The sequence below is a fragment of the Manacus vitellinus genome, unplaced genomic scaffold (assembly GCF_001715985.3).
Source record: "Manacus vitellinus isolate BGI_N305 unplaced genomic scaffold, ASM171598v3 scaffold_4_pilon, whole genome shotgun sequence".
NCBI lineage: Eukaryota > Metazoa > Chordata > Aves > Passeriformes > Pipridae > Manacus > Manacus vitellinus.
Window position 1 is genome coordinate 1239566 of NW_021940604.1, and position 72089 is coordinate 1311654.

The 72089-nt window shown below is 38.0% G+C and overlaps 1 protein-coding gene across 2 annotated transcripts; it reads right to left on the bottom strand.

The window, feature by feature from the left end:
* Positions 1 to 1973: 1973 nt before the first annotated feature.
* Positions 1974 to 56960, bottom strand: SHPRH (SNF2 histone linker PHD RING helicase). Of its 2 annotated transcripts, none has more exons than XM_029962758.1 (30): positions 56910 to 56960; positions 54290 to 54959; positions 53790 to 53919; positions 46861 to 47079; positions 46467 to 46545; positions 45550 to 45700; positions 43676 to 43781; positions 42908 to 43164; positions 40837 to 41532; positions 38055 to 38306; positions 37168 to 37246; positions 35098 to 35261; positions 34751 to 35007; positions 32065 to 32186; positions 29513 to 29601; positions 27607 to 27696; positions 25285 to 25392; positions 24114 to 24256; positions 21101 to 21274; positions 20714 to 20776; positions 18227 to 18452; positions 16175 to 16318; positions 14876 to 14977; positions 13982 to 14053; positions 12045 to 12233; positions 8572 to 8664; positions 7947 to 8033; positions 7332 to 7510; positions 5169 to 5231; positions 1974 to 3981 (listed from the first exon to the last, which is right to left on the bottom strand). In XM_029962758.1, exons 2-30 carry the CDS (start codon positions 54926 to 54928, stop codon positions 3885 to 3887), a joined length of 5070 nt encoding a protein of 1689 aa, XP_029818618.1. In that variant the 5' UTR covers positions 54929 to 54959; positions 56910 to 56960; the 3' UTR covers positions 1974 to 3884. The 2 variants fall into 2 exon arrangements, with proteins under 2 accessions (XP_029818618.1, XP_017933600.1); XM_018078111.2 differs by having other exon boundaries at positions 1975 to 3981; positions 5169 to 5249.
* Positions 56961 to 72089: the final 15129 nt, after the last annotated feature.

A 72089-nucleotide genomic window follows, 5' to 3' on the forward strand; every position in this document is an offset into this window, starting at 1 on the left:
ATTTATTTAAAGATCCACACTGAAATTCACAGAACTCAATTTACACCGCAAGCTTAACACCTTAGTTTCCAACACGATGATATTGTGTGGTTCAAGGAAGTTTACTATTTACAGACACCAAAACAACAGCTCTGTTTTACAAAGCACTGAACTAAACAGGGAGAAAACCTGTTCCAAAACCCTCATCAACTACAGTCAAAAAAACTTTCAACATTTTTTGTCATAGAACTGAAAGAGATGAAAGGTCAACACTGAGGTCTTCATAATCAGCTGAAGCCTCATTTTTAAAGGACTGACTTCACTGGATAAATACTGGCACCTCAGATCATGTTTACATGTTTTAGCAGGAGAACACATGAGAATCTGGTACGTGACTCTTGGGTATGTCCACACAAATGTTATTTAAACACTGTAGTCAGTATTTATAGATTTCTGTCTTCTGTGAAAAATACCATTTCTATGAGTAGGTTGGAAGCATTACAACAGGGCAAACTGTTCTCAGCTAAGATACTGTCTTTTTAAAGAGTGTTCTGATAGACAGCAAAACCATGACAGCACTGTGAAATCAAGCTTACTGTGTTTGATAAGAGAAAAGCACTGCAGATGTACAAGCTGCACCCTTAGCAGGAAAGAAAAAAAAAAAGAATTCATCTCATGAGAAGTCTCATAAGAAGTCTTGTAGAAAAACCTTTGTCAAAGAAACTAAATGTTGGAAAGAATGGCAAAAAGCATTTAGTCTCTTTATTTAGCATTATGTGAAACTTGAAGAATCTGTTTTACTGCTGATACTGGCTATATGCTCCAACAGTTCAACCTTCCAGTTTCAACAGGTGCTTTGACATGACTTTGTACACACTTTAATGTAATACTTCCAGAGCTCTAGGTCCTGGTGCTCCAGGGCAGTCAGGAGAGCACCTACAACCAGATCTCTGGCATTCCATGCTGTTATATGAGTATAGAAAAAGATAAGCCAGGACTTAAGACTCACACAGTGCTTGATGTGAAGCTATGCTTTTGGTTAGGAATTCAAAAACTACATGTTTGTAAATAAACAATGAAACCATCGTCTTTATATAAATAAGTCAAAAACTTGAAGAGCTTGGGAAGCAGATATTTTTCAGTTTGCCTCTCTTTCTTCACGTTCACTGACAACTATTCTTCCCACATGTAGTTAATTAAAGTGGGAGCTATGAATGTAAACACTATGTGCTTCCACAGCTTTTAACACAGATATATAATTTCTCAGAGTGAACAGCAGCTTCTTGTGCAATCACATTGTCATACAATATCAAAATTATCTGAAGACGATGAGGAAACTGGAATATTGCTGCTCTCAGAGTTCCTGGAATGTCTGTACAGCAAGATCTCCAGTACACTGTAAAATAATTTAGGCTGGAAGGGATCCCTGGAGGTCATCTCGTCCAACACACCACTCATAGCAGGACCAACTTCGAAGGTGGATCAGGTTACTCAGGGTTATTTGAGTTCCCAGTATATTCAAGGATGTAGATGTCCCAGTTTCTGTGTACACTGTTTAATCAATCTCATCCAAATAAAGTCTACTATCTATTCTACTTGCCTTGCTGCGAACTGTAATCTGCAAAAAAAATCAATAACCTACAAAACAAAATGTACATACAGAATTGTAGTGTGGTTTAGCTTGGAAGGGACCTTAAAGATCATGCAGTTCCAACCCCACTGCCATGGGCAGGGACATTTTCCAGTAGACCAAAGTCCCATCTAACCTGGTCTTGAACACTTCCAAGGATGGGGAGTCCTTGACCTCTTTCAGCAAACTGTTCCAGTGCCTGACCACCCTCAAAGTAAAGAATTTTTTCCTAATATTCAGTATAAACCTGTCCTCCTTCAGCCATTCCCCCTTGTTCTATCACTACATGCCCCTGTCAAAAGTCTGTCTCCAGCTCTTTTGCAGGCCCCCTTTGAGTACTGGAAGGCTGCTCTGGGGTTACCCAAGAACCTCTCTTCTCCAGGCTGAACAATCCCAACTCTTTCAGCCTGCTTTCATAGGAGAGGTGCTCAAGCCATGTAATCAACTTAGTGGCCCTCCTCTGGACTGGCTCCAACAGGCCCATGTCCTTTGTCTGCTGGGGGTCCCAGAACTGGATGCAGAACTCCAGGAGGGGTCTCATCGGAGCAGAGTAGAGGGGCAGAATCACCTCTCTCGACCTGCTGGACACGCTGCTTTTGATGCAGCCCAGGATGTGGTTGGCTTTCTGGGCTAAGCCAACTAGCACATATTACAAATATGGGAAACAGATACATTGTCTGTAAAGTTACTCAAATAGTCTTTAGAAAAAAGCATCCAATTGGTCCAGAAGGCCAACAGAATATAAATGCCAAAAAACCCACTTCTTGATACACTATTATTCTTGCAAATTCTATTCACCTCTGTTGTCAGAAGCAGAAAACTTGCCTGTCGTGGATAGGCTTAATACCTGACTGTGCAGTTCAAATGCTGTATGACTGAAAACAAAACTCAAGAAGCTCAATAACTATAGAAATCTATGACGAATCAGCTGACATGATTAAAAATTCTACAATGAGATTTCTTACAGGACTAATTTTAATTTCCACCTTAAGTAAGATTTTTAAAATATACAAAATACATTGCCTACTGAAACAGTAAATATTGTAATTTGAGGGACATAGCCTGTTGCTTATGCTCACTCTCTAAACACAAACTTGTGTTTAACATAAACTGTGTAATTGAGCTTGCTTCTATAACACCTTCAGAAACAAATGTTATATAAGTGTGAATTCATAACCTATGTCAAAAGGCTTAAAATTTATCTTGCCTACTTTTAGCAGTCTAAAAGTTAGCCTGGATTTGTTTTCCAAACTATCTACTGTTAACAGAGACAGTGTAGAGTGATCTCGCATATCAGGACGAAGCTTCACAAAGTTCCATGTCTCTCCACTGTTTATCCAACTTAGACCAGGCACCTAAGAATTAGACTGCCTACCTTAATTTCATCTATTTTGTATATTTAAATTGCTGTATCTTTAAGGGGGAGAACTAGACAAAAATATCATAGTGAGAAAATGCACACAAGCACACCATATGATTCCAAAGTGATCAGCAGCTTAACTAATTAATTTTTTGAAAATTCTGTAACAAATGCCTTTTTTTTAAACAGAGCACTAAATTAGTCACGGCTTCAAGTGAAAACATGTACAGCAAGTTCAAGTCTTTAACTGATCACCAGACCAACATATATACAAAAAGCATAATTTAATTATCATCTTTTTGCAATAAGTAAGCATTAACAATGAAATATTTAACTGTCACAAGTCTTTATGAATATCTAAAAGCCTAATACAAATATCCAAATTATTAGTAAAGATTAGTCATTTGAAGTTTTAACAATAAGACATTTAGTAACTCTGCATTAAATCTAACAAGCCCTTTCTAGAAGAATATTAATTTACAGTCATTCTTTCTAACAACTCTTTGTACAGTAAAAAAAATTAGATTTGTATTTTTCTGCTTCCCTTTCCCACCCAACCACCCACATAGTTTTGCTCTCAGACAGAGCTACTAGCCAATCAAACCTGATGGTAAAAATCCTCTCAACCAAGGGTCCAAGATCTCAGTTTTAGCATCCAGCTCAAATGCTCTTTGGGAATAAAATCCATGTTTTTGTATAATGTGCAAAGTGCAACTTTTCTCCAGTGCCATCAGAAGTGTGTGCTGCTATGAGCTTCACCAAAGAATAAACCAGTAACAATTAAGACTTTTCAATTTCCAATTACTCTGTAACAAATGTTAGATGATGTTTACAGGAACGATAGATCAAGTGGATTATATCCTGGTGCTTATTAGGTCAGGTACTTTCTGATTTCATTAGGACAAACCAATGTTTTTACTCAAGTTCTTCAGTTTCCTCTGTAAAAAGGTCAGCCAAATCTGCCACTGTCAACACTGAAGCTTCTGACTGCTTCATGGAAGAGCTCGTGTGACTGTGGGAAAAAAATTGCATGCAGGCATCAGAGAAAGAATCAATGTCAGTAACAAGCTGTGTGCACTGGAGACAGACCACACAGCTCAGAGTCAATAACTGCTCAGCTTTGAAACTCATCAGGAAAACCATGTACACTGATCAGCTACTGCTCTTGTACATTCTAAGTAAGATACAAAGTCCATCTATGGTCCTTAACAGTAGTCAACACCAAACACTGCAAACCCAGCAAAAGCAGAACATGGGATAATCTGCTGTGCCCTTTTAACGTTTAAGGGACTGTCTTCAGCTTCCATACATAACGTTTAATATTACTTTCAAAACATTAGTTCTCATGGGATCATTCAACCACTGTACATTTATCCAAATTTTATATGTAAAATAGTGCTACTTCACAGATATGGAAACTGAATAAATCATTCTTCCAAAGCTAAAACTGAAATCTTTCATAAGTACAACCAAAGATGTGCACGTCCATTTTTAGTTTCATAATCTCTAACCAGCAAAATTTCCCTAAACTAAGGCCTCCTCCTAGATTTATCATGCGTATAAAATATATAAAAGGTACAAACCTCTTACACTTTCTGCATAAAGAACACCCTTTTTAGTCCAGTCCCAGGCCATCATTGCTTATAGATTTTGGAAGGATAAACACAGTGAAAACTACTTCTGTGTCCACACAGCAGCCTGATCTATAAGCTAGCATCTGGGCAGTGCCTGCACAGACTGCAAAACCAACCAATGTGACAGAGCACCATTGGACTAACTTGGTAGAACTTAAATGTAATGAAAGGAAGAATCCATGTCCTGTATTAGAGCTTACCACACATGCCGTTGCTCCAGTGGCAGGCTTAGTATTACTCCATCAATTGCAATGTTTTTATACTCACGGAAATACGTAAAGTGAAAAGACGAATCATAACACATAATTTATTAATTGGGTTTTTATAAGATAAAAGGTTACCAAAACACTTTCCAGAGAATTAAAATACCTCAAGCTTCAAGTTACTGGAACCAGGTTAAAATTTTTCAAGTCTTAAAACTTTTTTGCCAATCACAGCAATTTGAAGGAGAACAGCTGAGTTTTATATACAAAGGTATGCATGCCTAACTATAATAAAAGTATGGTTGAGAATCACCTTTTCATTTTCAGTGTAACAATGATGTTTTAAAAAATTCAACACATACCTTCTATCTACAGTTTTCAACATAGTCTGCATTCTCTCTTCTATTGTTGCTTTTATCAGGAACCTGTGAACAATGGTAGATCTGAATGTGTTTAAAAAAAGAAAACAAGACCATAAGTGAGCAGAAGTTATACTGTTATTGATGAAGTTCATAACCATATTTTGTCTCACACTAATTCTTGTAAGAATGTTGAAAAAATGCCTCTATTTTATGAAAGAAATCTTAAAGGTGATTAACAACTTCCACTGACATTTCAGGGTGTTTAGTGCCTCCCTGAGCACACACTCACTTGGCTGACCACATACTAAATGAATATAAGCTGTATTACCTAAAATCCTAATGCAGATGCTGGGCAAAGTTCTGCTTTCTGTGTCCTTACTACAAATAAACCCTCCTCAAGAGCCTAAAGAAATTACTTTGGCCCCCTGCTGATATACAATGTTCATCCTGCATTGCCACAAGTTGTTCCAAGAGACAAGAGCTCAGTGTGATGGATTATTAAAGCTGATTTCCAGAGTTTTAACAATATTATTTTTGAAGACAGCAAAATATTATAATTTTTTTTAAAAAAGTCAGTAATTGTAGTCAGTAAACACGGAACTGTAAACACTGGTAAAACAAAACCAAAAATGTCAATAAAGATAACACAAAATGACAACTCTGTTTATGAAATAAAATTTCAGAAAGAAAGCAGTAACAAAAAAAACCTGCCAGGCACAAGAAAGTGAAATGGAATAGAGTCAGTTCCAAAGATAAAAATGAAAAATCATCCCAGGCTCCCCAGTATAAACATTTTTTGAGACAAGAGCCCTTGAAAGTGCTTAGACAGTTTTCATATCTTCAGCTGAAACTTTGGCAGGCAACATTTCACAGAAGAATGCAGGGGGAATACTTTGGGATTCATAGGCAAAGGTCTACCCCAAAAAAAGAGAAGTAAATAAGAACTCAACTGAAGTGGTAATAGTTGCATACAGGAGTGTTCCCTTATGCTCACTGTACTTAGAACACAGTCCTTTTTCAAATAAGCCTTGCTGAAGTCTTAATTCTTAAAAAGTACAGTATATTCTTGCTGCTTTTATTGCAAGGCTTTTGCCAGACCTTTTGTGCCAGCATCATGTAAAAGTACAATCCAGGCTGTTGCAATCAATTTTCCCTATGCCCTCACAGTTAATTCAAAATCTTTACCAACACACACAAATATCCACCTGTTCATAAACATTCTTTCACATACATGCTTCTTCATGTCCTCTCTTTGCCTTTATTTCCAGAACACAAAACCCACTATTATTCTAGAATATTATTATTCCAGAATTAACTCCAGCTATTTTCTCCTTGATGTTCCAGGTTTTAATTTTTTTTTCAAGTGACGTGAGACCTAATGAAAAACATATACATCTTATATGTTCAGGACAAACGTTCCAAAACCTTTGTTAAGTCTTCACTACTACACATGTAAAATCAACAACATTGAAACAAACAAGAGATATGCAAACTCATTAACATCTTCAAAGAGATCTAGATGGGGATGAGGGCAGAACTGTGATTCAAAAAACTAATCAGTTGTAAAGTGAGTGTGCTATAACGTTCTTTTTGGAAAAAAACCCAACCAAACAACCCCCCAAAACAAGCAAACAGAAAACCCCCAACAATTTACTTGGCTCCTAATCTGGAGCTGAGAATGACCAGTTAGAAGGACCCTCTCAAGGAAACTCAGGCGATGCCTGAACTTACCCTCATGACATAAAGGATGAGTTGCCTGGACATGCAAAGTTAAGATATTTCTGGACATGTTTGCAAGCAGAACTTCAAAGTTAAAAACTAATGCATCAATGGCACACATAAAACAGGGCACCAGCTGAACAAGGTTTTTCAGAATTTCAGACTCAAGAGCTTACACTCTTCCTAAATGGCCCAAATGCAATTTGTTTCTGCATCTTACCCCTGCAGCACAAAACAACTCCCTAAAATACACAGTGAATTTTCAGCAAACATTTTTTAATTTAATCTTTCTGTCCCTTTTATGATTATCTTTAAAACCGGGGTTCCTATGAATAACCCCATCTCCAAAATTGAGAAGTTCGGTGAACTAGATTTATTCTGATTACAGTATGCAGAGCTATTCTGGACCATATCTAAACCATTCAACATAATTTTAAATCTTACTTTGTTTGGCCAATACGATGTACTCTGCCAATAGCCTGTAGCTCATGTGCTGGATTCAGAATGGGTTCCACAAGCAGAACGTGAGTTGCTTCGATGATGTTTAGTCCATTGGAACCAGTGTGAAGAGGCAGCAGCAAAATATTGATGTTGGGATCATATTTAAATGCAGAAAGATTTTCCTAAAAGGCAAACATCACAGCAGTGGGACAAAAGTTCCTCAATGAAGAGTGTGGAGGATATGACTATATTTTCTAGAAATTATAGCAGCTAATACAGGCTCCAGAGAAATAATGTTCATCCCGGAACAGATACTCAACAGATATCAGGAAGGCATGAACTTCTCGCAACACTGATCAGTGTGTCTCATCCTTAACAGACAGCCCAATGCTTCTTTCTCAAAAGTGAATGTACAGTTTAGCTTCAAAAGCTTTAAACTGGGGCTTTTTGTGATTATAATTTTTAGAATTAATGAGTTAGAGATCCAAGCTTTTGCCAAATAAATTTGCTGCTCTTTTAGTTTCTCAAATGAAGCAATGAAGTAAAAGGATCAAATTAACTTCTATGAACTATGATTTTCCCATTGAAAATAATTAAATAAAAATATCCTTTATGTACCTGAAATTTACTAATTCCATTGATCTGAGAAAAAATCATGTTGTTGTCATACAAAGCTTTTGAAATTATATCCAATACATCTTGCCACTGTAAAAAAAAAAAACGAAACAAAAACACACAACAATAAAAGTAACTCAACATTACAAACAGCAATGACAACTAAAAAATACTAATTAACTTCCCTAAGAGAGAATAGATTAAAAACCTTTTCAAAATACTAGCATTTGCAATTAAAAAAAAAGAAATAAATATTTGTGTGCTAGGAACCAAATCTTTCATAAAACTAAGACATGTAATTAAAAAGATCAGCTTGAATAAAAGAAATTGGTAGCCATCATAAAAACAGTTTTACAATGTATCAAAAACATCTGCACATTACATATGAAAATATCTAGAATTTCTAACACTCCCATACAAATCTGAGTGTTTGCCCTTTAAAGAAACAAGCTTTTACATCTGCTGACTATGATCGTTGTTCATGTCCCAGTTACATGACTTGCCCCACAAATTCTCAAAACAATCAAGTGGCTGTAGAGAGTGATTCAATGTTTTGGTAGCTAAACTAATATTATGAATGCTTTAAACTCACACACACAAAGACAAGACAGAAAATGATGATTAATACCGTTGAGAAAACTAAGGATTTAGCCCCTGGATCTTTAAATTGAATTCTCTTCAGTGTTCGGACCACAGCTTCCACTTTGGTGGAGTGACTTCCCTTTGAAAAGTGAAAAAAGAGCATTAGTAAAGTAGGATAGTAAACAACTTCCATATTCATGGCTTTATTAAATGATGTTATATTAGGTGTCTTACATATCCTACTCAAATTTAAAAACTTTAAAGGAGGAAGGGCAGGTTAAGTAGCACTGAACTCTTTTTATCTCTCCCTTATAATGCACTGCTATAGGATCAGCAGTGTATTACAGCATGTGCAGCATGCTGAACAGTGAAGCTATGTGAGGCAGAACAGACAGCCCAAGCAATGCTTGCACCAAACATGCTCATTAGGCCTCCTGCGTCTTAACTTAGTGGTACAGTCTTTAGAGAATCTTCCAAATGCACATTTAAATTTCCCTACCTTCACACTTCTTGAAAACTGACTATGAAAAAAATGTTTTTTCTGTTGCTTTTGTTTCTCATTCTGGCAACACCAAACTTACGTTCAGTACTATGAAGCTTGTTAATTATATTTAAAATAATAAGAAAAGTGTAAATATAAATAATTTTTGAAGAATTGTGCGCTGCAATGAAAACATCTTCATATTCTGCATTCAGAAGTATTTCAGTGCTTAATTATTCCAATACTATATTCTACTTCTTGTCCACTTTGATTTATGTACTCTTCCCTTTCCCCTTAGCCTATAATTTCTTGCTAGTTCCTACATGCATAGTAATTTCAAGCTGTGCTAGATTCAGCTGGACAAATACTGTTTTATTTCTGTCTGCACCTGTCTTTTGAACATTGAATTAACTATGTTGGCTTGCAACAATGACAGATCAAATTTACTGAAGTCACGCTGCTTGCAGAATTGGCTGGGAAGGATGTCAGCAGTCTAGGCACAAGCTGGGAACCAAGGCTGGGTTGCTTGATCATTCACACATTAGGCAGATAAATGAACGCTCCAGAAATACATGTAAAAGACTTTCTGCAGACTGTTATACCAAAGGCTGCAATAAGCAGTACCATTTTATTTCCCAGGGTCTTCCATAGGGATTCCAGACATAGAAATAATAGAAATGTCTATGTCACAGACATAAAAATAAGCCAGCTTTCTTCCATGTAATTTCTGTTGCACCTGATAGACACCAACACTGTTTCCAAAGTCAGATGGACAATTAATGTCGGCAGGTGTTATGATCTGAAAGGATGGCACATTTGCAGCCCTATGGCAGCTGCCTGCCAATCATAAATACCTATAGTCAGGAGAGAGTTAGAGACTAACTTTGAGTACTTCCTGTATAATTCTAGGGTCATTTATGTGCTTTTCCGATACCATTCATCTCTGATTCAGATGACAGTTCTGGCTAATCTGCTCTGTCTTTTCCTCAGAGACTGGTTTTAGACCTTATCACAGGTCTTATTTTTCCCTGCTGTAACGGATAGTAGCTTTAGCCACTGTTGTTCATCTTTCTACCCTCCAGATTCCTATGACTCAGGTGTCACACAGGTGACTTTGTACCAGATCAGTAAGAGGAACTATGGCAAAGAAAAGAACAGCACAATGATCAAAGTGGTCACAGTCTTTTTGCTTTAGTTTTAAACAGGAGAACTAAGTGTGCAAAGTTCTTTGTTCCTTTGCTTACATTATATTAGACAAACTATATTAGACTTATTGCACTAACAGTTGACTAAAGCTTTGGTTCACAACACACAAAAATTTCAATTTTGTTCTCAATTTTCATGGAGAGATCAAACTGACAAAAGTACCCTTGCTGTTATAAGCCCTTAGTTTTCAGTCTCTCTTAAAAGAAGTTATCCCGCTCATTACCCCTATACCATCAGTCTGTCTTTTTGATGAATATCGAGATGAATATTTATAAAGAAATTAGTTATGAGTTATGGAACAACACACATTAGAACCAAAACTACCCTCTAACAAAGGGTCTCAGATGACAGGCTAGCAATATCCACTGTAATACTGACCAGACACAGGAAACTTTCACAGAACCAAAACACGCAGAGATGTCAGTAATCTCTCAGTATAAAATGCTCCCATTTACAGTAGCCCTTTTGCATTTAAGGCATTAACTTAAGATGGTTAGTATTGGTACAATAAACAGTAAGATGCAAAGAAAGAGACAGTGAATACTGGAAGAGACTGGAGGGATTAGGAAAGCTTAGATTAAAATACAAACACTGAATAAATCACACACTTTTCATATAAATACTGAAAGTTATTGCTCTTAACCTTGGTATTTTATAGAAACCATACTAAGTTATTCTTTGTTAACTGTTCCTAAAGGAATATGAGGTAGAAATTTTTATTTTTAACAAAGCTACTTGTTTTGATAGTATATGAAGCTACAGCATAAATTTATAATTTTGCATGAACTAAGAATGATCCTTATGTGAATTCACAAAGAATTCATATTTTTGCTTTATTTTTGCTTTTTTTCAAAGTTTTTGATGCAGAAATACTTCAAGAAAATATTACAACCCTGTATGCAGGACAGCAGATAACAGGTTCCTTCTGTGTTCTATTTATGAAATTTTGTTATTCCAGTTATTTTATTTTTTAATGTAATTTATGAAACATATTTGGAATTTTGTTAGAAACAGAGTGATATCTTTAAACTCAGAGGAAATAATATGTAAAAAGCCTTGCATGAAGTAAGGTTCTAAGCAGCAGCACTTCAAAAATACAGCCTATTTGCTCCCCCTGGTGCTACATACTGTCAACTACTTCAAATCTAATCATTTTAGTTAGGAAGCATCTACTCATAAAATGGAATTCCATTTGTCCCAAGTGGCTGAAATTACTACTGTGAATTTGGTAGCAACTGTCTTCAATACAGGTCAGCGACCCTAGAAAATCTGCAAGATTTGAAGAAACTTGCACAGATACCACGGAATTCTGTCAGCACAACTAGTTATTACTTTTAACTACTCTAATCAGATTAGACTGGTATATCCAGCTGTATTATAATCATATTTTAATTAAAGACAGCAGTATCATTTAAATCAAAATATTACCAATATGTTGTTTACCTTTGCATTTTAGTCCAGAATCTTCTATTTTTTCCACAGCTGCAATAACCACAGGGGTTTTTTTGTTTAACACGATTCTATAACATACTCATGCAAAGCAAAAATGTACCTATGCACTATGTCAGTATTGCTAAAGATTCATGGAGATGCTGCCTCTTCCTCCACCCCTGCCTTTAACACAACGAAAACCCCCTGTTAACAAGAAAAGTAGATAAAACAGTGCAATCAGGACTGAATTCCTACACATTTGTGTCTAGAAGTTTTGTCATGACACATCCTATTTATAAAACTATCCAGTACACTTGTCTGCCTAAGTGCAGGATGCAAAAAAAGGAAACAGATACGCACTGCTGAAAGTTTGGACCACACAGCTCCTAGAAACAACGCACCTTTACAGGAATATCATCCTCCTGATTTGCAGCTTCTGCAGTAAAGACATAGGATATTTCTTTATGGGATGTTGTCTGCCTGCAGATGGCACACTTAATTGAGCTCCGGCGGGTGCCAACACTGTACTGTTGGATGATGATGGCTATACACTCGTTACAAAAGCAATGTCCACATGTCAGCACTGCCCACTATGTAGGAAATGAAAAAAAAAACCCAACACAACATAGTATCAGTTTTGGATCAATTCAAAAGAAAACCAGTGTACTAATATATGATAAATTACATTTTCATAGAGAAATTGCTTTATTTTTATGACATTCATCAGATTAAAATTGAAGAATTTTAGAATTTTTAGCATCCCAGCTGCTAAAAAGCCTGAATTTCCAAGTTTTTCAGCACAGAAAGATTCATGATCCACAGAAATTTTCTGCATTTATTGTTCATTTTTTGCATTTTCTCAGTTTTGAACTTCAGTGAAGACATTACAGTCTTTCATTTCTATGAATGATGATTCTTAATGCCTAGGTTAAGCATGCAGATTAAATATTTATACAATTTTTAAAAAATTACAAAAATGTTAGCATTGGCCTCCTGTAAAAGTCTTTACCTAGGCATTCATATTACGCTGGTCTTTATTAAGTAAGTTGTAAATAAAGTGCTTTAATTTTTCCCTACTGTTAAGTCCTATACAACATCTTTTGAACAGAGTGGCTTAATCTCTTTTAGACAGAATGCATTTTAAACAACACATTGCATTGCAGAAGCTGTTCTCCTTTGTGAGCCTAGAACATCTACTTGTCAGCTATGACATTCTGTAACAGAGAAGCAATTTGTAGACCAGTGCTTTTGCACCCAGAAATAGTATCTCACACTGTACTAGTCTGCTCGAGAGGCCATTCTAAGAGGAAAAATAAAACAGATTTCACTGGACCAAGTAGCAAAGGAATTGACTAAACAACTGATTATCAAGCAGAACGTCTTTTAAGCTTTGTAAAGTTCTTTTAATCATGCAGAAACAGGACACAAAGTATTTTAAAAGTTCCTTGCAAGATGAAGGCTGCTACTATCTAAAGCAGCAGTCTCGCTATTAAGAAAAGATAAAGAAAGTTAAAAGACTATTTTCCCTTTCAGTGAGCTCCTCCAGCTCCAAGATAAAGCATAATGGCAGTGAACAGGACAAACAGCTGTTCTCTGTAAAAACCTGTACTACCCTTGGAAGAAAAGCACAGAGGGGATTTTGGAAAGATAGTAGGACACCAGTTCATGCTTACAGATGTCTATAAAGTGGACAGAAGCTAAACCACCTTAAAATAGTTACCTAAAAAAAAAAGAGACAATTTAGTTTGACTGTACAGGAGTCCTTTCATGTTTTTACCTAATGCATGGTAAGTGAAGTTTAAACTATAGTTTTGTATTTTATGACGTTGATTAAGTCCCACTTAAATTTCAACTCCCACAGTTCAGCAGGTAAGTGGTGGGGAAAGAAATACAGATTGCCAGTCTTTAATCTATTGGATTTTACTACTGTTTAAGTAGGTAATATCCATTTATTTAGAAATAAAAAATACTGTCAATAAGAGCAGTTACAGTAAAATAGAACAGTATACTACAAAAAGCTTATCTATTTCTTCCATCTATTGGCTTCTAAATGGCAAACAAATGTTTCTGACAAAAGTATAACTTCAGGGTTATAAAACAATCAGGAACTCATTTTTGGAACAGTTAAGCACTGATGTCAAAAGTTAAAGGCAGTAGTGGTGCTTGCATCTGAGCAAGACATTATGTCAGGGGGAGAGTCTGGTTGGTACATTACAGGAAAGGGCTTATTTCCCCTGTTTCAATATAATGTTAATTTTAAATCAGATGCTGAAAATTTGCTGACTCAGCTGTAGGTAAAGATGTTCTAAAGCTAAAACCTGCTGACAAAGTATCTTACCTGTCTTCCCAGTTGACGAGCACAGATTGGACACGGTTCTGGGTTAACTCCCCCAGTAGTTTTATCCTGAGACTATAAAGTAGAAGAAAAATATCAACTTTGTGTTTCAACAAATAAGAAGTTATTCTATGTTTAAAACAAGTTTCTAGAAAAAATGAATAATGAAGTTCTTAAAAAGAAACTCTACTGTGCGAACAAATTAAAAATATATTAATGAATAAAGTACATCTCGAGAAGTTAAAAAAATATGCAACTGATGGTAAGTAAAAGGAGCACTTTTCATTTTGCAGTCCTTCATATAGCAGCTGCAGCTCTACAACAACTCTGAAAAATCCCAGTAAAATACAAGTTTCAAATAAGAAACTCCTCATATTTTCTATCAGCTTCACCTGTTGTACAAACAATTAAATCCTTGCTTAATCTATGTTACTTAAACATAATTGTACTTACTTGAACACTATGACTAAAATAACATTTAATACATGGGGTTTGTCTGATTTTTTTTACACTTATTTAACCTCCAGACATGATTGTCCTGTTTAAGAAGGTAACCTCTTTGTAAAATAGCAAAGGTAAGCAGAAAGTTAAATCATTTTATAAAGCCTCTACTAAACATGGTCCATTAATTTTAATGAAAATTTTAAGCATCTCCAATGAGTTCATAGTTTTTTCAGTGTGTAATAGCAAATAGCCAAAATATATAATGGAATAAATAATTTTATGACTACACAGTAACACAAAGAACAACACACTGAATTTCAATATGCAATGAATCTTCACAGAAAATACAATGTCTTTAAGATGGAAGTTTTAAATAAAAATAATGGTAGGTTTCTTCCACTGGGTAAACAGAGTACATCATTTGGGTAAAGACCATGGAATCATTAATCTTACTTTCTCCAGATTAGTGAGATATAGAAGTTGTCCCAATTTCTTCTGAAGCTGTGATTTGGCAACTGCCTTGTCATTCAGAAGTTTCACTCGATTTTGCTCTACCTATGAAAACAGTATTAAACACATATTAACAAAGGAAAAAAAATAGTAAAGTTTTACAATAAGGCTTAAATTAATTTTTTGGTGAAATTCAACTGAATAATTTACTGGGGACACACAGAAGAACAGCTCATGGTGTAAATTTAAGATGTGCTTCTCCCCAAGCAAAAATGATTATCTATTCCTTTCCTGCACTCAGTATGAACACAGCACTGTGAATGGGCTGAGACCCAGGCAGTACAGAAAATTGTTTTTTATCGTTTTATTTGCATTATCGTTTCTTTAAAGAGACAAAATCAAATTAAAAGCACTTATTTTTTATAAGTTTCTTTTGAATTGATCATCTATCTTCTTACAGCCATATATATCCTAGACTCAACTGCTCATTCCAAAAACAATGTGTAAAAAAAAATTATTTTCTTTATACTTCTCAGAAGTTTACACTTTTCATTTAACCTGTACAAAGACACAAACATAAAACTGACTTCTTTTTAGATTAATTACAGCTGATAGTGGAGTAGTTATTAATACTGCAGAAGAGGCAGGCACCTGAAGGGTGAAAGCCAAAGCAATGGGTGTTTCTTTTGTGACTGCATATACATACATAACTCTTAAAACTTTGTTACATATTTGTTAAGCAAAGTGCCTCTGTTTTAAAAATCGTTTCAACACACAGATGAAATATCTTTTCCTTACAGAAAGAAGGAACATCTATCTAACATTCAATCTCACTGAAACAAAATACAAAATGTTTCTAGTGAAAACATATTTCTATTGGTGCAAAAAAAAAATTAAGAGTTTAAATCAACCCAGCATTTTCTCTATCATCATGAACAGAAAGTCTCTCAGATGTAGCTCAGAAATTCCTGAGCATACTGAAATACTGACAAAAAGATTTGTCTTCTAGGTGTTCACTGCTGTTTTACAGGTCCTTGTGGAAAGTAGCAATATGGATAAGGAATCAGCAGGCTTTTGGAAAAATGCCACTCTGTCAGAAGGCCAACAAAAAGATATCAAAATAAGAGTTACAAGCTCAAAAAGGTCCATATACTGATATAGGACCTGTATACTCCACCAACCCTTTCTGAAATTGAGAGGCATATATTATAGACCTTATACATAGATCAAGATACAGATTTTATTTTTGTAGGAGGTAGGTTCTTTCAGAAAAAACACATTCTTTCCTGCCCAGTACTTCACCTCATGTGGTTCTATGATGTGGAGAACTGGTGGATTTGGTTTTGGCTCATCAGGATGACGCACTCTCAGTCTTTCTGTAGCCATTGCCAGTTCATCAATAGCAGACACATGATCCCTAAGTACCATCCAATATTCATGAAGTAACTGAAAGAAAACCCCAAACAAATCAACAGCAGAACTGAGTTGAGTTCCTCTTATGTGATTTTGCCATACAATGGAAAATGTGAGAATTTTTTGGAGGAGGGGGTAATATTCCTTTGCATTATTCACCCACCACAACAACAAATCACGAAGGAAAACAAACAGTATAGACATCATCCTGGTGGCTTTCTTTTCCAACCTCTTTGTATAAACAACTCTAAATAGCTGTCTCTCATTTCTTCTACAACTATTAGTATTACAATAACTAATGGAACTTAACAGTCAGAAGCAAATCTCTTGCAAGACTAAACAAATGCTGAATAAAATAAGGCTTATTTCACAGAGTATCATCCTTGTAGCTCAATGTAGATTAGAGTAGTACAGACCATTGAATCAGCATTTCCAAGTATATTACAGATGGAACCATAATGACACTATTTTATTCTCATCGGCATATTAGTCCCATCTTTTTTTTCCTCATGTAAAGGCACATGAAAGGACTGTGTCCTTTCTTGTAGCAGAAAATTTCCAACACATAGCAATGCCTTGGTAACTAGTTACCTTATGTCCTCTTCCTTTTGTCAACTCTTACAAGCTGAGGACACAAAAAACGAAGCATGGGAACAGTCATGAGAATGGTCATTATTCTCCAATCACCATTTTGGTACCATAAGCAAGTGACCTAACCTTGTGAGAGCAGCACAACTCTATTAGGCATTTAATAACTTTAACTACCAGACACCTAAATGCTGATTGAGACATCATTTTGTTTATAAAGCTTTTGCACTGTATTACACTGTAAACTAGCAATTTTTTAAGGCAGATCCAGATTAAGTTTTACTCCTAATGAGCACTACCAATTTGAGGAAGTAGGTGATCCATAACCAAGTTTGTTGAAAAACAAAGACAGACTGAATATCATTTGTTAATCTAAGATACAAAAAATAAATCACTCTGTAGAGTATCTTCTCCTGCTCTTCTATAGATTGAAGCTAATAAATGCTTCAATTCTTGGATAGTAATAAGCATCTTTGCTTTTTCAAAACCTCCTAGGAAAAAGCAAGTTAGGTAACTTGTTGATTTCCTAGAATCATGAAACAGCAGACCTGGGAGATAGATCACATGGGCATAAACTCGCCAAGGAATTTACACTGATGTCAGACCACACAAAAATCCACAAACAAAAAAACCCAAAACGCCAACATTCCAGAAGAAAGTACAAAAGAATCGATAAACCTGGCACTAGTGTACCAAGTGTGTTCTACTGAACCTGATGTCCGTGTTAATTGAAAATGAGAAGGAGAAATGTTCAAGAGAAAACGTTTGATTACACCTAAGCTATAAGACAGGATGAGAGCCTTGTGTGTAATAGCTCTTCCCCCATCTCCATCACCAGTATGTATTCAAAGCAAGGAAACACAGAAACACAGGGATGTATAAAGAAAGGCACAGAACACTTCTGTAGTTCTCTCTGATCCAAACAGGAAAGTAATTATTTCAAGTTACATTGTGTAGTAAACAAGATCCAGGAAATAAAGCAATAGTGAAAGTACATGTGTAGCTAGCACAAGACTGAAGATAAACTGAATTACAGAATGGAATAACATTGGATTTGCTGAGTCTTGCAACATTCTGACTTAAGTAAACAGATGAACACATTTATATCTGTATACTGTCTTAATAGGTGCAATTATATTGCTTAGTAATTTGATTAGTTGCCAGTATAGCTTTTAGAAACTCAAATAATATATAAACCATTTTCAATCAAATCCTGTAATAAGCACTGTGGAAAAGCTTGGTGTAGGCAAAGCCTAATTTCAGGCATACAATTTAGATGTGTTAATATTCAGCTTCAACTTGTTTATAATAAATTAAATGACAACTGTTTTGTCACCATCTCATTTACTGTACCTTATATTCCTTTTTCCATGCTTCAAAGAGTTCCAGGAATACGCTCCCTTCTTCAGTTAGCCTAACATCCATTCGGTGAGCTTTGGCAAAGGAGAGAAGAGCTTTCAAGGCACGTTCAGTTTCACTGGTTGCCCACAGTCCTCTACTTGTAGTGGGCAAACGGTCATCAACAAGCCCCTCTTGGTCTTCTATCATCTCCTCGAATATTGCCATTTGGCCTTTAACACTTAAAAACAAACCCAGTACAGCACTTATCACTCATTTTGTACTTACACGTTCATTTCTACTTATTCATCATCTATTTCGGCCTTCTAATAGTTGATTATCAAGGATAATGCAAACCAAACAAGGATAAACAGCTGTTTGACTGCCTAACGCCTCAAAAGCTTGCTTTGAACAGTGACCTCAGCATCAGCAATGAAACCACCATAAGGCCATTTTTGTCAGCTCAAAATCATCCCCAGCTTTTGTAAAGGCTTAAGCATCTAAATTATCTTTCAGGAGTTATTCATGTTATATTCATTTAAGAAAAAAAAAAAATCAATTTCGGCCTTTTATACAAGCGAGACCTGCAGTTAAACTCTGACACAAAATTTGCTGTGTATTGCACTATTTAAGAACACTACAGCTTCCCATTTCCCTCCTTGACAAATAATGCTGATTTAGAAACACACTGATGTTTCCTGATTCCAGCAATCATGAGGTAACAGAGCTCCCACTAGTAAAGACTTCTCAAAATGTTTTCTCATTGACCTCAAGACTTTTGAATCTAATTTTGACATTGTGAGGAATATGAGAGACAAAAGTAAAAGAGAAAGCATGCAAAGGACTGTAATGTATGCCTCTCAGTACTGTCCACCATGCATACTTCTCACATCATGTGCTGGTGTCACCCTTCTTTCAGCTGCATTCCTGTCTGAGATCTCCTTTCTCATTGTAACATTGAATGAGGATGGTATTATACCACTTGCAACTGGACTGCAAATAAATATTTGTACACAGAAGAATATGTATTTGTCACAGTTTGAGATTGCACCCCCTGGAAGTTGGGGGGCCCAGAGGTGATTGGATGCCAGGGCAGTCTTCCCTGGAGGGCCAATCACTGTTCATCTTGTTCGCTCCTGCTGAAAAATCATATATACACAACCGGTGGAAGTGGTTGGCAATCAGTCTGTGTCCGCTGCTGTATATGGGTGTAGAAGGCCAGGGGTGGCAGGGCCTCCTTCTTCCCCCTCCAGGGGGGGAAAAGGGGGGCTCTGCAGCTCCACAACTCTGCCTAAGCCAGGGTTGGAGGCAGCATTGAAGTGAGTGTGTGTTGTGAAGAAAGGGATTCACAACACCTGAAGGTAAGAGGGAGAGAGAGGCAAGCTCCTTGTGAGAAGCCAGGCCACCTTTCCCCCCCCCTTTCCAGCCAGACTGCAGAGCTCGGGACAGTTTGTAACTGGACCTAACACCTGTAGCAAAAGCTAAGCGGGAACTTTTTCCCTCTCACTGTTAAGTGGGAGTGGATGTGAGGCTTAGTATTTTGAAGCTGAGCCAAAAGAGAAGGGCTGATAACAAAAGCAGCTCGGTGCCAGGGGGAGAAAAAACCCCAGGTGAAATTGGACACAGATGAGAGGCAGGCCCAGAGGATGTCCTGCTGTGATTTAAATGCAGGACAACCGAAAACACGGAGGAGGAATGAAATTCCAGGACACATACATTTGATAAGCTGACTACACTACAGCAGCCTACGAACCAAGGTATGAGAGTGAGAGAGAGAATGACACAGCAGAGACTGACACGGAACCAAGGAGGACGGACTCAGAGCTATCTTCTTGGACTTCGTGAGGAAGAAAGGACTTCAGCAAACAGCTGGAGGTTGGTGGGAGGAGCGTTCAGGTTCCCCGAACACTCCCACGAGAGAGAGAGACTGGGTACCTATCAGCCTAAGGGCTTTTCCTTGACTAAATTTAAAGGGAGAGGCTTGAAGGGACTGATAGAAGTGTATAATAATATATATATAGTTACTTTTAGCTTGTATAGTATTTATCTGTGTAAAATAAATGTATATATACTTCCCCTTTCCCCCATAGAGATGTCTGCCTGAAAATTTCTCTTCGGTGTTGAGATAAAATATTGGGAAGGGGTGGGGGAAGCCTGGAAATTGGATTTTGGATTTTTGTAGTGGTCCCAAACCACCACAGTATTAAATTAGCATACTTCTATTTATACACACACTTTCTGAACACTTCAACACTTCATTTCAAATGTATGGTCATATTACAGCAGCTTGATAGAAAGTGGCATAAATCCCTTCCTTGTACACAGCTTGTTCAAATGACATTTACACAGAAAATTAAACCTAATAAAACCTTTATCAGGGCCATTAGCAAGAAGTTGCTGTAATTAGTTCATAAAGTTATTTCAGAAAACTTCAAGAAGAAAACATAAAGCAATCCAACTGTCACTTTTCTAAGTGATAAATTTATAAAGCTATGAACTTACCTATGCATAAAGAGCTTCGACTCATATTCTGTGAACAATTCGTCAGCCTTACAAAAGACACAGCTGCAATACAGAAAATTGAAAATGGATGCGCTCAGAATTTCATTGGAAACCAACGTAATTACCATATATCTATTCCAACACACAAAACCACACAAAATCCTTAAAAAAGAACAAATTAACTGTCATATGTACACTCAATAAAATAACTGACAGGAAAAGATTTTCTAGGAATAAAACCAAAGGTCATGATTCTAACAAATGGATCTGTGATATCTGTGTGCATACAGCCCCTGATTACATAATCAAGACTTCAACGTGTTATTTGAAATAAAGGAAAATTTAATAATCCACTTCTAAAGTATAGTTTCCGTTTTCAGGACATACTTGTTGAGTGGAAGTCTAACAGGTCGCAAATGGCAGATAGTAGCAGCCTCAATAACCTGCTTAGAAGGAGGCCCTTCTAAGTTTTTCACTGCTTCTCTTACAATCTTTTGGAACTTCTTCACTTCATCCAGCTGTGTTGTGAGCAGGTATTGAAGGCCTCTGCAGTCACGGAATCTGATTTAAAGACAAAGGGAAACAACTGTACACCGAGTCACCAAATCCAAACTTAATTAAGTGTTTTAAAGTGGAAGAAAAATAGCTAAATAGCAATCTAGGACAACATATGAAGTTCATATCATAAGCAAATGCTTATTATGACTGCATGTAATGCTGTTAGAAATCACTCCATTGTATGCCCAGAGATGATGGTATTTGTAGAATAGCAAGATTCTTCCCAAGACTTGAGAGATGGGACCAAATATTAGTAGTGAACACCAACCCCACAACATTCTGGTCCACAATGCAAATCTACTAAAGGTAAACAACTGCACATACTCATAGTCTTATTTGTGTCTGTTGGCCAACAAAATGATTTGCAATGCACCTGTGCAATTCACAGCAGACAAATGCAACCATCACAAAAATATACTTCATTCTGCAAGTTAGGTTTCAAAGTTAAAATTATTAAATGGACATAACAGGAAACTATTTTCCTAAAACCTAGGTGTCTTTTGCACTTGGAGTGGAAACATGAAAACAAGTTAAGCACTTCCCATGTTGTGTTTTTCCTGTGAGCAGAGGTCTCTTGCTGAAAGTGCACAGTTCCTACAAGGTCTGACATTCATGGACAAGACTGTAGTTCTAGACCACAAGGAAAGTTTGATCCAAAACATTTGTTTTGTAAAGTGTGGAGATCAAAGCACAGGTTTAACACCACCACTAAAGCCTGGAATTTAATATGACCTACTTAAGTAATATGCATTTTTAAGTAACATAGACAAATCTGCCTAACAAGGTAGCCTGAAAACACATGTAAATTGCAATCACGAGTCTGCTGTTAATACCATCAGTTGCCAAATAATACCAGCTTTATAAAAATCTCCCACATTATACCATGGGTTAATCATGTCTTATATTCAGTTAGAGAACTTGCTGCTTTCACCACTGACCAGTAACACTTGATAAGACACTGTTTTTTAAGATGTCATCTCATATCCTAATATAAATTGAAAAGGAATTAAATTTTATCCCTACTTTATAAAATAAACATTTGAGTTGCAGATAGCTTTTCCAAAGTTATACAACCTATAAGCAGCAACAATTTAAGAAGATACTTTCTAAATACCTAATTTCAACTGAGGAAAAAAAAAAATCAGTATGACACTGGCAAACATACAGATAGATGCATATGCATGAACATACAAACAATGCTGTCCTCTTATTTATTTTGACCAGAATGTGATGCTATCATTCTCAAATGAAAACTCAAACAGGAAACGTTTATATCCAGACTCACAGACTGGCTGAGATCGGAAGGGGCCTCTGGGTGTTGTCCAACTGCTCTCCTCAAGTAAGGTCACCTAGAGCTGGTTGCCCAGGACCATGCCCAGACAGCTTTTGAGTATCTCCAAGGATGGAGGCCCCATGACCTCTCTGGGCTACCTTTGCCAGTACCCAATCACCCTCACAGTAAAAGAGCATTTCCTGATGTTCACAGGGAACATCTTGTGTTTCAGTTCGTGCCCATTGCCTCTTGTGCTGAAAAAAAAGAGCTATATGTATCTTTATTTAGATTATTCAATAGAATTATATTAAGTACTGAAAAGTAAAGGGTACGTTTACCTGCAGCAAGGGCAAGAAATTGTGACCTTTGGGGATCATGACAGCAGAATAATCATAGTGGAGGATACATCTTTATGTATTGAATGTGCATATCTTAAGTATTTAAACTTATACACACATACACATTTTATAAGCACACTAGATATTTGTATACATATGTATATGCATTTATATACATCTATCTATATATAATAAATATAATAAAAATGTATTTAACTAAAAACATCATTCAGAAAGACTGTATTTAAGAGCCTAAGTTCATGTATCTGAGAAAATTGCCTGAAGTTAAACTACGAGAGCGCTGTCCTTCCTATGTCTCCCCTTTCTGTGATAAACTTACGGAGCTTCAGCATAGAACATATGACAGGAGGCTGGGAGAAACGGGTCTATTCAACCTTAAACTCAGAATGCTCACTTGTTGCTTTCTACATTTATCTCACTGGAAGGTACAGAGAAGACTGAGCCAAATGTTTCTCAAAGGCACCTGGTGAAAGGACAAGAGACTGCACACAAGATGCAACACAGGAAATATTAACTAGATAAAAGGATTTTATGTTTCTTTATTTCCAACAAGTGGATCATATACCAGAAACAGACTTCACATAGAGGCTATTGAATCTCCTTCTTGGAGATAACCTAAACTTAACAGGGTAAATCCCTGTGCAACCTGATTGGGTTGAATGAGCATAGGCCTGGACCTATAAGCTGGGGGTTGGCCTAGTGATCTCCAGATGTCCCTTCTGAATCCATTGTTCTGTAATTGAACCCAAAAAACAGTGGTACTGTTGTCTCTAACATGAAACCAACCAAAAATTCTTTGCTCAGAAAGAGAGTGATGTTATCTTATGGTGCCACATAAGGATTTTCTGATCTTGTCTGCCTACTTTCCATTTACGCAAGTCAATTTCTTTTATAGGTTAAATGCAATAAACTTTGAATCTTTCTTGATCAGCAGTTGCATGAGTACAGAAGACTGTAAAAACCATAGTTCATAATACAGAAAATTATTTCAAAGAATGTTCATCTAAGAGAAAATGGTAATTCTCCTACTTTTCTTCCCAAGTCTTCTATATAGCCAGCTTTTTCAGGGATTGGTTTTGAAACATAATTGCAGTCCAGATGCTCTGAAGCAAAAATGGCTGCTATTTAATTGGAACTGTTAGCACAAACTGATAAGAAGACTTGAACAGACTTAATTGTATTCATTAGCCTATTTTAGTTACTCTCTTACTTCTCTGCCATGGAGAGTTTATTAGTCTGCTGTTTGTAGTTGCAGGTTATTTCGTTTTGTACACGTTGAACGAGCTCCTCATCAATGGCATATTGTATTGCTGTCTGGATGACATCCAACCACCAAGGAGAACCAGAATGTATCTGTATGAAAAAGAGTAGATTTATCCTTGAACATTCAACAAAGAAACAATTTAATCATTGCAGCAGAGGCGTAATGACTCTTTAGGCCTAACTGCTCTTTAGGCCATAGCCAACAGATTGGTTAATTCCCTGAAAGTGGAGGATTAAGAGCATGATTAAAAAATAGCCCCTCTTGTGCTGAAGTGTAAGCACATGATTAAGAAACTTTCTACATTCTCATCTATTTCTACACCTTCAAAATGCTTCAGTAGAGTTAGATTCACCGAGACTATCTACAGAGAACAGCCACATAAAGATATTGTGATCTCAAAGTTTCCTTCTTCTCTCTCTCTCTCAGAAGGAGACGAAAAGATCATTTAAAGAGAGAAAGCAAAGTTCTCTGTGAAATTAACAGAGCAAGAACAGCGACCTTATAACTTTAACAGGTGAAAGAAGATGCATAAGTTTACTTCCTCATGTGCTATTTGTCCTCATTTCTTTATTATTTATTTACTATTATGCGAATGACAAGCACCCTTTTAACTCAGGTGTTCATCAATTCATTAAGGGTTTGCACCTTTCTCTGAAATCTGAACTGTCATATTGACTCAACACAATTAAGCCTTAAGCACCATGACTAAATGCATGCCAAAAATCAGTTCCCTTGAAAGCAACTGAAACACCATCTGATACACCACAGAAATGTTCCAAGACCCAAATCTATACCTTATTTTCCTAAATTATGGGTGAAGCACAGTTAATTTAAAAATCAAGAATGGTGTTAAACTTTACTAGAATCATCCCCCACCATGTACTTCTGTTTTAAGTCATCTGTTCATCAAGTACTGTGTGCCTCGTTATATGGGGAACACAGAGCACGTTTTGGGTCTGTGGTAAGCGTGAATTAAGCCTGTGGGAAGTCCCATTCCAAATAGGCCTTCAAAAAACTGTTAGAAATAATAAACACCCGGAGTTCTGCATATACAGATGAAAATAGTATTTTTTAAAAATCTCAAAATTCACAGACAAAATATTTAAGAGGTGCCTGCCTTTCTCTGGAGCTCCCGAATGGTTTGAAGAACTGGCTGTAAGGCCTGATGGGCTTCTGCAACTTCTGCATTGGATTTACTCATATAATGTTGTCGAAGTTGTTCTGCCTGTATGGAAATAAGAGCTTAAATTATAGACAAATCATATTTAGGAGGAATAATGGAAAATGTAAAAACTCCCCAGCTACCAAAATGTTTTAAAATGGTTAGCTACCTATGTGCTACCCACTTTCATTTGTAATATTTGGCAGTATTTTTTTTCCTCTAGAATCTAGCATTTATTAGTAAGCCCAAAAACCATTTGAGAAAACAAATTGGTTCAAAGATGCTAACTATGAAACTTCACTTTTGGACAAGCCCAAACAACACAATAGGAATACATTGCATTACGAAAAGGAACTGGAATTTAACTCACTATTCTAACTTATCTGTACAATAAATGTATTGCGCTGAATAAGCAAACAATAAAAAGATCTCAGAACAATCTGAGAACAGGAAAATTGAACTTGTCTACATATAAAACTTAGTCATGAAATAACAAGAAAGGCTTAAATTTCATTATTTTTAGGTGCATCAAATATAATTTTTTCATAGAAATTATGTATAAATTACTTCTGACAGTGAAAACCCCTCTTAGTATACAAATGCCTCCACCATGCAACCAGTATCAGTTTATTTCATATTTTAAAAACTGATGAACAAACAACTTACAAGTAACATTTATCTTTCATAATTTCATACTGATTTCACTAAGTACCTTAATTTAGTGCATTTTAGTGTGTGTTTAAGTCTTTCTTCTTTTTGTTTGCTACTATTAAGATAATTATACTGTTGTTGCAGAGCCCAGTTTGCCTGGAGCGGACAGGACTCTTGGGGATTTAGATGAGCTACTGGCAAAAGACAGCTATGAAAAACCACCTCTGCTTCACATTTATAAAAAAAATACAAATTTTCCAATCCCCTTTTTTATAACGATGCCAGGAGAAGGTGACATTTTGAAAATTTCTAGAATTACAGATCAATAAAAAACAGATGATATTTCTATATTATTTCTATAAAGGTGGGTAGAAACTTTAAATAGTTAAGAGAACAAGTCTCATTAAAACAAAAAAAAATGCTACCCATACCTACAATTTGTGTAAAAATGATAAAATATCATAAGATATCCAAATAACAAGACAGATACGGATCACCACTGCAAAACAGGAGAGGCTGTAAGAACTGTGCCTGTTCAGCTTTAAGGAGAGAGGCTTAGAGGGTACTAAAGAACAGCCTTGCAGCAGCCAGAAGGAAACCACCTAGATTGGCAGGGATTTACCTGAAGTACATGGTAAGTGAACAAGGTACAGCTGCTATTTGGAAAGGAATATTAGGCAAGCATGGTGTTGGAAAGGAATATTAGATTAGGCAAGCATGGTGTTTTGAAACTGCAACGATAATGGTCGACTTCTGCTAGAATTCTGTGCGGAGCAACATTCCCAAATCTTCGTTAGCAAAGCCTAGCCATGATGATGATAACTGGGATGTTCTGTGTGAATTTTTTTCCCTACTATGAGAATTATGAAGTACTGAACAGGTTACTCAGCTAAGTTGTGATATCTCTTTCCTTAGAGATTTTAATGGCCCAACTGGATGAAGCCCTGAGATACCCGGTCAGAAATCAATATTGACCCTACTCTGAGAGGGAGATTCAGCTAGTGACATCTCAAGTCCCTTTCAACCCAAATAATGCCACAATAATGACATTCCTTTCCAAATGTGGTCCATATTTCCACTACAAGTAACCAGTCGGGAAGAGTAATCCCAGTATTTTGCTGGATATTTCCCAGTTAAGATTAAGGATATAGTCAAACAGGCTAATGAACACAGGAAATGATACACAGTGACTTGCTCATCTGGCCTAATAAAAAACTTCACCTAGAGAAAACTCTGACTATTTGCATTTAAAAATGAGGAAAGCTAAAGAAAGTGTGAGGAAATAAAGGACTCAGAAGAATTCAGGATGATACACAGATGTTAACGATAAAGAATGTAAGTGAACATTGTGGGGACAGAGAAGCAATATTTTAGAAAAATTATTAAAAGCTCTGTAAAACATACAACATAACAGAGGCCACTAAGCATTTGGAATAGCAGTATTTTACTGGACATTTCTGCTCTCATCTCACACTCTAAACAACTCATGATTTTACCAAGTTGAAGGGAAATGTACATAGTTAACTTTAAAGCCATTTAATATTACTTCCTTAGTTAGAGAAAATAGGACAAAAAATAAAAATGTGCTCTTCAAAATGTATTTATATAAAAACAAACTCTGCTTACCTCTTCTGCAAGTCGGCTATCACGCAAAGTTGGGGGAATTCCTGGGTGCTTTGCCAACAATTCCATCAAATTATGTGTAGAATGAAGTCTCTAAATATACACAAAGTCAACAGCAATCATGAAAAAAATCCATTGCAACATCTGTGACAGGAAAAGCTTGAACAGCAATGAAAGCTTACAACAAGAAATTAGTATGCATTTAAAATTAGATTTATTTTTTCTCTGTTAATCTGGAAGCACCTTATAAAGAAAAGAAACATTCTTTTCCTCATTTTGCTCAGACAGGAAACAATAAGAAATTAAAGACTTTCAACATCTCAAAAATCAGCAGCAAGTTTGATACCAGGTCATCAAATATTCTCCCATACTCACCCTACTAATTACAACAGTCCTTGACTATTATGGAAGACAAATTATTTATTTCAGAGCACATTCTTTTGTAAATGTCTTTTAGAATATTCTAAGGAAACAATTAATTTAGCCCATCTACAGCAAAATAAAGTTTAAGGAAAATACCAGATCCCAAGAGCCTCATTTGTCATATTTTCACTATTCTGAAATAAAAGATGACTGAATAAAACATGACTTTTCTGTTTATTTTTAGGAAAAATAAACTTGATCATTAATACAAGGCAACTCTGTTCCTCTTCCCTAGGTTCACCCTGTGTATCCCAAACCAGACCTCTACCTGCACAGACCTCTACCAGCTGCCACAGACTCTTATTAATAACCTCCACTATATCTGAACTTGTACTCCTCTCACCTCCTGGACTGACTCTACCTTTGTCCTATGACTATCTTAGCCACTGAAGAGGAATGGCCAGCAGTGGTTTGCTGTTATCCTTAAGAGCTAAACCTACATGACTGAGAAGCATTCAACAGACGTTTTATTACCAAAGCAATTATTAGGCAGCATGTATTTTGAGGGGGGGGGAAGCTTTATTGGATTGCATAATCCAGTAAAACAGTTTAATTAACAACCCTGTTGTGAGTATCTTAACAAGTTTACGCTAATATGGCTATGATAAGAGAAAAAAGCCACCAGGAAGTCACAAAAGAGAAGGAAAAATCAAAGAAGCGTAACAGAGACATCAGATGACCACATGCAAGATAATCAAACAATAATTTATTTAGCAAAGCAAGCAAAGAGACAACTGATCACTTCTTATTTATCTATCATTAACATTTTAAATATCTTGCTATGCTGAAGAGAATCTTGGCCAATTTAGAACTGATATTTCTTGAAGAAATCTGAAGATGTTACTTAGATAACCACTGCTTTTTTTACCAATAAAATATGTTCATATTTTTAATATAGTATTCAAAATACATGAAGACAAATGTCTGAAGAGAAAATTCACTTTGATTCTTTTTCATGTTTTGATGCCTTTTTATCTTCTGCAGTGCAACAATTTTATTATTCTCTATCATTTGGCACATTAATATCACTCTCAGAGCAAACCCAGCATCCTGTATTTGCAGGATGCAATGTAGCAACATTAATGCGAGCAGTCACAGTCACATGCACACGTCTAGGAATTCAGCTTGTTAAGTTTATTGCAGAACAGCAGGTGGAGATCACACACTGCTTCAAGGACATCATGAAGACTCACAAGCAAGTGTTTAGAAATATAGCATCTTTCTTCCTTTAAAAAAAAAAAAAGGAAACATGAAGGTCACTGGACCAATTCCTACCTAAATCACTGGACAGATTCCTGCCTAAATCACTGGACAGATTCCTGCCTAAATCACTGGACAGATTCCTATCTAAAGACTGTGATCATGACAGCACGCTGAAATGATAGTTCAGCACACCACTGTGAAGAAAAAAAGACTGACCTGTTAAGTTAAATCTAAAGTATTCCAGTTCTTAACTACATCTTTTTACATTTCAGTGCTCACTCACTTGCAAGGAATCTGTTTTGAGCTTTTCTTTGTGCTCTTCAGATGATCTTAATACTTCTCTGTATAGCTCCGCAGCCAATGCATATTCTCCTGATTAAAAAAAGAGTAACAAAAACATACACATATTGTGTTGGTTTTTAAATATACAAGCAGCCATGACTGACCTTGATGTAACAAGTTATATCACTTGAAACATACTATGTTTACAGAGAGTCTGTATAACAAGTGCTTGTCTTCAAGAAAATCTTTTCTATTCCACACCCCTCCCACCACTCAAAAAAAATGGTAAAAGACAGAGTATTATATTCTACAAAAACTATGCAATTTCCAAATTAAATATTTTTTGTGACTGCAAGATCTGTAGACCTCTTAATCTTAAAATATGTATTCGTGGTTGCATAAGTCCAAAAAATCTCATGTTTCACTAAAAAAAAAAATCACCTACAACTCACTGCAGTGATGCATTGCTAAATTTGCACTGCAAATACATTATTCACTGTTCCAGTGAAAACAATGAAAGTTGTATCACACTTCAGAAATGCAGAAATGATTAGGTACATGCAGGGAGCATAACTACTGATGTAAGCTACCAACATCACAATCACTTCTCAGAAAATAGATTATATAAATTAAAAAAGAAAAACAAAATTGAAACTGCATATGGAAAAGCAGGAAAAAAAAATTAATTTTCTCAATTGATGAAAATTTACTTAGCAGTAATAGTCTTAGAGACTCTTAAAACATGGCAAAGGACAGGGACAAGAAATGTATAAAGACACATAACAGAGTAAAAAAACCATCATCTTCCTCCATATCTGGAAGCGTAAAAATCTTATGTCAACAAAATTTGTTGCTTCTTACATTGAAAGTATTGCCAGTTGTAAGGGTGTAGTCCTGCAGTATAGAATTGTCCTTACTAGTAATAGGCCAAAAGCTATGTACTGAATTTGCAAGGCCTCAAGCTTGAAGCTTGTCAGGCCTCCTTGAATTTTGATTGACCCAGACCTTTTACTTGGCCTAGCTGGGACAGCAATTTCTGCCATTCGGTAGGTGTCTATGGCTAATTTTTAATTTTTTTTTTAACTTTTGTTTATCTTTGTGTGGTACAAACCCAGTTTTACATAGATAGCAGTAACAAGCAGTTATTCCATGTAGAATGAGATATTTACAACTAACACAATGATGTAGTGTAAGGAAATACAGGCCTAGTAACAATTGGAGAGGCCTTGAGAAGTAATATATAGGATGCAGCGTAGGGTACAGCCATGGGATGCTAAGAGATGGTGCACAGGTTTGGCAGTGAATAAGAAAGCCATGGCTATAAACAACTCACCCACAGTCAAAGAAATGCAGGCTTAGAGCTGGACAAAACTGGTTTTAGGGGCAACAAAGAGAACAAAGAAAGAGTATGTAACATTCATAAAAGGCATTATGTACACTAAATTTGGTGTTTTCACGGAGCTGCAGACCAGTGAAAAAAGAGAAAGATGCAAACATGTGCTAGCAAACATAAAAATGATCCTTGTGTGAGGAAGAAACCATCAACACAAACATCTTATTCCTCCTGATGAAGGTAGTGACAACCAGTGATAGCACTGCCACCACCTCTATGAAACCACTGACTTCAGGACCCAGAAGGGCCTAAGTAGAAAGGTGAGCATAAAAGCAGGACAAGCCGTATGAACACGTAAGTGCGATTGTTACTCTTTTTTTGCCTGTAAGAATTAGATCTGGACTAATAACAGTTAGACCTATAAGATTTCAACTATAGGAAGAATAAATTTGTGGCTTCCCATATGTGTAAGGTGTGCTTCCTTCTAACTGATAAAGAAGACTGAGTGTAATACTAACATTGGGGAGGGAGTTACAAGACCAGAACTCTGCCTCAGTCCTGCTTTTGTTTCTCACCAGATGAAATTTTCATCAATCTGCTTCTCAAAATAAGCCAAGCTTAATTTTTGCTTCTAGTGTATTTTAGAAGTGTTTCATCTATATATAAATCTTTTTAAGCACTTAATTCTATCTGAAACACTTATCTACATTCTGCAATCATAATGAAGTATTTCAAACCTAATAATTACTAACTACAGATTAGAGAATCTGAATGTAGTCTTTCTGTAAGGCAAGTAACAGAAAAAGCAGTTTGTGGGTTTTCCTCTCTGAAGGAAGATTTTAACATGAGCTGGAAAATTTCAAACAGCTTGTCAACTTTAGAAGAACTTGGAAAAGAGGCATTTTTTCACATTCATAACTAAGTAATTTCAACTTATTTTCATTTTGTTTAATGACACTCAAGATTAATACAGTTATTTTTGCTTCCCATTCAAAGGTTTTTTTCCTCATAATTCAGACAAAATCTACATTGACAGAGCTGTAGAGCAGGCAGCAGGGAAGAGATTCCACAGCCATCATAGCAGTTTGCATGGCAGGGGGCACAAAGTAAGCCCAGAAAGCAGTACTGATAAAACAAAAGCAGGTTAAGTACAAATACACAAGTATAGCTTCTTTTATCCTCCCAGTACACACAGATGCACTACAGTCATCCAATCTTACCTTTAATGATATGGATACCAGCTAAGCCATTAAGAGCACACACTAGCTGTCGGTGAGCTTCTTCACACTCCGTTCGACATTTCTTTTGCAGAGATGCTAACAGTTCCTCCATGGTCATGGTGCTGAAAAGGAGAACAAATGGCTCAAATCTGAAACAAAATCACAATACTAGAGAAATAAAACTGTCATGCTGTGCAGCATTAAAGATGGTTACATGCATCCAACATACTGTACAATGGGTTTTTTTATATTTATTTACTTATTAAAAAACCCTAGCTGTCAGCCTTGCTTTCTGCTAGAGCTTTCCCCTAACTTCACTGTGTTGAGAGGTTGACATCCTCTAAGAACAGAAAGAAATAAGCAAGAAGAAAATTAGAACTAGGTAAAATAATCTTTCACGAGGAAAAATATTTTGCTCTTTCTGTTACAGTATGAACTAGAAACACGAGAAATCAGACCTCATTTTGCCAAAAGCTCTTCAGATGAAAACAGCTATGAGAGACTACCTTTCTACCCTCTGCTACCAATTTAAACATGTAACGCACGTGACGTATCAATGTAAAGAAGAAAAATGTGTGAAATGAAAACAGGGAAAATTAGCAAAAATAATTTTAAACTTCTTTTTCTACTTTTGTCATTTTTATAAATTAGGAAAGGAATTTAGTCAGAAGAAAATTAATATAAAAATACAGGAAATGGAGAGGGAAGAGAGCGAAGCAGGAACAGAAATGAAAAAGAAGCAAGAAGGAAGCAAGAAGGATAGGTTGGAGTAAGGTCACAGGACAAAGAATCTAAGCAGAAAGAGGACTGACATAGACAGGAGAGTGAACAGCAGCAACAGCCTACAACAGCTGACCTGAGGCTGCTTCTATAACCAACTACTGCTGTTAGACCAGACGCTACCCTTCTCCCCTGAAACTCTGCTCCTCAGCCTCATTCACCTTTAGAGAAGCATTTACTATTTGGCATTTAGCACTGTCCAACAGAGTTAGGAGGTGATGTAACTCCTGCGCAGACTGTGTCCAAATTATGCTGGAAGGATACACTTTCTTAGGCCTTTATTTTACCCTCTTTGCAACATAGTTCCAGTTGCAGCAACTGATTTTTGGCTTTATGCTACAGTGTTATACCAGAGCAGGCTTTAAATCAATATAATCACTATTTGTGTATTCTGCAGAGGTAATGGCAAATACACATAGCACCTGCATACACTGATACTTCCACCATTGCTACTTACCTTTTATTTTCAGAACCATCAGCAGTTTCAAGAAAAATTAAAAAAGCAGAAGGATGTAAATATAAAATATGCAATTTGATACACAGCCTGAGACTACCAATTAAGACAAAAAGAAGAGCTTTTTTTACTCAGTTAAACTAGGAGAGCCCTAGCAGTGAATTTCTTCATTATTTTCATACACATAACCAAAGCCAGGAGTCAAATCTTCTCTCTGATCTGGGAATGTCTACTGCTGCAGTCAAGTTTGGTTCACAAAAAAGATATGGAAATAGTGCTTTCTTTGTACATGTGATTTTAAGAAAGATTTAATTCTCATTGCTGGTTTTTCCACCACAGTTACTATGCAGCTGTCACTGTGCAACCATTCTACCAAAATCAACACAGGACTAAGAAGTGCCCAGCATACTCTGCTCAGTTTATACATTTCATTTATACTACACTGGCTCATTTTAATGCAAATAATCTTGTATGGGTGGAAATATCAATTTCTCCTAGGTTTGACAGAAAGTGCTACAAGCACAGTATCTAACTATTATTTCTGCTGAAGTAGGTGCAAAGCCAGTTTCAGGTGCTTAGGCACCACAGATGCCCTGTATGAGAAGAGGGAAGGAGTAAGACACAAAACTTCATAAAGCATAGAAAGAGATGGAATAGAATGGATGAACAAGACTAGGACACAGTAGAAATAACACTGGCAGTGCTAAAAGTTTAAGTTCTTCTCTGCCTGTAGGTTAAAAAAAAAACAGTCAGTGCTCTCAGAGTCTGGAATGGAAACAGCCTGTTCTTTCACAGCCTCCCTCTAATTGATTGAAAGTGTAGCAGCTCCATTTTGCAATAGGGCTAGCAACATGCTTTTGGTCTAACAACTGCTGAGGACCAAACTGATACTTGGAGGGCACTTGTGAAGATGATGATCTTGAAAGTATGCAAAAAAAAAAAAAAAAAGGAAAAAAGTATTTGTACAACTTCCAAGTTTGGATCTACATTTAAAAATTCTGCAACCTCACATTAACATTTTCTCTGAACTAAATAATTATTCTATTCTGTTGATTCATTTTGTTCATTTTTCTTATTCATGAACACGAGTTTTGTAAGAGACAAAAGAAAATCAGTGGGCTTATTTGAAACTGAAGAATCTGGTTTGTTTCACACTTTATCTCTCACCTGGAACACCCCAGTATCCATCAACATCGCAAGGTTAAAATGCTACTGGAAAATCAAATTGCCTCTCAGTACTATGTTCTTTAACACAAGAATTACACTAACAACCCTACTGCACCCATTCGTCTTCTGAGGTCAGATTAGCTTGGTGTACCATATTTGCACATTTAATTAAAGAAGCCTAAAATTAGGCTTGAGATGAGTACTGTGCAAGATCTTGCACTGTTGGGGGCAATCAGAGTTTTTCTCTGGATAAAGCAGGCCATTTAAGAAATGACAGAAATTCACCTTTTCTGTAATGGCAAGAACTCTCCCCGAACAGCTTGTGGATGACAGCAGGCCTGCCTCAGCCGTAGCAATGGGTATAGTATGGAAGTCACAGTCCTTCTATCTAGGCTGCTAAGCTTAAGAGTCCAGTCTGAAATCTTCCTGAGTTTTGCCAATGCATCCTGGCAGCACACCTCATGCTGGCGATGATAGAAGTGTCTCTCCACAGGAGAGAAGTGAAGCCAGTGTATATTTTCTGTCTGAGGGGGTATTTGAATCTGCAATTAAAGAAGAAAATAAGTAATTTTACAAATAAAACTATTGATAAATGATGTTCAGGAATTTTAAAACTCAAAACTCTTACTTACTTGGTCAATCACATCCTTCTTTGCTGATCTCCACATTATCTTCGCAATTAGACTGTAAAGAGGCCGGGGATTTTTCCTACAATAAGGTCGATATAAAAGTTGGTCCCACCAATGTTTGACCCAGTAAGGATCAACTCCAAGAAAAAGGACTAATCCATACAGATCTGCCAAGAAAAGAAAGTGTTTTAGTACAGTGTTTGTGTTTTAACACTTCACAATATGCCTTCAAAAAATTAACTTTCATACAAAGGCTACCAGGCATAATGACCTTCTGGTCATTATCTTCTGCACTTCTTTTCCAGTCATTTTCTCATCAAAATATTTAATTTTAGCCAAGGGACTGGGTATGGGAAGGTGGGGGTTCTCTCCTTTAGCTAGCTGTTGACTTCCACACAACTTGCAAGAATATAGCTATTTGTGAGACACTTTCCCAATTTCAAGTTTAGCAGAAAAAAGCGACAAATTTAAACCTATTCAGAGCAGAGGCAAGAGGCAGAAATTACATGACTGCATATGGTTAACAGGGCCTGCCAGGATTTTCTAAAACAACATTGCTCAGTATCATTACTTCACAGCCTGCTGTGCACCAACTGTTTGCTGCCCACCACCTAGAAGGAGCTGCAATTCAGAAGACTTTCACTTCTCTGCTAAGACATAAAGAAGTAACAAAAGACACTTTGTTTTCTTGCTAACTGAGAAAATACAATTTAATTACTAATTCTGCCTAATTCAGAAATCCATCACTTTTTGGAATGAAACTTAAGGACATTCTGACTTTAAACTTGTGCCTAAATCTCAACAGAAAAATACAGAAGCCAAAACAGAGATATGTGATGGTACCTTGTAGTTCCTAAAGATCTGGTGGCTACATTCCTTTTTCTGTTAGGTTTATAGTAATTTTGTATTCAGCTGAAAGCATCATGACATTCACCAAATACATCATAGACCAGGGGAAGAAAAATCCTGGGAATCATTTCTATGCAAGAAGCAACTGTTTACCCAGAGGTCCTATCCAACTGTATTACAGCAGCAGTGTCACAGATTGAAATGAGTCAGCAGCTTTCATCCCCTAAGTGAATGGAGGCTGCCTTAACATAGCCTGAGAGACTGTCAATACGTATTATGCACAATACGACATTTCAGATATTTATTAAATCAAGACCATCACACATAAGGACTTGAAGAAATTAACCATGACAATAAAATCTATCAGTTCCTTCTATGGGGTTTGACTTATTAACTACATATTCTCATAACTATAGTGCGTATTTATAAATTTAATTCACAATTCCATAATGAATTAATCTACAATATTGACTTTAGTAATTTGGTATCCATATAACAGTCCACAAATGCTTATACTGATTTATCCACTTTAAAACTCACTGTCTCAGCGTGTACTATATATTCCTAAATCAATCAGAGAACAGGGAGACAGAGAAGTTAATCAGTTCCCTTTCTTTTTTCTATCTCTCTGAAGCCTGTCGACAGAAACTGAGTACCTCACAAAAATGACAAAATAAATGACACCTGCTAACATACAGCTACCTACTTCACACATCTCAATTCATTAAGTCCTTACATAAGGACTTAAGATAGTTTCATAAGCTTTAGCACGATTTCCAGAATTTATATTCATGGCAGTTGATGCCCACAGCAGTTCATACGGGGCTATGCAAAAAGCAAATACAGCTTTGCTTGCTGTATTTGACAGCTTAAAGGATTCTGTAACCAGAGCAGACTACCTATAGCTGCAATAGAGAAGGGTTAATATTTACCCACTTTAAGTGAAAACTGAAGAACAGACTTGAATCAGCTGTTGGACACACAGCTTCTCTGCTGTCCAAAGTATCTGTCTAACTAAGGGAGACAAGAAGATTCCAGCTCTGCAATTTTTATATTGATAAAAGTATTGATAGCTTTATTACATGCTTAAAGTTTATGGCTTACCAAATCAGAGTACCTAATCAATTCAAAGCAAAACAAGCAGATGTTTTAACTGCTTCAAAGCACTACCTAATTATCAGCATAGGGAAATCCCACAGATGACACTGCTACATAAAATCTCACCTTCTAATCCTCGCTGCACAGGAGTACCACTGACACACCAACGATTGATTCCACTTAAACGGAGCGCCATTTCAGCAGCCTAGTAAAAGGAAATAGAGCCAATGGTAGGAAATGGAAAACAAAGAGTAGAACACAGTCTGACAACATGTGGACCTTATTTTTGAGAAGTCTGAACATCTTTTCAGTATGTAACATTAGCAGATTAGAAGCAGCATCAGTACAACATATTATGAAAATGTATATAAAATTTTGGAGCTTTTCTGAAGGTAACTGAGAACTGATAAAAGCCATGTCCTCTTCTGAGTAATCAAGTGCAATTAAGAGTTCACAGAAACCAAACAGATAGCAAAAGAAAATGTATGTTAAAAAAAAAATAAAAAAATTAAAGCCCATAAGCCATTATGTAAGTAGCATTTTTATCTTTCTGTCTTGGGCAAAAAGATCGGACAGACACTAATTAAAATAATCTCCCCCTGCAGACTGTATCTCTTGAGTTTGCAGACAGACTGCTGACTATTTTAGCTTCTAGACCCAAAGGACATGTCTATGCCTCTGAATCATACCACTGAACAGGTTAGCGTCTTGTTTGAAGCTATCAAACACTGTACACAACACGATGATCTAGTTCTTTAAACTGTCAGTATAGATTATATGTTAAGTATTTTTTGAGCTGGATAAACTTCACAGTCTGCCAAAATTCCAACAGGAGAACCATTTAATAGTAAGTATCTCCAACAGAAAATTCACTTCTACAGAACAAGTGACAAGGACAAATTACTTGAGTGCACTGAACATTAAGAGGGGGAGAGGAAATCTACTGTATTATTTACAATAAACTTGTCAAAACCTTTTCAAGTTAAATAAACACACGACCAGGAATGCCATACCTTTGCAGTAGTGCATTCAACCATTTGTGCTTCATCGAGGCAGATCCTCCACCACTCCACTGCTACTAAGGGGCTTGGGATGGCCATGTACCGCTTCTGGTTCCTGAAGCGGCGCCCGTCTTCGCTGTTGCTGTGGGGGATGTCCACATAGTTCAGTTCAGTGCGCAGCACATCGTACGTGGTGATAACCACCTCCTGCTCCGCCAACATGTGTGGCTGCAAAAAGCCGTGCTTCTTCACACCTTGATACACCTACATAGATTTATGTTCAATAGCACAATAGCAAAGAAAAAAACAGAGATACTTTAATAAAAATGCCAAAATATCAGTACAGCTTAGTATATGCATGCTTCTAGCAGTGTTGCTCATTAATATGAAACCATTCATAAAATCTGTACTCATACACCAGCACGGTGGGAAATACATCTAAGTAGCATAATAATAAATACAATACAGTCACTGATGCAAAATTTTTATGTATAATTATTTATAATTGCAAAACATTTTTTTCTCCTTTGAAGAAGAGAGGACTTTGTTATTTTCTTCAACAGTTATTTGTTGCAATTTGTTGTTATTTGTTTGAAGATTAAGTATTCTGTAATGCTGTATGGCACAACATTATGTAAGTTACATCTCTAGTCTTCTCCTTTACTGTAGATGCATTACCTTTCTTCCCATTGCCACAAAAATTTAATGGATGATTAGGCAAAGACAGAGATATGCATCAAAATATATAATAACTAGAAATGATACTCTGAGTAAAGTTTTATCAACAAAAGGATTTCTGTGGAGACTTATGAGATGAAAAGAATACCCTAGTAAGAAACAATCCCTGTGCACCAACAGAATATTTTTATAAACCTTTCATACTGACATTTGTTCTATTATCAGAAGTACTTTTCTTATCTCCCCCCTAATTTTAAACCAAAACCTTTCAGAAGCATACAAAAAATAAAATAACTGCTCTTTACCCCTTAATGATCAGCACATGACTTCACTGTTAATCATACCTTTTCTTCCAGTAATAATCTTTCTCTACATTTGTGCATAAGGCAATGGTGTTTCTGTCAATTGAAAGAAACACCTGCAGAGAAGTTCCTTCTTTTCAGCCCCAGAGTGGAACAACAAAGCATGTGCAACCAGGACATCGCACATGAAAAAAAAAGAGAGAGAAGGGAGGGTGGGAGGGGAAGAAAAAAGAAACAAACAAACCAAAAGGAGCATGCTCACTAAAGCAAACAAGAAGAAATAAATAGCTGTCAAAGTCTAATGATTTCTTCAAGTATTTATTAACAGATTTTCTGGAGGTTTATAACTTGGTCAAGGTTTGGTTGTTTTCACAGCAGCGGGAAAAGACAACCTGCCACAAAGCAAGACCTACTGATGAATTTTAATTTCTTATTTATTACATAAAACCATTAGAATTTCCCACGGGTTGTAGGCAGTTGGAAGAGTAAAAAGCACACTTCATATGCAATGCAAAAGCTGTTAACATGGGAAACCGGTTCTTTTAAACATCTCCACATTTTTAAACACCTCCACTACCTTCGTTTTACCTCTACAGAAAACAACTCCCCAAATTTTCATTTTGAAGCAACACTGAAAACAAGTCTTGCTTACAGTTGGCAGTTAAAGGAAAATGAAAACAATCACCTAGAATCGAAGGTGTCACACAGTTTCAAGTAGTGACAGTCAGTATTTAAACTATTTTACTGTTACCATGTAAATCTATTTCTGACAATTTTCATCCAAGCTGGTATAAAATTTAGACTGGGCCCTAGAAAAACCATGTGAGTTTTACACATTTATGCACTAAATCTAATAAGACTGATCACACATATGGCACTGGAGGCCTAGAATTCACTTATACGTTGGGTGTCTCTGCGTAACAGCTAAAGGTACAAGATATATCCCTGAAGACAAAGTTATATCAATCTACTACTACTGTTATTTTATTCAAAATATATGGGATCTATGGTTTTCAAAGCACTAGATCATTACAAAGGTTCTTGACTACTAAAAATATGAAGGACAAAACTTGACTACATTGGTAGTAAAAGACAATGGCTATCCTTGAATACTGTGATAACCATATATTAAAAAATCCTGTATAGTCTTATTTACTGTAAGTATAATAAGGTTTATTTTAGTGACAGGGCTATTAGAAATAAAGTAAAAGGATAATACATGGTCTCCAAATAAGTAATATCCAAATAAATATAGCAGATGTTATAGAGGCAATGCCCAAGCTGTAAGGGTGTTGTTTTCAGTAAACACCAAGACATAAGACTTCTTTCATAAAGCCCAAGAACCAGAAATGCAAAACTACGCTCTTTACCTACTGAAACATTTTTTAGCTAGAACAAAACAAGAAGCAACAATCAGAGAGCTGCTTAGTTGCAAGTGTACAGTGAGACAACACTCAAAACACCAAACAGTCAGGACTTTTTAAGTTCCTTGTTAGTCTTTCAAACAGCCTTCCCTCTCAGAAATCACCTGTTGTTGCAACTGCTCAAAATTTGCTTCCATTTTCTATAGATACCTAGTCCACTGTATTATCTCCCAGTGACCAACTAAAAAAGTTAAAAACTAATTGCAGACAGTCTGTCTGGGACACCAATGAACCATGTGATGCCAAAGCATAGATCTACAGCAGGAAATGCAGAATTCTAACACAGAGGACAAAGAGACCTCTGAACTTCCAAGTAACGCAGAATGTCTGACAGGAAGCCCTGAGCTTTGATAAAATAACTCTCCAGAACATGAAGCTATATAATCTTACCAGAACGCGAAGAGAAGATGATCTTACGTGCCTATTGATCTCATCTACCCACTGATGACAAATAGAACTTGGAGAAATTATCAGAGTTGCTCCCGTGGGAACTGGTTTCATTGCCACAAGACAATGGGGACAGTAGAAGGGCCTGCTCTTCAGGTTTTCCTCTTTGTAGTTTACACATTCTGCATGCTGCCATAAGTAGCATTTCAGGCACTGCACACGAGCTTTGTAGTCAGCCAATCCAAGCTCACCACAGATGCATTCAAAACGATATTCAGAGGTATTAAATGGAAATACAGAACTGGTATGTTGTACACTACTGTCAGCATGTTCTTGGGAATGTGAGGACGAGACCTTTGGGATTTCCTGCTGGACATCGGCTGTAGTTTTAGAAACATCAAAATCAGGATGACTACTCATGTCACTGGAGACAAGGAGGTTGCCATGCAAATCAGGAGATTTTGGGATGACAGTTTCCTGCTTAACATTATTCTCTTTTACAGAGTTCTCATGATCTGGTTCAGATTTCTTGTTATTTTTGCTAGGTGTACAATAATCATGTTCTTCCATGGCAATATCCACCTGTGAAGCAGTTTTACAGATGTGTTCAGATGTGATACCACTATTTTTTGATTCTTTGGTTTGAGTTTTAGCATCAGTCAGCTGCTTCTTCTGAGTATTTTCTGAAGTCTTTGCTACCTACAAAGTAAAATTAACCAAGAATGTCAGACTTTACATACAAAATTGTCCAGTGCTGTTTAATGTCTACCAGTGCTATTTAATATTTCCATTAATGACACAGACAAAGGGATCTAGTGCACCCTCAGCAAACATGCAGATGACACCAAGCTGAGTGGTGCAGTTGGCACACCTGAAAGGCAGGATGCCATCTGGAGGGACCTGGACAAGTTCGAGAAGTGGGCCCATGGGAACCTCATGAGGGTTAACAAGATCAAGTGCAAGTTACTGCACGTGGGTTGGGATAATCCCCGGTATCAATACAGGCTGGGGGATGAACAGATCGAGAGCAGCCCGAGGCAGAAGGACTTGCAGGTGCTGGTGGATGAGAGGCTGGACATGAGCTGGCAACATGCACTCACAGCCCAGAAAGCCAAACGTATCCTGGGCTGAGTCAAAAGCAGTGTGACCAGCAGGGCGAGGGAGGTGAATCTGCCCCTCCACTCCACTCAGGTGAGACCCCACATGGAGTACTACATCCAGCTCTGGGAACCCCAACATAAGAAGGTCATAGACCTGTTGGAGCAAATCCAGAGAAGGGCCACCAAGATGATTAGAGGGATGGAGAACCTCTCCCAATGAAGAAAGGCTAAGAAAATTAAGATTCAGCCTGAATTCTTCTTCAGCCTGAAGAAGAAAAGGCTACAGGGTGACCTAAATTCAACATTCCAGTACATTAAGGGACTATTTACAAGAGTGTGTAGTCACAGGATAAGGGGAAATAGCTTTTATCTGAAAGACAGTAGGTTTAGATTAGATACTAGGAAGAAATTATTTACTGTGAGGGTGGTGAGACACCGGAACAGCTTCCACAGAGAAGTCCCTGAAAGTGTTCCAGGCCAGGCTGGATGGGGCTTTGGGCAACCTGGTCCAGTGGAAGGTGTCCCCATGGCAGGAGGGGTTGGAAAACAGATGATTTTTAAGGGCTCTTTCAACCCAAATTACTTTCTCATCTTTTTTTTTTTTTTAACCATATAAACACATCAGGACATAGATATTATGGTTTTGTATCAATTTCCAGTTTGAGGATTTGGTTAATGTTTACCAGTGTTTAAAAAACACCTTCACAGTAGGAACAATGCAACTTCCAGTGCCACTATTTTACAAGATTTATGACAGATGTAGTTAATACTTTAGCACCAAATTTGATCTATGTATGACTTCTGCTTCTTTACTCATGAATGTCAAAGCAAATGCTGCCATTTTCTTCATTTTTACCAGTAAGTTAGCATCACTGAACTAGTGCACACACACAACACAGCTCCAAGTAGCATGCAATCAGTAGAAAAAAGATCTGTCTTTGCAACATTGATGTAACTGTGGCAGCACATTTTACCTGCTCTTTGGTTCTTTCTCGCTTCTTCTGTTCCTTGTAATTCTTTCCCAGCTTGAAAGACCCAGCCAGACCATGTCCTTTGACTTGCTCTACTACATGTTCTGCAATTAGCTTTTCTAGAGTTCTTTTGAGAAGCCGTCTATTTCTCTGTGTGTCATACCTATAAATAGCACTGATGTACTTAAATATTGCAACGATGGATGCTCCTTTCTTCACATTCATTTCTTTTACAGCTGTTAATATCATCACTCGTAAGCCTGTATGTAGAATCAAAGCAAAACAACTTACAGCTCAGATAAAATGAAAGTTACCTCAGAGAATGCATATTAAGGGAACTCTAAACATAGTGTTCATCTAAAAAAATGCAAAACAAAGACAGACAGCAGTTTTGACAATGCTTGACTTGAGGCAGCTCTGCAAATTGCTATTTTGCAGTCAATCCAAGGCAATATTTGACAGTAATAGAAATAAGTCACTCCATTTTCTTACTGAGGCGTAAAAAAGATAGTGTATTTCAGTTAAATGCATAAACTCTTTTACAAAGACCTTTAGTTATATGGAGCTCTGTAGCTCAGAGTTCTGAGTTGATAACTTACTTTTAACTGTGAATCACTTGTTTGTAGCATGCAATCCCACATGACAGTGCCCAGCAAAAGAATCATTTCATTCTGAAGAAGTGAAGAGTAACCTTGAGCTCATAGTCAGTGGCCAATATAAGACTTAATGCCAAAAGCAAAATGTATTTTAAAAGTCATCAGAAATACTTACTGGGATATTGTATTTTTTCCTTCAATTTAGGCTCCATTTCCTTTGGTTTTTTCTTTTTATTTCCTTCTAAAGGTTGAGGTGGAACAAAGAAGTTCACAAGCTTACCCTAATGCAGAAAACATTAGTTATTAGCTCACATCTCTTCACAGTCACTCTGACCTTTGTTAATGTTTTCACATTTGAAAATAAGCATGAGCTGCTACAGATATATGTTCTGATCTCACCAATTTGCTTAGATGTACAGATGTACAGAATGACACCTCATTCAGTTCAGTTTCTTGGCAAATGGTGTTCAGCACCTACAGTGAGAACAGAAAGAGCAGCCCTGCAAGCCTTTTGGGGTCCTTCACTGCTTCGGAATTAAGTTGCATTAATCTATAGCTGTTAAGTGATCTAGGCTACTGATAAGGGAGGAAAATATATATTTAATATATAGCAAAAAACAAAAAAAGAAGTAAACAATACCTAGGAGGAAAAGCCCTAGTTAGTTGTACAAAAAGTATGTTTTTCTTTTTAGAGTTGTCCTCCTCAATTTTACTCTATTATGAGTGATGCAGGAATAGTGAGTCAATCCAAGGAAATGTATACTCAAAAACTGGCATATAAAGAAGAATCTCAAAGCTGGGAAAAAACACAGTGCCAATATTTCTATTACTGTTTTATAGCTATATACATTGACACTTCACTCTGCCCTGTCCAATTAGTTGCTCTGTAGGATTCTTAAAAAGTAACTGCAATGAAATTCCAGATACTGTTTGAACCCTACAGAGAGTTGAAATAATTGGAATAACTCTACCATTGGCTTACACAATCCAGGAGTCATCCAAAAAGTCTCTAGTGGAATAAAGCACTTCTGGTTTTACTTTTGTTTGGGTTTTTTTTAGGACATCATACAAAGACATTTTATATTTGAAGACAAGAAAAATACAAATGACAAGAGGCCTTCTGGATTAATGGAATACTACCTTTCAACCACAGGCAATGTTATACAATTTTGCTTATAAAGATCCCAAAATATTAGCTAAGATGTCTGTCCCAACTACTTGTATCATGAAACAGTTCCACTAACTCCAGCTTTCCAAAAGTTATGGTTTCTAGTTATTGTTGTCAGTTGATGTCCACGTGCATTAGTGCTTATACTCCCCTCTTCACACTCCTCAGTGCTGACTCTTATACATTTAAGAATCATCTTATTCTCTCAGAGAATTGAGTACTTTTAACTGATAAAATTACAAGCAGGCAGGAGATCATTATGAATAAACGTAAAATGAAACAGGCTGCCATGAATTCAAAGGTATGGAACCCATGAAGTGGTAAGAGTTTACTTAAGAATAACAGTTCTTTTCCCTCAGAAAGAATTTTTGGTTTCAGTGAATGTGCTAAGTTTTTACAGTATGGGTGATGAGGAAAGTGAAAAGATGGAAAACTGTTGCTAAATAAGCCCATTTATTACATGAAATAGAAAGAGAGTAGAAATCTTTATTTACTGAGTGTAAATTGTCTCTATTTTAGCATAGAACGTATGTCTAATGGATGTTTGATACTCATCAATACAAAGAAGTGAAGGAAAGAATGACATCCAACATAGTAAACTACCATATTTATAGACTCCTGAAGCCTGTGTAAACTATATAAGCAGTGCAGTTGCCTGACAACACCCTTGAACAATGGTAAACTATCAACTGCTTCTCATGCAAACTATTCCACCATTTATGCCACCAAGTATCATGTCCTACAAAGGAAAAACTGTCCTTGCAATACAGCTTTAAATACAGAGTTCTACAAACCAGAAAGCACTAAACTCAAGAGAAGTGCATTTGCATTAATTCTGAAAAGCACTTTCTTCATAATAACTTTCATCCTAGTTTCCTTACCTCAGGTAATGTCAGATCATCTTGTTTAATATCTGGTCCAGTATGGTTCAGAATAAGAGCCAACACTTCTACTGTTTTTCCAAGACCCATCTCATCTGCCAAAATACCTCCAGGCCACTGGGGTCCAGCAGTTGGGTATTCACGGATAATACTAAAATTCAAGTGCATTCCCAAATGAAAGTCAATAACTACAGAATGGTGTGACAGAAGCACATGTTCAGGAACATACAGCACAGCTTTAGCAAGGCAAAGTTTGTAGGGTGGGGCATTATCTTTGTTCAGTTTAGATGAGATTAAAAAATGTTAAAAAGCTTTTTGGATGTATAAACCTGAAAAAGACAAATATGTATGCCAGAATTTTTAGAATTGTTTCACCTCCTAATAGGCCTTGCCCTGCTAACCTTGGCATATCATAATATGAGTCTCAAAAAGTTGAAATATTTTTATATTCACATATCACAGATCTGACAGTTATATAGGGAAAAACAGAATGCAAACTAGCAATCAAAAGGTTCTATTCTAATCAAATTAACAAGAAAAAAGAAATAGATTTAGTAATGCAATACCCGGCTTTAATAAAAAGCATTATACTGCCCCCTTCCTTTAGACTTTAAACACAGTGGATAAGAAGGTCAAAGTCTCCAATGCCCCATGTTAACAATAAACCACAAATTTATTGAAATTAAAAAAAAAAAGAATTACGTCTTCAACTTGAGATTTACATATTTACCTGTGCACTATATATTACAATTTGTCCTTTTTTTTCAAAATAAAGATATCACTGTTCTAATTCTTTAGTTGCTAACTGAAACACAAGATATGGATTATCTTCTATCCTTCAGGACAAAGCTACCAATGAGGTTTTCACAAAGTACAACCCTGAGGCGTTCTCAGAAAGAGTAACTATAAAAACATACCAGCCAGTGAATGGATTATAGTAGATTTTTACTCCATCCAGAGTGATCACCTCCCGCCATAAGAAGTGCAGTGCATTTTCTATGAAGAAAGTGTTCATGTTACTATTGTGAGGTTTCTCTATAAACAGCACACTGCTTAGAATTGTTCAGCCTTATTGTGACATTTAGAGACAAAAAGCTGAAGTCTACCTCCACAGAGCTTCATGACCAACAAGGTACATCAGCTGCTGTTCAGCAAGACTAGCTTATCATTTAGTGTACTAACCAAACAACAGCTTTTATGGAAATAGTAAAGAAATAATTAACAAAACTTCTAATCGAACAGCAAGAAAACATTACTGCTGACAATTACACTTCCCTCAATTATGCAAGTTTTCCAGATCCATATACTTGCCACTGCTTGGAGCGTTTGTGTGGTTCTCTCGGTGAAGCATCCAATTCACAGCCTCACTTTGGTATGGCCTCAGAATGGGAATTAATGCAGGATGCTGCACATCCTTTCTAAGTAACTCGATATCCTGCTGATGGGTGTGTCGTACAAAGTCGTAAAGCTCTTCAATATTTTGTCGCTCTAGTTCCATGTCAGACTCTTCTTCATCTTCCTCCAGCTCATCTGCATACACCAAATAATTGAAGATGCTCATTATAATCAAACTGGGACAACATCTCAGTAAATTTTGCTGCAACATATTTAGTTAATGGATGAAAGTAAGCAAAGCAAAATGACATTTAAACATATGTCATGACTGCACCTAACTCAGCTAGCAGCAGTAGTAAACAATGAGCACTGTTTTACAGATTAATAACTGAAATAAAGTAAAACTATGTAAAATAATAACAACAGTAATAATAGTAATAGCAATGAAAAAGAGAGAGATTAACAAAACCCAAGAAACACAAGTGATGCACAATACAATTGCTCGCTACCCACTGACTGATGCCCAGCCCATCCCCAAGTGGTGACTGGTGGTTCCCAGCCAACTCTCACCAGTTTATAAACTGAGCATGATGTTCTATGGTATGGAATATCCCTTTGGCCAGTTCAGGTCAGCTGTCCTGGCCAAGCTCCCTCCTGATTTCTTTTGCATCTCCTCACTGGAAGAGCAAGGACTGAAACTGCGGAAAAAGCCCTTGACCTGGGGTAACCATTGCTCAGCAACAAGTAACACATAATTGTGTTACAAACATTATTCTCACACTTAACCCAAACACACCGCACTGTACTGGCTACTAGGAGCAAAACTAACTCTATCTCAGCTGAAACCAGGACAGCTGAAAGTTAACTGTAGGGTGCTATGGCGATCACAGATGTATACATAATCAGAAAAGCTCTTTCTTTAGAATTTAGGTATAGAATGACCAGATCTTATTATTTGATAAAGACCTTCCACTAAACATTTTCAACTAGTACAGAATCACAAATATCTCATATTTCACATTTAATTATTAATATGGGTCAATGACCTTACTGAAAGGAGAAAACCATAGTGAGTTGTCAAGCATTTGTCATTCATTTTTTATGAAATAAAGTCTTTCTTTATAAAATAACACATTTTAAAAAGCAATACAGGAGATTCTCTTCAGAGAGCTTTCATGTTAAACTGAAGTTATCCATCAGGATAAGAAAATTGTAGCAGTAGGACAACACTTAATTCTCACTACTTGCATCATTGCAAAAATTCAGACAAGGCATACTTTGGAAATTAAAAACCCACTTCAAGAGAAGTATGCACCCTTCAGGACAGAAGGCCTACCCTTCTTTTCTACCCTCTAGGAAAGAAGACTTTGTGCTTATGTATTTTTCACAAAATTTGGATATATGGGCATACAAAGAACTTAAGCGCTGCAGAACAAAAATTCATGAAAATTCGAGGGTCAGCATTCTAGGAAACTGACATAAAGTGAGAGAACAAAAGACTTAAAGGACAAGTTTTAACAGTGTTTTAGTTCTCAAATTAAAAACACTGGTACCAAAAAAATACAGAAAGATACTAACCCTAGCTAGCACTGGAGATAGTCACCTTGCAAAATTTTTCTAAAAAAGAAAAAAAAATTGGAAGCAAGTCAGAGCCATCATTTCCAGCATAAAGTGACCTTAAAGTGACCTTAAAAACTCTAATAAAACAGTTAATGACAGGCACAATTAAATGAAATTATAATTCCTATGTCTTGGGCTAGGAAAGAAAAGAGGTACCTGGCACAAACACTAGAGAACTTAATCTTAAAATAAGGTTTGGGAGCTGCTAATAGGCTCTTTCATGAAAAAAAAGCACCCTTTCATTCAAATGGATGGTGAAGGTGAAGAACAAAATGGTGTGCCTAAGTATGGCAGCCATCAGTGCTTTCCCCTAATCCTTTTAAATCAAAGAAACAATTCCAGTGCTTCACAAGGGAAAAGAGAATTCTGAAAGACATTGAGTTTATATATAGTCATGAAAACCATATACATATAAGACTTGCATTGTAAACCAGGCAATCAGAGTACACATGTGGGGTTATTAATACTATGGCCAAATGAAAAGCACCAAGCAAAGCACTCAGCTTTATATATTAAAGAAACCATTCAAAGGCATCCTCTAACACACATCCCTCACTTTAGGAAAATAGCAGAAAATTAGAATGACTGCAAAGTATAACTTCAATCAATGAATTCAATCTACAATGACACCTATCATTATACTTGCTAAAATCACAGTTTTCAAATCTCACAGTTTTAAGCATAATAAATTGATTTCTATATAAACTAAGTCGATCCAGAATTTTACAGGGGAGCAAAGACTATAATATACTTTAGAGTAATTTTTTTCATACAATTGGGTATTTTTTGTCCACACCTTTCTTGTTTTGTTCATTCTTTCAAAGATTTTTTTCCCTGATTAAATGGTTCTATGTACCACAGGGATTTTTTAAAGGATGCTAGGGAAGTTTACCCTTCTCTCAGTTACTTATTTAACAGTGAATATTTAACTATGCTTTCAATCATTTCAAAATGTAATTCAAAGACACAGGTTTCATCTTAGTCTTTTTTACATTTGAGAAACAGATGTATTGTACTATCTAAAAATTCAGTTTCTTTGACACTTTTCAAGTACTCTACTTAATTCCTTCAATGACTGAATTACAGTTCTGCTATTGCACCTGAAGAAGGATCTTTCCATTTCCAGATGGCTGTACCTGCATCAATGAAAACGTAATCTTTTTCCCCATTATTCTAGATTAATGGAAAACTTGTTGCTTTGCATTTGGTAGTAAATAACATATACAAATACAACAACCATCTTTATACAAAGAATTTATTCTTCTTAAGAAAATTGAAGGCAAATGTTATGTAATATGACATTGCCAGCTACTATAGCTCCATAACACTGTAAACACTGGGAAAACAAAACCCAAACCATTTACCTTTCACTAGAACAAACAGCAATTAAACAGACATTTTAGTCTCCTTTTTTTTATTTTAATTATAAAGACTATGGTTTTTTTCATATTAAGAAAGTAGCTTGCTGGATCTTTAAGTAATTTATGTCTCTGTGTTCACTGAAGCTACAAGCAGCATGCAATATTATATGGTAGATATTGGGATACAAGCTATTATAAAAGCAGCTATTTATTAAAGCAAACAAAATAAATCTCTGCAAACAATTTCCTCAAAAAAGTAGTTAACTCTACTAATTAATTCTGCTAACTCATGAAGCTTCTCCATATTCGGCACAGTGAGTGAACCATCTAGGGAAGATGTCCTGCTGGATGCATTGTTCATGAACAAAGAAGGGCTGGCAGGTGATGTGATGACTGGAGGCTGTCTTGGGCATGGCGATCATGAAATGATAGTTTTTGGTTCTTGGAGAAGTAAGAAGGGGTGCCATCAGAACTGCTACCTTGGACTTCAAGAGGGCAGACTTTGGCCTGTTTAGGGGTGTGGTTAACAGAGTCCCTCAGGAGGCAGTCCTGAAAGGCAAAGGGGCTGGACATTCTTAAAGAATGAAATCTTAAGGTACAGGAGTAGGGAAGACCAGCCTGGCTGAACAGGGAGCTTTGGCTGGAACTCAGGGAAAAAAGAGAGCTTATGACTCTTGGAACAAGCAGCTGGCAACTCCAGAGGACTACAAGGATGTGGTGAGGTTACTGCATTCAATTTTGGGTCCCTCACTACAAGAAAGATACAGAGATGCTGGAGCATGTCCAGAGCAGGGCAATAAATCTAGTGAAGAGTCTGGAGCACAAGTCTTATGAGAAGCGGTTGAGTTAGCTGAGATTGTTTAGCCTGGAGAAAAGGCAGACAAGGAGGGGCCACAGTATTCTCTACAATTACCTGAAAGGACAGTGTAGTGAGGTGGGGGTCAGCCTCTTCTCCCAAGTAACTGAACAAGAGGAAATGGCTTCAAGTTGCACCAGGGGAGGGTTAGATCAGATATCAGGAAAAATTTCTTCACCAAAAGGGTTGTCAAGCTTTGGAACAGGCTGTGCAGGGAAATGGTTTAGTAACTATCCCTGGAAGTATTTAAAAGATGTGTAAATGAGGCACTTAGGGACATGGTTTAGTGATGGACTTGGCCGTGCTGGGTTATAGGTTGGACTCAATGATCTTAAAGTTCTTTTCCAATCTAAGTGATTCAATGATTCTATGATTCCATATTAAATATTTTGTCACTTTTTTTTTTTTTTAGATTCCTTACTGCATCTATGCTATGCTTGCCATAACTTGAGATGGAATGCCTACCACAAAGTCTCAAAACCATCTCTAGAAGGATATTAATGGAATGAGTACATAGAGGAAAACAAATATATAAAAATAAAATGTAGGGATTCAGAGGTCATGTCTCTTATTTGTGTAAAACCTTGTGCACAACTCCGTCAACACAAGAATTTGCTTATCAGTGGGAAGAACAAGAAACCTCATCTTGGAATGTTGCTGCATAGAGTTCACTTTAGATGGATGCTGACAAGTGTTCAAATACATAAGTACAAGCAATTAAAAAAAAATCAACTATTTCTGTTAAATAGGTGGATTTTAAACATGACTAAGTTGCTAGAAGTGCTTAAAAGGAATACATTCATCAGCATACAATCAAGGATATATTATTTTATGCTACATCAATAAGGAGGTGTTTAAAAACTGTTAGAAAATGAAACTAGTTTCACAGTGTGTAATCACCTGGGGTCTTCCCTCAAAAATATTGTTCTTTTGTGTGACACACTTTTTCTGAATTCAGAGCACAGCATAATGCACACTGTGGACTTACATAGTGGTTTAACGATCCTGTTTTGTTCTCTAATACTTCCAGGATAACTGTTTACCTTAGATTTGGTTTGACTAGCACTGAACACTAAGGTGATACATTTACTGAGCTCTACACCTACCTACTCAACTACAACCCAAGTTGCAACAATTAGCAAAGAGGCCATAATTTTTTTCTTTTGCATTGCTCTACATTTATCTATTGAATTTCTACTGAAGCTGCACTGCCTAATCTGCTTGCAAGCTTTTAGTTGTTGTTCATCTCTGTTATGCTGAATAATATATTTAAACTTTGTTGATAGCATTTCACCAATCGCTCTTTTTCTCAAAGCATACATTAAGCTGCACATGCCTTTGTAGGACTTGACTGATGATTACCAATCATTTATTTCTCCTCTCCACAATAGCTATTTTACTTAGCCATTTAAACAGCATTCATTGGCATAAAATCAAGACTCTGTTGTTATTTTATGCTACACCAAAACGTACATGGTGAAAAATGGTCAGAATATTTACCATTTGGCAACACAGCTGCTTTATGAACCTGACCTGGTTACATGGTTTCTGAAAAGTTAAGACACAGCAACTAGCAACACAATCACTCACATCCACATTCTTGCTCCAGTAACTTTGAGGCGTATGTCTTCCCTTCCAGCAAATGCCTCTTCACTTGTAAGCAGCACTGAACCACGTAGTCCATAAAAATATATCCTTTAGAGTAGTGAAGACAGATGCCTCAGATCCCAGCAGAAAATTATTCTGGATCTCAGAATAAGTCACTGGTCATTTTCTTTGCAAACAATCTCTTTCCCCAACCCTTCCTCAATGAGAAGATATGCAGAGAAGAAAAATGTGCTTTCTGCTATAGCATTACTTTATTTCAGCATTCTATCATATGCCTTAGTCATCTCAAGTCTATAAATTCTCTGGCAAATATTCTGCTTCTAATACATGTATGATGACGTATTTCTCCTAATACATTTAAAACCATTACTATTCATTTCTATACCTTAAACTACTTATACTTCAGACTTCTTGGATCTGCTTTATTGTGCTTTTAAACTTACACTGACACGTCTGTGTCAGTCAGATTACTTCAGTTTTTGGAAGGATGACTTCTTATGTGCAATATCTTCCCTTCCCCACATACTTAGCTATACTGGCCCATCCCTTGGTACACCTCAAATCTCTTCTTACAGTTCCACGTTTGTTCTTCGCATCAAGAAAGGATGTTCAGATTTTATTCTGTTAGCATTCATTTTAAGCTTCTCTTTAGCAAGTTGCCTAATTTTTTACACAATTCTGCCTTTTTAAATTAAGTACAATGGTATGGGGGTGCTAGGCTTCTCTTGCTTCTGCAAGAACCCTCAAACTCAGAATACGACAGTCACTGTTATTGAGTCAGTCTTCAGCTCAAATTTTGAATCAATACTACACTCAGGAACAAGACTGGTTTTTTTCACAAGTTTCCTAAGCCATCATTTATCACTCTATAAATCTGTATTACTACTGACTATATTCTGGCAAACATATCTTCAATTCCAAAATGACAACAAGGCTTGAAGTTGTAAATTTTTAGTGGTATATTTTCAGAACTGTCATAAAGCTGCATTTTGTAGTGGTTTACATTATAATTGCTATACAATATAAAACACACAGAAATCTATTCCATAGTTTTGTGATAGGCACCAACCTGGGAACAAAATTTTTCCAAATTTAATTCCTGGTTCGTTTAAATAGTTCCTGTGTAACTCCGAGAAGCTACTGTAGATCTGTTCAACCAACCCACAAGAATCAGTGAAAACTGTATTTACTCCCGAAAAGGTAAGGACTCAAACATCTCTGTGTTTCAGTGCCTTATCTGTACAGAAGAAATATTATCACCTCTAATTTCAGCATAAACTAATTAGCATATGATTAATGGTCAGATAATAATATTGACATATCTAATAACATTACCTTGAAAGTAAAAGTCAGTCTAGATGGTAGGAATAATTACCATTTTTCCTTACATTTAAAACTACCACACAAGACACACTTTAATAACAAAAACTGTTTGTCAACAATCAACTTTATTGCATTACCTGGAATTAAAAAACTGTAGAACTTTTCCATGAGTTTTTGAATCAGCTGATTGGCTTTTTTGGGCCTTCCACCTCCATCACTGAGAAACTCTGGTTTACTTAGCCCAGCTTCAAGAAGGTAAATTCCAACCTGTGAAAAGGTTAATAATTTAATTAGCTGTTAAAATTACAAGAATATTATAAACAGAAGAACATGAAAATAACAACAGTGCTTTGAAAATCAGCAAGTATAGACAGATATAATAAATCTACTAAAAATACCATATAGAGGAATTGTAACTAAAAGATTCTGTGATTCCTTTGGGTAATGCATTGCTAATAGTGAAAAAGTAAAAAGTCATTTTCAGAAAAAAACACACTGAAAACATTACAAAAGCATGTAGAAACTATCCATTTTCATCACATTATAAAATATATGGTAGCTGCCAGACTTTGTTGTTCAGAGGTTTCTATTTTACATTTCAAACAGAAAAACTTTCAAAATATATACAAATGCATACCTTTAAAGTCTGAGCCTCTCCAGGTCTTTGATAAAGTCCAATTATCTTCTTCTTTTGCAACCATCTCAAGCCTTCCAATATTTCACCACTTAAAGTTGGTTCCACCAAAATACGTTGTTCATAAGCACCCAGGTATTCTTTAGTTTCATTACTATACTCTTCTTCACTTCTTTCATGAACACAGACCTGCAGCTGATCGTCAGAGTCTCCTCTCATTATAGTAAAGCTCCTTTCGTGGAATTCATCAGCTAGAATTTGTTCAGAAGGAAGATGTAGAGCAAATTCTCCCAACAAAACCTTCCAGGACCCATCTGCACGGTATGGCAAGACTATAATATTTAGCTGTACAGACACAGGAGTCAAGATGGAATAAGAGTCTTCTTCATCATTAACTGTCAAAAACTTAACAGATTTTGAGCCACTGCCTTCTTTTTGTACAAGATCTTCATCAGTGCTATCATCATTTATAACAATGAAGGATGCAGAAGTGCTTGGAACTGGAACATGGTCCTCATTAGTCACTTCATCATCTAATGTTACTATCTCATTTCTCCGGTCTTCATGCATGTTCCAGCAGAGCTTTTTCTTCTTCTCCTCATCTACTTTCGATGGAGGTGCGCGTTTTCGTCGACTACTCATTTTGTTGTTTTCTCAACAGTACTTTCAGTCCCTGCAAAATGAAGTAAATCAGTCAGCAATAAGCATTATAAAATCAAATGCCCACACTAAAATTTTACCATGCAACAGTAGCTAAACTTGCAAAATGTTCAGACACAAACATATGCAGTAAAAACTCTAATTGTTCAAAAGTATTAGTTTTACAGAGCCTCTCCTATTCCTGTGCCATCACACAAAACTGGACATGAAGCATTGCCTTGTGCTAGATCTTATAATTTTGCCAAACAGCGACAGACAGAGATCAACAAGAATGTTTCATTTCACAGCTGTTACTCAGACTCTGTGGGACAGATATAAACCAAGAAGCAGAGGAATCCTCAAAGATGGGGGTGGAGGGAGACAGCAAAAGAAACTCCATGAACAAAAGTGCAGGAAGTACAGGAGATTTGGGGGCGGGTGTCGGGAAAATACACAAAAAATTCCTCTTTCCTTTCAAAGCCTACATAGGCATGAAATTTTAAGCAAACTTGACACAGGGCTAGTCTGAAGCTGCCATTACATAAAATATGGTTTAGAGCCTAAGGTATCAAGTTCTGTCCTTCGAAGTCCCCAGTGACCTTCCTACTAGTATTCAATACTTTATTTTCCCAGAAAACTGTGCATCCTGGGACCTGAATAGTATCCAATACTTTATTTTCCCAGAAAACTGTGCATCCTGGGACCTGAATACACAAACTGCTTACAGAAGAGCCTTTAGTTATTCTATTGCATTTCAGTGGGACCAATCATCAAACTAAATGGATAGTCTTATTGATTTTGACTAACTGCAAAGTCAAGTCAAGATGCACATCTAAATTCTTGACTCAACCTGGGCATAGAACAAAACAGAACAAAACCAAAACAATAAACAAACACTGTTTGATGATTTATGAAAGCCAAAGGAAACATCCTGGAATACAGAAATCTTGCCTGTTTGAATTGCAAACACAGAATCACAGAATCAATTAGGTTGGAAAAGACCTCAGAGATCATTGAGTCCAACCTATGACCGAGCACCATCATGTCAAGTAGACCGTGGCACTAAGTGCCACATCCAGACTTTCCTTAAACACCTCCAGGGACGGTGACTCCACCACCTCCCTGAGCAGTCCATTCCAGTGTCTAATCACTCTTCATGTGAAGAAATTCTTCCTACTGTTCAATCTAAACCTCCCCTGGCACAGTTTGAGGCCATGTCCTCTCGTCCTGTCGCTGGCTGCCTGGGAGAAGAGGCTGATTCCCACCTTGCCACAACATCCTTTCAGGTAGTTACAGACAACAGAATTGAGGGAAGGTGAGTTTTTCAAAGCAATGTCCATGCACACGAAGCGATGCTGACAGTAATCGGAGCCAACCCTGACGGAAGCAAACACGGCACTTAACCCAGAGGCAGAGGGATCCCTAGGGCATACCGGAATGCACGTGGGCGCCAGCCTGGGCACCGCACTCTGACGAGCAAAGCGGGAGAACCGCTCTGTGTGAGTGAGAGACGTTTAAAACTCCCGCGACCTGGAGACGACCGTGCCCACACCCCGCAGCAGCAGCACCCCTGCACAGCGGGGCCCGTGAGCGACCTGGGGCTGAACGCTGCACCGAGCGCCCCAGAACCCCGGGCCAGGGGCCTCCCCCCCCGTGCCCCCGCCATGGAACGCTGCGCGGCACAGCTCGTTGTCTCGAGCGAGGAAAGTGACTTGAAGGCTGGAAGCGCGGCCAGAGAGATGAGACACTCCGCGACAGCCCCTGGAGGGGTCCATCGCGCCGCGGTGTAACCGGCCCTGCCGCACCCCCGGTCACCGCGCAGCTGGCCGCGCACCCACGGCTCCCCGCACAGGCGACTCGCCCAGGCCGGGCCCCGAGCCCCCAGCCTCGCCGCCCGCGGCACGGCCCGTCACCGCCCGAGAAGCGACCCTCGGAGCCGCGAGGGTGAGGGGCGAGGAGAGCGGGGCTGGAGCCCCGGACGTACCGAAGCGGTGACGCTGCGGCCCCGGCGGCCGGTGGACTCTCCCGGCTCGGGCGGGGCCCCCCCGCGCGCGTTGTCGGTGGCAGCGACGGGCGGCGGCGGCGGCGGCGGGGGGGCGGTGTCGGGGGGGACGGTGCGAGGGGGCGGTGCGGGGGTCGCGACCCTTCGGCCCCGGGCGGTGCCCGACGGAAGCCCCCGGCGGGGAGGCGAGGGCGGGTTCAATGGGAGGGGGCGGGCACGAGAGTGCCGCGCACCCGCGCCGGCCCGGCCGGCAGCCAATGGCTCCGGGACAGTGACATTTGCTCCGCCCACCCCGCGCGCCGGCGGAAGAAAGCAACAGGAAGAGTGGAGAGCAGCGCAGGCGCAGTGGGTGCATCCTGGTGAGGGGGCGGGGAAAACGCCCTTGCCCTCAGTGGGGCGGGGCCGGGCGGGCACGGGCTGTGACATCACAGGCGGTGGGCGGGTGCGGGGCTGGGAGGTGGATCCTCAGGGAGGAGCGGAGGTGAGAAATCGTGTGTGATCCAAGTAGTGCACGGGAAGTTTCTCTTGAACGTGAGGAAGAACTGTACTGTGCGGATGACCGAACGCTGGAACAGGTTGCCCAAAGAGACTGTGGAGTCTCCCTCACTGGAGGTACTCAAGAACCATCTGGACGCAATCCTGTGCCATCCGGTGTGGGATGACCCTGTTTGAGCAGGGGGATTGGAGCAGGTGACCCACTGTGGTCCCTTCTGACCTCACCCATTCTGTGATTCTGTGGGTGAAACACTTGGGAGGAGAGAGGACACGCTAAGGGCTGTTAAGACTGTGTGAGAAGAGCAATATAAAGAGTGAGTTTTTGGGCTGTCAGTACTGCAGAAAGGCAAAATCAGGTCAACCAATTTTTAATGATAAATACCACTTCAGTAAAACCTGTGAAAATATTTAATCCTCTCATGAAGCAGCTGAAGGACTGCCAAGCCAGTGGTTTGGAGTTCCCTTAGGAGGCTTTCTGTCTCCCTCCTAAAAGAAGATCTTGATAAAAGACCCTAATTTTTTATTTTGTTTTTTAAATGGAGTTCTTTTATTTCTGGATGTGCCTTTTGGGATTTAGCTATTATGGAATCAGAATCGATAGGTTGGAAAAGACCTCAGAGATTATCAAGTCCAACCTATGACCGAGCACCACCATGTCAAGTAGACCATGGCACTAAGTGCCACATCCAGTCTTTCCTTAAACACCTCCAGGACAGTGACTGTCCTGGAGCAGTCCATTCCAGTGTCTAATCAGCCCTTTTGTGAAGAAATTTTTCCTAATATTCAACCTGAACCTCCCCTGGCACAGCTTGAGACTGTGTTCTCTCATCCTGTTCCTAGTTGCCTGCCAGAAGAAGCCGCCCCCCACCTGGCTACAACCTCGTTTCAGGTAGTTGTAGAGTGATAAGGTCACCCCTGAGCCTCCTCCTCTCCAGGCTAAACAAGACCAGCTTCCTCAGTTGCTCCTCATATGACTTATGCTCCAGTCCCCTCAGCAGCTTTGTTGCCTTTCTCTGCCCTTGCTCCAGCACTTCCATGTGCTTCCTGAAGTGAAGGGCCCAGAACTGGACACAGTACTCGTGGGGTGGCCTCACCAGTGCCAAGTACAGGGGGAGATCCCTTCCCTGATCCTGCTGGCCACATTATTTCTCATACAGGCCAGGATGCCTATTGATTCAATCCATAAGATAGTGAGCAGCAGAAGTTATGTACTTCTCTAGGAAGTGATGAAGCAACCTTGTTTCACTCCCTCATGGTATGCAGCCATGTGCCTGGGTAGGTAGCTCCATCTAAAGGTAGGACATCCAGGTTTATGTTGCAAGATGTGAACATCAAATCTTCTCATCCTGAACTTGATGACAGGAGTCAGGATGGGCAGAGGACAGCAACTGCCATCATGGCTACTGAGGCGAAGGGTCATGAAAGTGCCATGCTGTCAGTCCCCCCACATGGGACCTCAAAGGTGTGACTCCTCATGCACATGTCCTGCACCTGCTGTTGATGACCTGATGCTGTGAGAAAGTCCCACAAGTGACTGCTGCTCACCCTCCTCCACTTAATGAAGTCTGGACTCAACCAACAAAGGGAAACGAGAGAAAATCATACACTTCTAGAATCCTTATAGAAATAGCAGACAACAATTCATGATTCAGTGACCTCCATTCGCAGGCTTATTCACAAGGCTCTTCACAGGGTTGTGAATCTCTAGTATATTAGCCCTTGTCCTTTAGTTAACTTTTCTATTTCTATGCTGTGCATGCCTTCTATTAAAGATTTTCTCTCCCAGGTTAGGATTTCTGTTTCTTTGGTAGCGATGGTGGCTTTTAGAGACTTTTAATGTAAAGCTCTTGTAAAACTGAACTTTTCTCATCTGTATGTCATAAAAACTGGTAAGCAAGAAATGAACCTTTCTGCTTTCAGAAGAGGGGGAAGACACACTGGCATCAAGAGAGTTCCTGTTCTGCATGATGGTATATGTCTAAGCCTCTCTTTTTCTTTCACCCCCATTCAGTACAAAGTATTTTTCTTAGTTCTCAGAATGAACAACCTTGTCACGATCCTCCCACCAAGGGAAGGAGGAGATAACAACTTCAAATGGGGTAGCAGTCGAGAGCTGGCAGTTCCCAGGTAGCCATTGTCTTGGCACTGCTCAAACCACTCCTACCTTAAAGCTGAGAAGTCACTTCCCAGATCTCCCTGCCCACTGATCGGGTCAAGAGTTGGCATCTCTTATTACTTTTCAACACGGGAAGAGGAAGAAAGTGACTCAGATTTGAAAATACCCTTGGCTAGCGGTCCAGTGAAACAACACTAGAGGTCCTTTAACAAGTAACGCTTTTATTTGAAAGAAAATTCACATTTGTTAATTGAATGATAAAGGCACATGGGTAGCAAAAGACTATATTGGTAAACCTTGCAATATCATATGAGAAAGAGAATGGTGGAAGAAAAAGAGATAGAGAGAAAAGAAAAAGAGGGGGGGAGGAAGAGAAATCACTGGTCACAGATCCAGTGTTGGACCAGTCAACATGGCTCTTTGGTGTGTAAGGAGCGCTCATCCTGAAGCTCTTGGGTATACTCTGACAGAGTAGGAGGCGCACATCTTACCACAGGTGTCCCTGCTTGGGGGAGGAGAGAGTAGCAAGTCCATTGATTTGTCTTTAAGGTAGTTGTATTCTCAGCCATGTAGGATTTCAAATGCCAATTTAGACTTTTGGAAGAAATGGACGGTGAGACTGTACTTCCGTCATAAATAGAGGTGGGGGCGCCAATTTATATATAAATGAGGGATCTCTAGAGTAACAAAGAGAGGGATTACAAAGACTGTGGGTCTAGTGAAGGGGCAGAACAGAACCATAACACCTTAGCATCACTTTCTCTTCCACTTGACTTACTGCAGTGATAAGGGTCATAGTCCTCCCCTCAGCGCACCATTCACACTTCTCATGGAAATCTCTTAGCTACTTATATCATGGAAATCCCTTCACCGTGTATCTCATGGCATATCTCATGGAACACCTGACTGTTATCTTGCCTGTTGTGGCTCCAATTGCCTCATTTATGAGTATTTGAGATATTTGTTGGAAGAATTCAGAGGGGTCTCCACTCCTTGTGTCCATTGTTTGTCTCGAGGAGTTTGCTTTTTTGTCTAGTGGATTGAAAACCTGTCGTTTGAGATAAAGGTCTAGACCAAGTGGAAGAATGTCCATTTCTATCCAGTAGTTAATGACTAAGGATCGTAGTGATTAGTACCTAGTAATTTCCCTCCTGTTCTGAAGAACTTCAATGCAGGAAAGAAGATAATTGCCATTTAATCTAACGAAATAAAAAGGAACAGTATAAAGAAAAGAGAATATGATGTTGTCCTAGTTAGAACAGCTGGGCCCAGTTCATCATTGGATGGCTGTAACCCAAAACTGTGTATCTATAGCCTTCCATGCCATTTCCCAGAAACTGTTATCAATAGACTATTCACACCCTCTGCCCAGAGCAGCCTGACTCATCAGGCTACAAACTAGGTGCTAAGAGGCCTGCAAGATAGAAGGGTGTTTTTGTCCTCATGCCCATTGAGGAACCTCCCCGCCCTGAGGGAAGTACTGAGCATTCCTGCCTGAACTGGAGAATATATAATCTTGGAGTCTTGGGACTTTTTTAACCACTCGTGGGATCCAGAGGAAGACTGCAGATCACCACTCTCAACTGGACTGCAGATCACCGCTCTCAACCAGACTGCAGACCACCACTCTCGACTGGACTGCAACCACCACTTTTCAACCAGACTGTAACCACCACCCTCGACCGAACTGCAATCACCACTCTTGACCAGACTGCAACAGCACTCTCACCAACAGGTTTTCCCCTCTCCTTTTCCTTTGGACTCAGAGGGCCCAAAGAACACCACTCTGTTCATGCCCCAGGGTGCTGGGTTATATATTTGGGGTTTGTGGGTTAAAACCAATTGTTTGTCTGTATAATCGTACTTATTGTATTATTTTATTAAATTGTTATTCTGACTTATAATCTCTCTTTTGAGTTGGGTTCATTTCCCCTGCTGGTTTACCTTTAAACCAGCACAGACGTAAAATGAGACCATGTGATTTTTGTTTGACAACACTTGAGAACATAGCCTCCCTTGCCTATGGATAAAAATTCCCGTATGTTCTCAGTGGCAATTCTTAAATCCCAGAAAAAGTATTCAAATAACATCGGGAGACATGTTACTTAGCAAAGGGTTTCTTTTTTGAGGGGGGATGGAGAAAACAGCATGTTAGTAATTTTGGTATTTTAGGGTCCTTTTCACCAATATTTTAGTTGCAAAGGCAAGCAGAAGTTTTCTAAAGAAAGTAAAAATTGCATTTGTCTCCAGATCGTTTCTGGCAGAAAATGTGAATGCTTATAGTAAGCGAATAAAACTGAGGGCAGACCGGCTACATTCCCTGCACTACAATGATTGTACGTTATGCTGAAGAGCTAACTGTGCCATACTTTGAGCTCTATTGATAAAAATCACCATATGATGTAAATGGAAAGATGGACACCAGTGGAGCCATAATATTGTTCCAGTCTATTCCAGATTAATAAAACTGTAATCAGTATTCTATGCCCTGGTAGGAAATTATTTCTGTAAGTTCAGCTCTATCCAACTTCCGTAGTGTTTGGTGTTTTAATATAACTATCATAGTGAAACTTTGAAAGTGTTATCATAAAATCACTACCATCCACAGCGCATAATAGTGCTTTGGGCAAAAGAGTAGAGGATTTAAATGTTTTTTGGAGTGCTACAAAGAGTATTATTGTGTGCCAGAAGCAATCATGTAAGCCAGTAAACTAACTCTCTAGCGTGCAAATAATACCATGAAGCCACAGGATGGTAAGCCTCCCTTTGTTCTTCAAGTCTTCAGCTCTGTTTCTTCAAAACAGAGAAGTTCAACACACCACTTGTACCCTTCTACCTCTTATCACAGCATCTCCTGGGGAAATCTATCTGCTCCCCACAGAATAACACTCTTCAGGCCATCTGTCTCGGCTCATGTGTATGCACAGTTCTTGTACACCCTTGTCCATCTGCTGCTCAGCTGAGCTACGTGCTGGTTTTCTGAAAACCAGGTGATACACCTGACCTCAGGACTGACAGTAGCAGCTGATCAGTCACTGGTGGGAGTTAAGCCCATCTCCCGTTTTCCAAGAGAAAAGGACAGTTAAAAAGACTATCTAAATATAGAGCAGAAAAAAAATAACCATGTCATTGCATCTAGGACATCGTCTAGAGTTACTATGCAGGATATGGAATCCAGTTCTTGGAGTTATTTAAATATATACCTAAATAAGGTGTTTTCATCACTTTAATATTCCTTTTATAAGCAAAATGGCATAAAGGAAAAGTTTGCAGTTCCTGAGAAAAAAACAAGCCCTCTAATAAAACTGAAATTAAGTAAATAAAATGTTTATAATAAAATCAGTGAAAGTATTTGGAAATTTAGGCTCAAAGTATAAATGTTGCTAACATAATACATGGCACACTGGTTTGGAGGAGAGCTGGAGGATGCTCACAATAAAGAGATATTTCAGACATTGCCTATGAGAGATGTATTTCTTGTCAGTGAAAAATCTTGGTTTTCACACTCTGGCAAGAGAAGATTTGAATTCATACCTGACTCTAATATAAAAATTAAGGAAATCAAAACTTCTTGCAAAATTCTTATCTATGTTCTGTACTATGGATAAAAAGGGAAATAAAATTGAACAAAAAATAAAACCTAAAACAAAATTGTGCAGTCTTCTGAAACAATTTTATTTTGACCACTTTCCTCATAAAGAAGTGAGAAGTAGTCTTGGTATTTTCTGTCGAAGAAAATATGAACTTCACCAGGGATGTCATTTCTTTGATTATAAAATTAGAAGTACATAAAGATCTACAGTACTCAAGCCACACAGCAATGTATTTTTTAACACAGATGAAAATCTGCCTCCACAGATGTTTTCTTCAAGTTTAACAAAGTTCAATGTTAAAATTAGTTTATGAAGATTGATGTAGCTTCGTGGCAGAAGGTTAATAATCATTCTCTTTATAGGGTGTTATATTTAATTATCTGTCCAAAATTCACCTTCGAGCCCACTTAGATTATTACCTGACTCAGAAAAAGCAGCAGGTTTCACAGGAGGTAGGCTGTGTAGTCCACACTGCCCAGCATTTGCTCCGGTTCTGGGCTACAGGAGCAGGCAGTGCTGAATCATGGACTGCATAGGGCATAAAACATCCGAGGAGATACCACAAAGCTGTCAGCAAATTGCGGAGTGCTTCAGCGTAGTCACACCTTATCTGGATGTTGTTAGCGCCAGACAGCATTTCTGATAGAGGACATTTCTATCTGCAGTATATGAGAGATACTATGTGACACTATGCCAGGAGGGAATTACAGCGAGGCAGTTCTCATCTGGGCAGCAGAGCTGGCTGCTTTCTGCTGCTGGTGGAATCTGGTCCCTTATAACTATTCTCTGAAACGCACAGTAAATCTGGAACAGAAGAGGCCCAAGTGTGGTAGTACAAGGGTGATGCTGCTGTTCACGGAGAAATGTTAAGACCCTCTTAGAAGCCTCTAAACCCCTTGCCATGTGGGTCACTGTGGGTCCCTGTAGCAAGCCTTTAGTAGAGAGGTGCCTGAATCATCCCTGAGCTGACATTATACTTTGGCCTGGGGCATTAACTCACTAGGGCAGCAACCTTAACTGATGAGAATGTTTTCTCTGGATATGTCATTGTATTTCCAATATTACATACATGTAGGCTTATTAATCAAACTATGTTTGTGCATGTCTTTGGCCTAAAATTTAGAAATGCAATGAGCAGTGAACAATGAGAAGTTAGTTTGGGGTTCCAAATGCATGTTTGGTTTTGTTTTATTGCATGGTACTACAGCAAGCCCAGCCTGGTGGGGGCTGCTGGAATGGCCCATGTAAATGAGCAGCTCTGGTTCATGGTTTATAACTAGCACAAGTAGTGTAAGCAATTTAAGTATTTTGTTAGTTGCTTCTTCCAATTACAGAAATTTGTAATTGAATTTTAATATTTTTTCTTTAATCTCCAGTATCTGTAGATATTCTCTTGTCATTACTCTCTACTTTCCCCAGCCTTTCCCCATCCAGCTGTATGGATTGTGTTCTAGCTTTAAAACAATAAAAAAAACTAATTCCATGTATACTGTGCTCTCAATAGGGTAGGTGCATAACCTCTTAAGTTGCACTATGGTTCCAAAGTTTGTACACAAATTTCAATAGTAAACCATGCTTCAGCCCAATCTCTTTTGTGCTTTCAGTGCTCTGAGGGGCTTGGTTTTTTTTTTTTTGGCTTGTTTTGTTCTAAAGCATTTTCCTACATGGTGTCCCATCTGCGTACCACAGGATTGTTCGTGCTTCTTAGCTGGGCTTCATAGAATCCACGTTCTCTGATTGGAGAAATGAGTCAGCAGAAATGACTGTGCATCACTGAACACAGTCTTGGGGAAAATAAAATCCACCTCGTCACACAGTAAAACAATGAAATATTGCATCTCACAACCCTGCTTGAATAAAAATAAACCTTTTTATTTGAGGAGGTAATTGGAAGCTTCAGAGAAATGAGAGAATAAGCTTTTATTTGAAAAATAATTGTGAGAGAAAGTAATGGGGTCAGAGCAAAATAAATGTTTTCCTTATTTTTTGCGACAAAGGATTACTTTTTATTAGCTTCAGTTTGTTTCTTTAGGCAATAGGAACAGAATACAAAAATGTGCAAAAAATATTCTCCTGGGGTGTTCACAGACCTGCAGATGCTACTAACTGATGAAGTCCTGGGTCTGCAGCACAGATGGAAAGTGATAAATGATTAAGGTGTTAGAGGATATGAATAACAATACTACAATATTGTGTGTAGAGATATCAGCAAAACAAGGAATGCTTATCTTCTGGCTTGACAAGCATCTTGTTTATGGCTTAGCAATTTTGCAACAGTTCTGGCTCCTGCCCAAAGCACAAGTTAGTGTGTTTATGTCAGGGCCCTGGGACCACCACCAGCCCTGACTGTCCCTTCCTGGTCACTCCCTCAGGGCTGGGGAGATGGGATAGGCCCTGCCTGCCAGTCTGTGGGGATCCCCCGCCACCCCCACCTCCAGGGAGCCCTATAGTGTCTAGTCTGCAAGGAGAGTGATGAAGGTGCTTCTACCACAGGCCAAGGATGGGGTTTCCCTTCACTTGTACTTGGAAACTGCAATTGAAGCCTTCCACAGAAGATTAACCTGGTGGGAAATATTCATATTATCCGATTTTAACTCAAACTACTAGAAAAGTGGCAGTGCTTTGTGCAGTTGCTTGTGGGGTCTTATGAAGAGAGAAGAGTCAGGTGAGCACCTTGCACTTGATGCTGCCCTGGGGTAGGTCCAGTTCTGGGTACTGGTCAGTGCATTGTTAATGAGTGTGATGTCAAAAGACTTGAAGACAGACATCACTGGTCATGCGAGGATATTTGCAGAGAACCAGCCACTTACCATTATTTATAAATTATCCACCAAAAGTAACCCTGGATACCAAGTTTTATTTTGCTTTGCTACCCTGGTAACTCCAGAAGAATTATCTGCAGCTGCTGATATTGCTTCAAATTGTTGTTCCTTGTTCTTAAGTCAGATAAACAGCATAATTTGAGAAGGGAAATAGAGGTAGCATCTACACCAAGCAAACCCTTACAGATGTTTTGTCCCAGCTTCTTGTAACCAGAGTGCTTTTCTAGGAGGGTCTTGCCCGGTTTTGCCTGACTGGACTCAGCCAATATTGTTCCAGCTTTGGTTTGGTTTGCCCCATGAGAGTTTGATGTGGTTTGACTTTTTAGTGCCACCTTTAGCAGACAATAGGCCACTTTCACATCTGCTACTGCACAGACAAGGTGTTTCCCTGGGGAGGCAAATTGATTCTTCCCCATTCGTGTCTTACATTTCTTAGGGATTCTGGTGAAGTAAGCAAGATAACTTTAAGTGATCTTTAAGATATGTGTAATGTGAAGTAACATAAGGACAATCTGCTCTCAAGCAGTCCTTATTGTTTGTTTTTCAACTGCAAACACTTCCCTATCTCATAGCCCCAAAGTATTATATGCTAAACAAACGGCTTTCTCCTGAATAACCAACTTCCAATACACAATTGCCATCATTTTCTTAGGTATTTTATGCTTCTGTCCACAGAGTAAGAACTGCATCTAATCAAAATTATCCCATAAACTGTATAAAGACTTGATACTCTTTAACAGCATTGAATGCAGATTGACTTCAAAGTTAAGGTTTCTGAATACATTATCCACGCTATGAAATTAAAAACAGCATCCAACTGAATAATAGCTTACTCTCACCCACATATATCTTCAACCAAGGTAGTTAAAATGGGCAAAGAGATAAGGCAGTTTAATCTCAGCATCTTAAAAGTACAATTTACAACTGTGAAATGTACTTTTTAACGACCCTTAAAGCTCTTTCACGCTCTCTCATGTAACCTGCAACCTCAATGAACCACTGTGGACTCTGGCCTTACAGCATCAGATCTTCTTTTCAGCAACAAATAGGCCAGGATTTCTGTCTCTTCAACTGTGAAGGTCTTGAACTAGAAAGTATGTACACAGGTAGAAAGCATAGCTGTGATGCATGGAAAATGTGTGGTCCTTGCTTCATAGAGTAGTGGTTCCTCTGAATGTTAACAGGGCAGGCTTTTTCTTTATTTTACTTTAATTTTTATTTTTAGTGCATTAGAAATTAATAAACATAATTAAAATTGAACTATACAATCGAAGCTGAAGGCAATCTTTTCATCACATATCCCTGAATTCCTCTCCTTACCTTCCTCCTCAATTTCTAAACAGGAAAATGAGGGCACAAACTTAATAGCTGTGTTAAATGAGAGTGGAGTTAAGGATACGTCCAAATATTCTTTGGGATTAAGTTCTATATGTAAATTCATCATTCTATTTACAAGTAACCACAAAATGAAAGCAAACGGGGAAGACTTTTCATGTAGATTTAGGCTGAAGAATCAAATTTTAGTATGACGCAGAAAATAGGTTGAAAAGGTTGTATAAGTTATTTGAGTGGCACATACTAAGCTGTCTGGTAAACGAGAATAAGAAGAAAGAATGATGTGCAGATTTGCATCCCCTGTTGACAGTGGTTGGAATTTAGAGAAAAATAAAAGCCAGATAAAAAGTGATAAACTAAGTGCAGGTGCCATTTAGAAATCAGAAATACAATAGGTATTAAGATGTTGATATGCAGCACTATTGAGCTTCAGTTGAATTTAAATAAAGATGTGGAAATCAATAGCTGTCTATTACTGTAGTGACAGCAGCTGCCAAATCAGCTGAGCTGGTTTGGGTTAATTTATTGGGGACTTGCGGTTTGCAGCTAAATAAAAAGGTAGTGATGATGAAAACAGTCTTTTTAGAAGCTGTTGCTAAAAACAAGGAAAACAGAAACAAGCATATGCTGTAAAAACAGGCATGTACTATAGTTACCGAGAAAGTATTCTCTAGAATAAAAGTAAAGGCTATGCCATGAAATTAGTATGTGCTTACATAACAGACTTTTACATAATAGATAATTTGAAAACCACAAAGACATACAGTTTTCAGAGAATTGTCTTGAATATATGGAGATTCTCTAAACAATACAACTAATCGCTATTTGGAAGTTTTCCCTTTAGTGAATTCTCTTAATTTAGTGAAGCAAATCTTGATTGCCTATGCCCATTATTTACAGTATGACAATGCAGCACCTCAGCCACGTATTCTTCCCGTCCCTTCATCTATTCATTGCTGACCAAGTTTCAAGAATCGCCATCTATACACATGATTTACATACATGAGGAAAATAGTGGCTCCATGAGGATCCCACTTTCCTACACCAACCTAGTAGTCAGCCTGCTTAATGACTGCTCCATGCTCCACCTCTGAAATTCACCTTTCTTGAGTACTCAGTTTTACCTCCCCAGGGCAGAGGTACCCCATTCTCCAGCTGGCCTAGAGCTGTGCTGACTGGGCACCTGTTTGCAACTGCTGGTGATTTCACAGAATCATAGAATGGTTTGGGTTGGCAGAGACTTTAAAGACCATCTAGTTCCAAGCCCCTTGCCCTAGGCAGACACATCTTCCACTAGACTAGGATGCTCAAAGCCCCGTCCAACCTGGTGTTGAACGCTTCCAGGGATGGGGCATCTGCAGCTTCTCTGGACAACCTGTTCCAGTGCCTCATCATCCTCATAGTGAAGAATTTCAACTGTTTCTTTCCCAGTGGGGGTATTTATGTCAGCCTACTTGTTCTAGTCAACTACTGACCTTCAAAAATTTGACACATGTATTTATCTTCAAGACTTTTTCAAATTTCATTGATTTTTTTTCCCCCCTCAGCCACATACTGTATTATTTTTGGCATTTTGTGAGGAAGCGCTGTGGCACAGTTAGCACGCTGGCCTTATTTCCTTAGACAAAGAACATAAAAGTGTTCTTTATTGAGTGGGATTCTTCTCTTTGAGTTTTCTTCATTGCTTCTGGCCTTCCTTTTTGATCATTTTCAATTCAGCCCCATGACTACAGATAGTAAGTAAGATTTTCTAAAAAGAAACTAATGGTTTTAGGCACTTTCTTAATCTCCAATTCAAAGCATAAGAGGGTCTGATATTTCAGAACATTGTTACTTCATTGTTTATAGAAAATCAGGATCTGCTAGTGCCTTGTAACTATGCTTTGCTCAGCAAGAGCCAAAAAATTCTAATAGCATGAGAGGAAGATATGCAGGAGATCACACATCCAAGTATGATATTGGAAGCTGTGTTATCCAATGCATGAACCAAAAGGCAAATAGCTAATAGAAATGTGAGATAGAAAGCATTGGGATGTACTTACTGAGGACAGGCATTCACAGTTAATGAATTCAAGCTGCTGGATCAGCTGGACCTCAGCCATTTTATCACAGATAGTGGTGTTACACTTGATGTTTGTTTTCCTGCCTTAATAAATGCAGTTCTTATGATAAATCCAGTGTTAAGTCAAACACAGTGTCATTGGTGGACAAGATGGAGAATGTCTGCTTCTGGAGGAACTGGGATACTGGGATTTGAAACACTCTAAAGAACAACCAGTTGTAGCAAGTAGCTGAGGAGCCAGGAACCCCAGTGAGGATCAAGGTCTTGACATTCCTAAGTGGCAAGTGGCCAGTGAGGCAGTGCAGCCACTTCACCAGAAGGAAATCACAGAGAAAAAGCACTTAATATGTCATCAAAGACACGGCAGCATACTGTCAGGGAAGTGAGAGGAAAAAGAGTTACAACAATGATTCTAATACATCCTGAGGTAATGAAATGCTTCCAGAAATACATTGCTTGGATAGAAACTTAAAACAATAAAAGTCTGTGTGCGAATTCTGTTATCAAGGCAATTCCTCATGACAACTATAAATAAGTACTTAAAAGAAATGTATGTACTGTGATACTGTTTTTGTTTTTATTATAGTACAAAAGATGTCAGAAGATGGTTAAACACTTAGTGAGAACTATTTTTTTACAGCACACTGAGCTATCTTCGCATTTTGTAGGTGCTGTGCTTTTCTGAATCAACTTTTTGAACAAATACATGAAGTAATTTGCAAATAGTTGGAGGAGCAAAGTTTGTGCACCATATCCTCATGCCATTTCTGGGTATCGGATTCTTATTTTCCATGCCTCGCTTTAAGTAATAACTGTGTTCTACAAATAAATACAATATTATCTAGTATTTTGTGTCATGTTTCCTTGACTGAACCATTGAGTTCAGACCATGAAAAGTGTTTAAACTGTACAGATATAAAGACGTAAGCAGTGCTATAAAAATACATCTCTGTTCCCTTTTCCCTTTTCAGTGTGGAGTCTTTTTCTATAGCTGTTTGCAGGAATCAGAGCATTACCAATACCTCTTCACCTCTCGTTCAGCATAATATGAATCTTAACCAGGTTTCCTTCAGTCTATGCACCCATTAACTCACTTTGCTCACTCCATAGCCATTATAAACTATATAAACCAGGTAAAACCAACGCAATCTGAAAGAGGGCAAAACCATGGCACCTCAATCCCTTTGAATTCATTCATGCACATCTCTGCAGCTCCATGTATCTCAAACCACAGATCAATTTGGAGATATATCTTTTCTTCAAAACCCCTTTAAAACATGCACCTTTGTAATGGTTTGACCACAGCTGGCAACTGAGCCCTACACAGCTCTTTGCTCACCCATGGTGAGATAAGGCAGAAAATTGAAGAGTAAAAATGAGAAAACTGATGGGTTGAGATAAAGGCAGTTTCACAGGGAAAGTAAAAGCCATGCACACAAGCAAAGTAAATGAACGAATTCCTCCATTCACTGCTTCCCGCGGGCAGGCAGGTGGGAAGCAATCTTCCCACGGAAAGCAGGGCTCCATCACATGTAATAATGACTTTGGAGGACAAATCCTGTCACTCTGAATGTCACCCCTTCCTCTTTCTTTCCCCAGCTCTATATGTTGAATATGATGCCATACAGTATGGAATATCCCTTTGTTCAGTTGGGGTCAGCTGTCCTGACTGTGTCCCCTCCCAAATCATTGTGCACCCCCAGCCTCCTTGCTGGTGGGGTGGGGTGAGAGGCAGAAAAGGCCTTGGCTTGTGTAAGACCAGCTCAGCAATAACAAAAACATCCCTGTATTATCAGCACTGTTTCCAGCACATATAAAAAACACAGCCCCATCCCAGCTACTGTGAAGATAACTAACTCCGCTCCAGCCAAAAACTGTGCAGATTTACGTTATTTTATTGAGTAACTATACAGTGATGTGCTATTCTGTCACATTACCTACATTTGGAAAAGTAATGAAAATAATAATTGTGAAACTAGAACAGCAGGCCTTGAAGTTCCACTAGTTGACAACTCTGAGTTCATTTACAACCAGGTACAGTAAGAATAAAGTGAATAAAAGCCAACCAGTCTGCTGGCAGTGATTTTACAGAATCCCTTCCGTCCATCCTGAACAATTGCAAACACATAAAGAAGGTGCAGGGTAGAAAATGAAATCATTTCAATTAAAGGTCACCACAAAACCCTACTAATATTTAGGATAATTGATTCCTCCATTCTTTATTTGCTATTGCAGACTTCAAAAATAGGTATTTATGGAAACTGATAAAGTTTCCTGTATAGTGTGTTGCATAAACAGCAATAGACTGTAAGTATTCAGCATGTTACACTTCAGATCCGTTAATTTGGTGCTTTTAATTTTTTTTTTTTTAGCATTGGAAAGGTTCTCTAAAGTATGTCAGGTATTTGTTACATGTGGTTTGATTGCTAAACTGATATTTTTAAAACTTCCTTTAATTCTTTAGTCATGTGTAAAAGATTCCCATTTTGGAAAGACTGCTAGCCTTTTTCATCTATGATATTTGTGATTTTTAATACGGCTTTGTTTTACAAAGCATCTAGAAGGGCTATATGTGGAGAAATGAAGGATACAAGTAACAGCCAGTAAATACAGAGCTGTTTTCTTCAGTGCTAACTGTAGTTATTGGTCAAATTTCAGAAATTACTAGGTACATGCAGGTTTCTTTCTGAGCAGTGCAGAGATATGTTGTTACCTTGTACAGTCTGAGTAAACTTTCAA

Coding starts and splice junctions, on each gene's coding strand:
- SHPRH (XM_018078111.2), bottom strand. CDS start 54,928: ATGAGTAGTCGACGAAAACGCGCACCTCCATCGAAAGTAGATGAGGAG. Junction 14,978..16,174: donor ACATCATAGAACCACATGAG/GTGAAGTACTGG, acceptor CTGTTTTCATAG/GTAGAGCAAAATCGAGTGAA. Junction 5,250..7,331: donor CATCGTATTGGCCAAACAAA/GTAAGATTTAAA, acceptor AAACACATTCAG/ATCTACCATTGTTCACAGGT.